Below are 72,089 nucleotides of genomic sequence, written 5' to 3'. Positions count from 1 at the left end.
AGATCCATACATTCTTCAAAGCAAACACCTGATCCACACATCCTCTACCACTTCTGAAACCACACTGCTCTTCCCCAATCTGTTGCTCTGTACATGCCTTCGCCCTCTCAATCAATACCCTCCCATATAATTTACCAGGAATACTCAACAAACTTATGCCTCTGTAATTTGAGCACTCACTCTTATCCCCTTTGCCTTTGTACAATGGCACTATGCAGGCATTCCACCAATCCTCAGGCACCTTACCATGAGTCATACATACATTAAATAACCTTACCAACCAGTCAATAATACAGTCACCCCCTTTTTTAATAAATTCCACTGCAATACCATCCAAACCTGCTGCCTTGCCGGCTTTCATCTTCCGCAAAGCTTATACTATCTCTTCTCTGTAATATATATATATATATATATATATATATATATATATATATATATATATATATATATATATATATATATATATATATATATTTTTTTTTTAAACTATTCGCCATTTCCCGCGTTAGCGAGGTAGCGCTAAGAACAGAGAACTGGGCCTTTTTTGGAATATCCTCAACTGGCCCCCTCTGTTCCTTCTTTTGGAAAATTTAAAAAAAAAACGAGAGGGGAGGATTTCCAGCCCCCCACTCCCTCCCCTTTTAGTCGCCTTCTACGACACGCAGGGAATACGTGGGAAGTATTCTTAATCCCCTATCCCCTATATATATATATATATATATATATATATATATATATATATATATATATATATATATATATATATATATATATATATAGGAAAGTGATTGGTTCTCAGTGAATGTAGGTTTGCGGCAGGGGTGTGTGATGTCTCCATGGTTGTTTAATTTGTTTATGGATGGGGTTGTTAGGGAGGTAAATGCAAGAGTTTTGGAAAGAGGGGCAAGTATGAAGTCTGTTGGGGATGAGAGAGCTTGGGAAGTGAGTCAGTTGTTGTTCGCTGATGATACAGCGCTGGTGGCTGATTCATGTGAGAAACTGCAGAAGCTGGTGACTGAGTTTGGTAAAGTGTGTGGAAGAGGAAAGTTAAGAGTAAATGTGAATAAGAGCAAGGTTATTAGGTACAGTAGGGTTGAGGGTCAAGTAAATTGGGAGGTGAGTTTGAATGGAGGAAAACTGGAGGAAGTGAAGTGTTTTAGATATCTGGGAGTGGATCTGGCAGCGGATGGAACCATGGAAGCGGAAGTGAATCATAGGGTGGGGGAGGGGGCGAAAGTTCTGGGGGCCTTGAAGAATGTGTGGAAGTCGAGAACATTATCTCGGAAAACAAAAATGGGTATGTTTGAAGGAATAGTAGTTCCAACAATGTTGTATGGTTGTGAGGCGTGGGCTATGGATAGAGTTGTGCGCAGGAGGATGGATGTGCTGGAAATGAGATGTTTGAGGACAATGTGTGGTGTGAGGTGGTTTGATCGAGTGAGTAACGTAAGGGTAAGAGAGATGTGTGGAAATAAAAAGAGCGTGGTTGAGAGAGCAGAAGAGGGTGTTTTGAAGTGGTTTGGGCACATGGAGAGAATGAGTGAGGAAAGATTGACCAAGAGGATATATGTGTCGGAGGTGGAGGGAACGAGGAGAAGAGGGAGACCAAATTGGAGGTGGAAAGATGGAGTGAAAAAGATTTTGTGTGATCGGGGCCTGAACATGCAGGAGGGTGAAAGGAGGGCAAGGAATAGAGTGAATTGGAGCGATGTGGTATACCGGGGTTGACGTGCTGTCAGTGGATTGAATCAAGGCATGTGAAGCGTCTGGGGTAAACCATGGAAAGCTGTGTATGTATGTATATTTGCGTGTGTGGACGTATGTATATACATGTGTATGGGGGGGGGGGGTTGGGCCATTTCTTTCGTCTGTTTCCTTGCACTACCTCGCAAACGCGGGAGACAGCGACAAAGTATAATAAAAAAAAAAAATAATATATATATATATATATATATATATATATATATATATATATATATATATATATATATATATATATATATATATATATATATATATATATATATATATATATATATTACTACCTCGCAAACGCGGGAGACAGCGACAAAGTATAAAAAAAAAAAAAAAAAAAAAAAAAAAATATATTACTACCTCTTCCCTGATTTGGTAAACAGAGAAGTGGTAATATATATATATATATATATATATATATATATATATATATATATATATATATATATATATATATATATATATATATATATATATATATATATATATATATATATATATATATATATATGTATATATATATATATATATATATATATATATATATATATATATATATATACATATATATATATATATATATATATATATATATATATATATATATATATATATATATATATATATATATATATATATATGTATATATATATATATATATATATATATATATATATATATATATATATATATATATATATACATATATATATATATATATATATATATATATATATATATATATATATATATATATATATATATATATATATATATATATATATATATATATATATATATATATATATATATATATATATATATATATATATGTTTGGTACCATCATAAGTAGTGTCTTATACTCTAAATCATAAATTATTCTATAAAAGAACAAATAATAGAAATAAAGTAACAAGTGAGCGTCGCCCACGGGGTGTGGGAAGATCTGTAAGGAAAAAAGAATTCAAAGAGAAAGTATTGGGTTAGCAGGAGCACAGAGCCACTCCCATGCACTACAGAGTCGCCTATCATCTGACCTAGTTATGCGTCACTTTACCTCCTTCTGCACTAATGACATCTACTTAACATGGGACTAATTATACCTTTAGCCCGGAACGCTAGAGGTAAAAAGGATATCACGTCAAACTCGAGGATCTTTTCAACTACTGATGAATGAGATTGATTCAAGTATGTAAACTTGTTCACCTTCATCTCCCAGGCAACCCTGCTACCACGCACCCACCCACACACACACACACGCACACACGTCCGTCATCAGCCTCCCGGCCAACACTGGGAAGGAGTAGGAGGGACAACAGTCCAAACAAACTGGGAACGTATCGTCGTGCTTAAGGGTCGTACAGTCGTGGGATCGTACCGCTGTGCTCATTGGTCGTACAGTCGTGCTGAAAGGCCGTATTGCCATAGGAACGTACCGTTGTGCTCAAGGGCCGTATTTCCATGGGAACGTATCGTCGTGCTCAAGGGTCATACCGTCGTGGGATCGTACCGTCGTGCTCAAGGGTCGTACCATTGTGGGAACACATCGTCGTGCTCAAGGGTCGTATAGTCGTGGGATCGTACCGTCGAGCTCAAGAGATTAACAACAAAGAGGACTGGAATTCTTCCCACATGTGCGTCGTTTGTCAGTTCCAATAACCGGCAACATCTGGGCTCGACAATAATGTGTTTTTGCGTCTCCCGCCAGAGGGATGCAGCGGGAGAGGCTCCTTGTCTCTGGTGAGTACGATTGGATCTTCTTTCCATGGAAAGGATCCTGAAAGGCGTCCGTGCCTATGAAGCATACTAGTTATGCGTTCTCACCCTTGACGTATATCCTTCGTGCGTTTCATTTTCAGGGGACGTATTCCATGTGAGGGCCCGTCTTGCACGGGTGCATATGTTTTATTAAAGTGTACATGTCAAGGTGTTCAACCTGCCACCAGTATACCGTGTAAGGGGCTCCATTGGCCTTATTACAGCCTCATGTGGGCCCCTCCACTTGTCTCTCCTGCAGTTCGGAGGAGAGACAAGGAAAATATAGTCAAGTAATTAGAAAATAAAGTTGTAAGTGGTAACCGTATGTGTAGGGAAAAATATTTTGATTATAGAACTATGATATTTGAAATGTAGAAATGTACTACAAGTCTGGAGATATGTACAAAAAAGACATTATTGATGTACATTTCACAATGATGATAAATATACTTTACAAACTTCTTGCGCTCCGACTAAAATCTTCTACTGCTTCAGTTGACTTGCAGGATTCTTCTATTGAATACCAGTGAAGTGAAGGAGTTCCATGACCCTGAAGTATATCGTGTAGTGGGTCACCTTGGCCCTGAAACATATCGTTTAAGGGGTTTCCATGGCCTGAGGTACATCATGTAAGAAGTGATCTTGGCCGTGAAATATATCGTGTAGTGGGTCACCTTGCCCTTTGATGTACAACATACTTGTGTCATTGCCCTTGTCACATACTTGTCAGGGGTAATCTGGTTCTTACCAGCCTTACCCGCTCTGTCCTTGCCCTTGCTATATACCTTGTCAGGAGTTTTTGCTCTTCAACCTGTAGAATGGCCAGTGCCTTACCCATTACTCCTTTTTCTTTCAGCTGCAAAAGAGTCTGCGATACGAGCCCAGCAACCGACCCCTCCAAGGCCATCCGCTTCTTGAAGGTGCCATTGAAGAGGTTAATGTTTCTTCCCAGTGGCTGCAGATGGTGCTGTCATAGTAGTACTACTAGTCGACTGAAGATGATGTTTTGGTGATACAGTTGCGGCTGTTGGTATGCCGTAGACCTTCCCAGCGGTATCATGCAAGACTAGAGTTGCATCTGTTGGCGTTTCATTGCTCGCTTCAGTTACTTGTTCTGTACTTCATCATTATCTTAATTTCTCATCCTAGTGTCGTATCTTTTCTCAGATTGGCTGACACTGAGTTAACATAGTAATCCCAAAACTGATTCCAGTCATCCTCCATACTCTGAGAAATGAGCGCTCACTAATGTCTTATCTCATTTTAACTCTTATATGTCCTTTTGATAATCATAAAAGTTTCAGTTAGTTCTCTTGTCCTTCTATTTTTCAATGGTGTCATTTCCAGCCTCGTAAGTCTACCTTCATATGTTAACTTTCCTCGGGAATATTTTAGCGTCTTGTCGTTGTCCTCGTTCAATTACGTCAGTATCCTTAAGTAAGGAGATAAGATCTGGACATCAAATTCCAAGTGTGGTCTGACAAGGTTTATAGAAAATACTTGGCCATGTTGATTTTTTCAGTAACGTGGAAACTTTGAATTTGTTTATACTGTAACACTTTTCATCTACTCAAGTTATCTGTCGTTCATAGTGTCATTGTTGAACTGTTATTTCAACAGTCCATAACTTTGCTTTCATCAGTGTCAAATTCCATCATCCTTGTTTCTGATCATCTAATGGCTTTTAAATCCTGTTGTAAAACTGATGCTTTATTGGTTTCATTGTAAATTTTTGTATAATCAGCAAGTATCTTACCAGGGCACACACAGTCCCAGGGAGTTGTTACCAGGGAACATACAATCCTAGAGAGTTGTTACCAGGGCATATACAGTCTAAGGAAATTGTTATCAGGGCATGTACAGTCCCACGGAATTGCTACTAGGACACAAACATCCCAGTGAGTTGTTACTAGGGCATGTACAGTCCCAGAGAGTTGTCACCAGGGCACATACAGTCCCAGGGAGCTGTTTTCAGGGCACATTGTCGCCAGGGAACGTGCATTTTCTGTACGCTGCTCTTAGGGCAAGTACAATGTAAGGGGCTATTTGATGCTTATAGAATCAAGAAAAGAAATAATATCATTAAGTATCGCTGTGACTGACTGAAATCCCTCGGTAATGTGACACAATGCCTTGGTGTGTATTATGTGTTAATAATCAACTTTCTGTTTTGTATATTGAAAGTCAAGCTTAGAAGTGTCTCTCGGTAAAATGAATAAAAAGATCAATAACAATGATTTCATCACGAAGAAATATACCTGGTGAATAAAGAATAAGGGATCAAAAATTATCATTTCTCTTTTCAAAGAAGAAAGTGATGTGCAGACTTAGGCTTCGACAACACAAGATAAGTTTCCAAGTGAGACCAAGAGTCATCAGCGAAAAAAGAAATGGTATTAGATGACAGGACAGGAGATGTAATGCTTTGGTAGGCAAGAGTTTCTTCATCTATAGATGAGTTATAGAATGTTGAACTAACCCTCATCAGATGTCAGTGTGAGGACTATCAATACTTTTAGATTATGGTTAGACAAATACTTTAATGATACCAGTTATTACTTGATAAGCCTCAGTAACAAGGGGATACACTCAGTCAAATTTTGTAATCGCAAAATTGATGCCTTCTTTCTCGTTTCACATTTCTTCTGCCGAGAGTTTGCTGCTGTGAAGATACTTTAAGTACTATGTCCCATCTACACTTTCCTGTAGAGTTTCCAAGCGGCTCCTTCTTAACTTTCCTATTGGCTGTTGTTGCCGGAGGGAGTCGTGGGTAACAACGTACCTTCTGCTGCAAATGTATTGTATATTAACCTAATGATACAGCACAATCTGGATAACTTTACTGTCCCTCAGCAGAAACTATCCTTACCGACCTTTGAGTCTCCTGTCTTCCCTATGTACTTCTGATCTAAGCAGAAGTATCTACCAGAGGTATGTCCCAGTAAACATAAATCCTTGACCGAATTTTTCATGAAGGAAGAGCCTTGTCCGCTGCTACACAGCCCTAAACACTGGCCTGACTGTTATTACGCAGTTGTAAACACAATCATCAATCACACGGTCAGATTCGTATGTCTCTGAAGGGGAACTCGAGCCTGCGTATGAGTGGGGGTTGAGGTTGCGTGCACGGTCATTCTACCGTTGTTACTTCCTGCATAATGAATAAAGGATCGGCAGTGGATTGTAGTACGGCTGCTGTACATCCTATGGTAGTGAGCACAACCTGCGGGTAAGACTCGCTCCAGGCCAGACAGTGAACTACTCACTCAGCCAGACTAAGGTAAGGTAGCAGATAGCCGTGCTCTCCCGCCTCTTGCTTAATGAAAGAACCGTTTGTGTCCTGCTGCTTCAGGATGATCGATAGGCCAGGAACATGGCGTCACCACGTCATCGCCTGTGAAGGATCATCAGGTAGGAGACATACACACACACGCACATATCTCCGTGTTGTAGTGCTTAGCGTTACTGACCAAGAGTCAGCACGGACCAGCCCGGGGTCAAACTCGCATGGGTTCATCATCGGCGAGGCAATCGGACCACACCTAACCCAGGTGTCCATCCATCTCCTCGGAGAAGACAGTTATATAGGTACCTGTCTCAGGATTGTGTGTGTGTGTGTGTGTGTGTGTATACATACAAAGGGATAAAAACACAATATATATATATATATATATATATATATATATATATATATATATATATATATATATATATATATATATATATATATATATATATATATATTTTATTTTCATTTTCATTTATTTTGCTTTGTCGCTGTCTCCCGCGTTAGCGAGGTAGCGCAAGTAAACAGACGAAAGAATGGCCTAACCCACCCACATACACATGTATATACATACACATCCACACGCAAATATACATACCTATACATCTCAACGTATGCATGTATATATACACACACACAGACATATACATATATACATATGTACATAGTTCATACTGCCTGCCTTTATTCATTTCCATCGCCACCCCGCCACACATGAAATAACAACCCCCTCCCCCCTCATGTGCGCGAGGTAGCGCTAGGAAAAGACAACAAAGGCCACATTCGTTCACACTCAGTCTCTAGCTGTCATATATATATATATATATATATATATATATATATATATATATATATATATATATATATATATATATATATATATATATATATATTTTCTTTTCTTTCAAACTATTCGCCATTTCCCGCGTTAGCGAGATAGCGTTAAGAACAGAGGACTGGGCCTTTGATGGAACATCCTCACCTGGCCCCCTTCTCTGTTCCTTCTTTTGGAAAATTAAAAAAAAAACGAGAGGGGAGGATTTCCAGCCACCCGCTCCCTCCCCTTTTAGTAGCCTTCTACGACACGCAGGGAATACGTGGGAAGTATTCTTTCTCCCCTATCCCCAGGGATATATATATATATATATATATATATATATATATATATATATATATATATATATATATATATATATATATATATATATATATATATATATATATGTTGGAAAGGATCACAATTTTGCGCGTGATCAAGATATTCCTATGAGTCCACGGGGAAACTGAAACACGAAAAGTTCCCAAGTGCACTTTCGTGTAATAATCGCATCATTCCTCTCTTGTGTCTCCCCTGATGATGTGATTATTACACGAAAGTGCACTTGGGAACTTTTCGTGTTTCATTTTCCCCATGGACTCATAGGAATATATATATATATTTATTTATTTTTTTTTTTTGCTTTGTCGCTGTCTCCCGCGTTTGCGAGGTAGCGCAAGGGAACAGACGAAAGAAATGGCCCAACCCACCCCCATACACATGTATATACATACGTCCACACACGCAAATATACATACCTACACAGCTTTCCATGGTTTACCCCAGACGCTTCACATGCCTTGATTCAATCCACTGACAGCACGTCAATCCCGGTATACCACATCGCTCCAATTCACTCTATTCCTTGCCCTCCTTTCACCCTCCTGCATGTTCAGGCCCTGATCACACAAAATCTTTTTCACTCCATCTTTCCACCTCCAACTTGGTCTCCCTCTTCTCCTCGTTCCCTCCACCTCCGACACATATATCCTCTTGGTCAATCTTTCCTCACTCATTCTCTCCATGTGCCCAAACCATTTCAAAACACCCTCTTCTGCTCTCTCAACCACGCTCTTTTTATTTCCACACATCTCTCTTACCCTTACGTTACTTACTCGATCAAACCATCTCACACCACACATTGTCCTCAAACATCTCATTTCCAGCACATCCATCCTCCTGCGCACAACTCTATCCATAGCCCACGCCTCGCAACCATACAACATTGTTGGAACCACTATTCCCTCAAACATACCCATTTTTGCTTTCCGAGATAATGTTCTCGACTTCCACACATTCTTCAAGGCTTCCAGAATTTTCGCCCCCTCCCCCACCCTATGATCCACTTCCGCTTCCATGGTTCCATCCGCTGCCAGATCCACTCCCAGATATCTAAAACACTTCACTTCCTCCAGTTTTTCTCCATTCAAACTCACCTCCCAATTGACTTGACCCTCAACCCTACTGTACCTAATAACCTTGCTCTTATTCACATTTACTCTTAACTTTCTTCTTTCACACACTTTACCAAACTCAGTCACCAGCTTCTGCAGTTTCTCACATGAATCAGCCACCAGCGCTGTATCATCAGCGAACAACAACTGACTCACTTCCCAAGCTCTCTCATCCCCAACAGACTTCATACTTGCCCCTCTTTCCAAAACTCTTGCATTCACCTCCCTAACAATCCCATCCATAAACAAATTAAACAACCATGGAGACATCACACACCCCTGCCGCAAACCTACATTCACTGAGAACCAATCACTTTCCTCTCTTCCTACACGTACACATGCCTTACATCCTCGATAAAAACTTTTCACTGCTTCTAACAACTTGCCTCCCACACCATATATTCTTAATACCTTCCACAGAGCATCTCTATCAACTCTATCATATGCCTTCTCCAGATCCATAAATGCTACATACAAATCCATTTGCTTTTCTAAGTATTTCTCACATACATTCTTCAAAGCAAACACCTGATCCACACATCCTCTACCACTTCTGAAACCACACTGCTCTTCCCCAATCTGATGCTCTGTACATGCCTTCACCCTCTCAATCAATACCCTCCCATATAATTTACCAGGAATACTCAACAAACTTATACCTCTGTAATTTGAGCACTCACTCTTATCCCCTTTGCCTTTGTACAATGGCACTATGCACGCATTCCGCCAATCCTCAGGCACCTCACCGTGAGTCATTCATACATTAAATAACCTTACCAACCAGTCAACAATACAGTCACCCCCTTTTTAATAAATTCCACTGCAATACCATCCAAACCTGCTGCCTTGCCGGCTTTCATCTTCCGCAAAGCTTTTACTACCTCTTCTCTGTTTACCAAATCATTTTCCCTAACCCTCTCACTTTGCACACCACCTCGACCAAAACACCCTATATCTGCCACTCTATCATCAAACACATTCAACAAACCTTCAAAATACTCACTCCATCTCCTCACATCACCACTACTTGTTATCACCTCCCCACTTGCGCCCTTCACTGAAGTTCCCATTTGCTCCCTTGTCTATATATATATATATATATATATATATATATATATATATATATATATATATATATATATATATATATATATATATATATATATATCTTTTCTTTCTTTTAAACTATTCGCCATTTCCCGCGTTAGCGAGGTAGCGTTAAGAAGAGAGGACTGGGCCTTTGTGGAATATCCTCACCTGGCCTCCCTCTGTTCCTTCTTTTGGAAGATTAAAAAAAAAACGAGAGGGGAGGATTTCCAGCCTCCCGCTCCCTTCCCCTTTAGTCGCCTTCTACGACACGCAGGGAATACGTGGGAAGTATTCTTAATCCCCTATCCCCAGGGATGATATATATATATATATATATATATATATATATATATATATATATATATATATATATATATATATATATATATATATATATATATAGAGGTAGTAAAAGCTTTGCGGAAGATGAAGGCCGGCAAGGCAGCAGGTTTGGATGGTATTGCAGTGGAATTTATTAGAAAAGGGGGTGACTGTGTTGTTGACTGGTTGGTAAGGTCATTTAATGTATGTATGATTCATGGTGAGGTGCCTGAGGATTGGCGGAATGCTTGCATAGTGCCATTGTATAAAGGCAAAGGGGACAAAGGTGAGTGCTCAAATTACAGAGGTATAAGTTTGTTGAGCATTCCTGGTAAATTATATGGGAAGGTATTGATTGAGAGGGTGAAGGCATGTACAGAGCATCAGATTGGGGAAGAGCAGTGTGGTTTCAGAAGTGGTAGAGGATGTGTGGATCAGGTGTTTGCTTTGGGGAATGTATGTGAGAAATACTTAGAAAAGCAAATGGATTTGTATGTAGCATTTATGGATCTCGAGAAGGCATATGATAGAGAAGATAGAGATGCTCTGTGGAAGGTATTAAGAATATATGGTGGGGGAAGCAAGTTGTTAGACGCAGTGAAAAGTTTTTATCGAGGATGTAAGGCATGTGTACGTGTAGGAAGAGAGGAAAGTGACTGGTTCTCAGTGAATGTAGGTTTGCGGCAGGGGTGTGTGATGTCTCCATGGTTGTTTAATTTGTTTATGGATGGGGATGTTAGGGAGGTGAATGCAAGAGTTTTGGAAAGAGGGACAAGTATGAAGTCTGTTGTGGATGAGAGAGCTTGGGAAGTGAGTCAGTTGTTGTTCGCTGATGATACAGCGCTGGCGGCTGATTCATGTGAGAAATTGCAGAAGCTGCTTACTGAGTTTGGTAAAGTGTGTGAAAGAAGAAAGTTAAGAGTAAATGTGAAAAGAGCAAGGTTATTAGGTACAGTAGGGTTGAGGGTCAAGTCAAGTGGGAGGTAAGTTTGAATGGAGAAAAACTGGAGGAAGTAAAGTGTTTTAGATATCTGGGAGTGGATCTGGCAGCGGATGGAACCATGGAAGCGGAAGTGAATCATAGGGTGGGGGAGGGGGCGAAAATTCTGTGAGCCTTGAAGAATGTGTGGAAGTCGAGAACATTATCTCGGAAAGCAAAAATGGGTATGTTTGAAGGAATAGTGGTTCCAACAATGTTGTATGGTTGCGAGGCGTGGGCTATGGATAGAGTTGTGCGCAGGAGGGTGGATGTGCTGGAAATGAGATGTCTGAGGACAATATGTGGTGTGAGGTGGTTTGATCGAGTAAGTAATGTAAGGGTAAGAGAGATGTGTGGTAATAAAAAGAGTGTGGTTGAGAGAGGAGAAGAGGGTGTTTTGAAATGGTTTGGTCACATGGAGAGAATGAGTGAGGAAAGATTAACCAAGAGGATATATGTGTCAGAGGTGGAAGGAAAGAGGAGAAGTGCGAGACCAAATTGGAGGTGGAAAGATGGAGTGAAAAAGATTTTGAGTGATCGGGGCCTGAACATGCAGGAGGGTGAAAGGCGTGCAAGGAATAGAGTGAATTGGAACGATGTGGTATACCGAGGTCGACGTGCTGTCAATGGATTGAACCAGGGCATGTGAAGCGTCTAGGGTAAACCATGGAAAGTTCTGTGGGGCCTGGATGTGGAAAGGGGGCCGTGGTTTCGGTGCATTATTACATGACAGCTAGAGACTGAGTGTGAACGAATGGGGCCTTTATTGTCTTTTCCTAACGCTACCTCGCACACATGAGGGGGAAGGGGGTTGTTATTTCATGTGTGGCGGGGTGGCGATGGGAATTGAATAAAGGCAGACAGTATGAATTATGTATATGTGTATATATATATATATATATATATATATATATATATATATATATATATATATATATATATATATATATATATATATATATATATATATTTGTTTAATTTGTTTATGGATGGGGTTGTTAGGGAGGTAAATGCAAGAGTTTTGGAAAGAGGGGCAAGTATGAAGTCTGTTGGGGATGAGAGAGCTTGGGAAGTGAGTCAGTTGTTGTTTGCTGATGATACAGCGCTGGTGGCTGATTCATGTGAGAAACTGCAGAAGCTGGTGACTGAGTTTGGTAAAGTGTATGGAAGAAGAAAGTTAAGAGTAAATGTGAATAAGAGCAAGGTTTTTAGGTACAGTAGGGTTGAGGGTCAAGTCAATTGGGAGGTGAGTTTGAATGGAGAAAAACTGGAGGAAGTGAAGTGTTTTAGATATCTGGGAGTGGATCTGGCAGCGGATGGAACCATGGAAGCGGAAGTGGATCATAGGGTGGGGGAGGGGGCGAAAATTCTGGGGGCCTTGAAGAATGTGTGGAAGTCGAGAACATTATCTCGGAAAGCAAAAATGGGTATGTTTGAAGGAATAGTGGTTCCAACAATGTTCTATGGTTGCGAGGCGTGGGCTATGGATAGAGTTGTGCGCAGGAGGATGGATGTGCTGGAAATGAGATGTTTGAGGACAATGTGTGGTGTGAGGTGGTTTGATCGAGTGAGTAACGTAAGGGTAAGAGAGATGTGTGGAAATAAAAAGAGCGTGAAATCAATTTTAGGGTTATCAATCATTTTTCTTTTTTCCCCTTATTTTCTCAGTATTATTCTACCATTAAGTTTGTGCTCAAACAACAGTTATCCAGAATTATCCATAAATTTCAGTCAAGCTTTCGCCTTGACGGAGGCATCATCAGGAATCTACAATAAAGAAAAAAACCGTCACAAAACTTGGATATGAAAAGCGCAAACAATATACAAAAGACCATGGGAAAAAACACAGTGCACAGCACATACCAGTAAAAGAAAACACTAAAAGCGAAACAAATCAACAATATGATCAAGGGTAGTATGAGTTACAACCTGAATACAAAATATGGAAACAAAAATTTAGTAAAACTTACCGTTGAGGTTACACAGAGGAACAATATTCAACGAGGTAGGAATATAGAAGTCCAGCACTAAATACATTAAATCGGGTCAAGCGAGACCGTTGTTGTCCGGGTGTGGAGTTGAGGTCAGGTTGGGCTTGACGTATATTCTCTAACCTTCGTAACTCAAGACCGGGTTGGTCAGTACCGCGTTCCTGCTATCCAGAAATAGCGGACTCGGTAGCTTGTGGCGGGTCAGTGACGTGTCCCATCTGTACTAAAATGTCAATAGATCTACGTCATATCGGCGGTCCATCAAAGAGCTGTATGGCGGTGGTCATGTTTGCCTGGATGTTGTTGACAGGTGCTTTCTCTCTAATGTGAATGGTTGCTGATATTTGTAGTCTCTCCAGTCATTACAACTAGTAATAATTTTGGTGTTATTCACAATAATATACCTCGTCTCGTTCCATGCATCTGTTCATGATGTTGTTTGATTCCACTTACAATAAGGTGGAACAAACACCATAACAAAGTGTGGAACGAGAATAACTACAAGTCGACACGTTTGCCTGATGTATCCCAGCTCCTTGAAGCAAGAAGGCCAGGGACGCTAGCAGCTGTGTGTGAGGGCGGCTGCTGCGTGTCATGCAGGCGGGTCATTCACAAGAGCCTCCTGATGGCTGGCTCGGCCGGAGGTTATCCACCCCTACCATCCTGCTTGGCTGACCGTTACCCAGGCTACAACCCTCTTGCTTGGTTGGCCATTACCCATCCCACACCCCTCTTGCTGGGCTGGCCATTACCCATTCCACAACCCTCTTGCTGGGCTGGCCATTACCCATCCCACACCCCTCTTGCTTGGCTGGCCATTACCCATCCCACAACACTCATGCTTGGCTGGCCATTACTCATCCCACAACCCTCTTGCTTGGCTGGCCATTACCCATCCCACAACCCTCCTGCTTGGCAGACCATTACATAACTTACAATATTCTTAAATCTTTTTTTCCTGAATGGATCTAGTTGTTTAGTAAAGAATTTAAGATTTTTAATTTCAAAGATGATTTGTGGTGCTCCAGCGGTTAGCTGTGTTTTCATTGGATTAAGTTATACCCAAGGGGCTAAATTGAACCAAGGGGTTAAGATGTACTCAGGGAGTTTAGTTGTGTGGCGAAATGGAGTTAAGCTCTCCTGGGAGGGTTGAACAGTTCTGCTCAGAAGGTGGTCAGTGTACTAGAGTACTCGAGAGGTTGTGCAAAGAAATACAAAGTAATTCTCACGGGAAAAGATCACTGGGTCATTTTGAGACCGTTCGTGGTTGTGGATGATGTCAGAAACTTATACACAAGTGATGTAAGAGCAGAAAGGAATACAGATGAGTCAAAGAGAAAATTTTGCACATTATTTCATTTGACTAAGGAGGCACAAATAATGTCATTTGTGAACACGAAGAGATATAGTCATTATGTCTGTTCTTAAACATTCTAATTGATTCGTTCATGTTAGCGTTTTTCGTAATTATCATCCTTCTCATAGCTTTAAGCTCGTCTCAACTGGTTAAATGATTCCCATCCGAGAGGTCAAGTTGTGTTCGAGGAGTTGTATTTGGTATTCAAAACTTCAAATTACATCAATAAACAAGAAATACAACTCAGTCTTTGTCCTTCCATTCGTTGGATTACAGCCATGGATTCAGAAAGTTAATTCCTTGTGTTTAGCAGATGGTCTCTTCATCCTTAATTATCAACTAAAAGCAAAGACCTTCTTGGCCATATGAACGATACAATAGACATCGTCCTCTGAAACCATAACAGACTGACACTATTTTTGTCATCACTATTGTAGGGAGGAACAGAAGCCAAGAGTTCCTGTCATCTTATCCACGGTCATGGGAAACAAAAAATACGCAGTGAAAGTATTAATCTCTCCTGTAATTTCCCACAGGAATACGTTTTTCCTTTAACATTCGCGTTGAACTGATAACAATCTGCAGTATGACGTATATAGTAATGAGCCTCGCTATGATAGCAGGATGTTGCTAAATGGACTTGTAGGATCAAACTACGAATGATATTGTATCATGGAAAAGCAAGAGTACGAGAGAGAAAAACAAGGAATTCTGCTGATGTTTCATGTACCTGTCCCGTCTTACATGTTTCTTACTGTTTATATCATGCAGGAGAGAAATACTTACTGAGTTAACATACCGAGAGAACAAGAATAACAATATAGAAGGAATATCAGGGAAATACCACAATTTGATGAGAAAATTTTCGTGTGTGATGATAGAAAGTAAAAACAGTACTTGGTCGTGAGACAAAGGATTAATTAACTTTCGTAAAAAACCGATTCTCGTTATAGGTGTTGGAGGGAGAGACCATTGTGATGAAAGAACAATAAGATATTGTGGAACGAGGAGAAAGAGGGAATAGAGAAGAAATACGTGATAGAGGAGTAATTGGAAAAGATAGATAATGAAAAAAGCAAATGAGCTTAAAAAATATGATAATATGAGGTTAGATATACAGAGTGTGAAAAAATATAGGAAATGAAATGAAATGAGTGAATGAAACTGGAGAAATAAGAAAAGCTTGTTTAGTGAGGAAAGTTGAGGGAGGGGGGGAGGAGGGGAGGGGGTTAAGAGGCAGTGAAGGTAAGGTATGAGGGGCAACGGTCTGGTGCTGGGTGGGGGGGGGGGGGTGTCAGACAAGATATACAGTGGAGTGGGACAGGATAAGAGAGGGAGGGAGGGGTGGGAATGCGAGGGAGGGGTGAAAGGGAGATGGAGGGGGTGAGGGAGAACCAGCTATCATTCTACGGAGGAAAAGTGCCTCAAGGCGAGGCTAGGTTGACGTACGGAGCCGTGAGGTGAAGGAAGCGGTACAGGAGAGGTGTGAAGGAAGAGTAGTGAAGGAAGGGGAGTGAAGGAAAAGATGTGAATGAAGAGGTGTGAGAAAATATGAACGAAGGAAGATGAAAAGGAATAGAAGTGATAAAAAGTAATTATGGAAGAAGAATGAAGGAAACTAAGATGTGGAATCAAGGCAACGAAATGAAAATACATATATTCCAGGAGGAGAAGTGAAAGAAAGTAAAGGAAGAAGTCTAACAGAAGGAACAAAGTGTAATAAGGAAAGATGAATGAAGAAAAAATGGAAGGAAAGTGAAGAATGAAGAACGAAGCAAAGCTCGAAAATAAAATCTGAAGAAAAAGTTGACAAATATAAGAACGATGCAAAACTTGAGTGAATGAAGAATGTATCAACGAAGAGCAGCAAAATAAACGAATATGGATGTGCTTCCACGCACTCTTTAGGTAAGCGTGTGTGTGTGTGCTAACTATGCAACAAAGTCCTCCACAAACTCTTTGAAAAGTGTGGTCTAGGCTGCGGCACGGACCTCCAAGCTCTCTCTCAGAAAGTGCTTTAGGCACATGGCGAGGCGAGTCCGTCCGTCCATTGTTTAAGAGTGTGTGCTTGTAAGGCAGCAAGTCCCTCCATGCACTCTTTAAAATAGTGTGTTGGCGAGGCATCAAGTGCTTCCATGTGCTCTTTAAGAAATGGTGTGTTAGGGATACAGGCATGTAGCAAGGACCTCCTCGCACTCTTTAAGGAAGAGTGTGTTAGGGACGCAGCAAGGACTTCCTCGCACTTCTTTGGAGAGTCAATGATAAAAGTGCACCTCCAGGTACCCCTGACGAGAGTGTGTGTGTTTGGCCTGCGGGAAATACCTCAACGCGCACCCCCCCCCCCTCCCCCCACTCCGGTGCAAGTTAGACCAGCCGTACCTGGCCTATGAATTATGAGAAAGAAATGCCATGGTGTTTAATCCCGAGAAAAAAGTATTCATATACATTTGAGACAATAACTGAAGATCATATCATAACCTGATACAGCAAAATACTTCTGTCAGAGGGCAGAGTGCACAGGTGGAAGACGGTACTGATACAGTTCAAACAAGCGAAACATTCCCCAGCAGGAAAGTCACTGCTGGTCTATCAAAACTTTACACAAGAAAATGGAAAAGTTTTCTTGTCGATCTCCTGAACTTGACGAGAGAGTCTGGATGAAGACAACCAGGGTCATGACCTCAGGTGACCTCAACATTTCCAGTCGAGCAACAACCATCCTGTAGGAACAACTCATTACTGTGGGAGTATGATCCGGCTACCATCAGTCCCGTGCATACATGAATGTTGAATAATCTGAACATTTGTATGATATGTAAGAACTTTATCATGATGACCGACGATGAGTTTTGGCTCTGGGGCCAAACACTGTTGCCTCCTTAAGATACTTGCCGTTCTCAAGTGGTCAACTTATCTTCTGTGGCAAATGTAGAGAAGATGAATTGCGTTCAGTCATCCCAAACTGGTGATGTTATCAGTATGTTAACTGTCACACTGCAGGACGAGAGATAGTCATTCCTACTGTCACTCTCCGACGCACGACCCCTGCTGTACCCTCAACGTACGACCCCTGGTGTACCCTCAACGTACGACCCCTGGTGTACCCTCAACGTACGACCCCTGGTGTACCCTCAACGTACGACCCCTGGTGTACCCTCAACGTACGACCCCTGCTGTACCCTCAACGTACGACCCCTGCTGTACCCTCAACGTACGACCCCTGGTGTACCCTCAACGTACGACCCCTGCTGTACCCTCAACGTACGACCCCTGGTGTACCCTCAACGTACGACCCCTGGTGTACCCTCAACGTACGACCCCTGGTGTACCCTCAACGTACGACCCCTGGTGTACCCTCAACGTACGACCCCTGGTGTACCCTCAACGTACGACCCCTGGTGTACCCTCAACGTACGACCCCTGCTGTACCCTCAACGTACGACCCCTGCTGTACCCTCAACGTACGACCCCTGGTGTACCCTCAACGTACGACCCCTGCTGTACCCTCAACGTACGACCCCTGGTGTACCCTCAACGTACGACCCCTGGTGTACCCTCAACGTACGACCCCTGGTGTACCCTCAACGTACGACCCCTGGTGTACCCTCAACGTACGACCCCTGCTGTACCCTCAACGTACGACCCCTGGTGTACCCTCAACGTACGACCCCTGGTGTACCCTCAACGCACGACCCCTGCTGTACCCTCAACGTACGACCCCTGGTGTACCCTCAACGTACGACCCCTGGTGTACCCTCAACGTACGACCCCTGGTGTACCCTCAACGTACGACCCCTGGTGTACCCTCAACGTACGACCCCTGGTGTACCCTCAACGTACGACCCCTGGTGTACCCTCAACGTACGACCCCTGGTGTACCCTCAACGTACGACCCCTGGTGTACCCTCAACGTACGACCCCTGGTGTACCCTCAACGCACGACCCCTGCTGTACCTTCAACGCACGACCCCTGGTGTACCCTCAACGTACGACCCATCACCTGGGAAGGTGTGGTTCGAGCCAGTGGAGTCAACAATGTCGTCAGAGCTATTGATAGGAAGAACACACACACACACACACACACACACACACACTAGTGAGGTGCCAAAGTGTGCATTTTGTGGTACAATAACAACTGACTACCTGCCACACACCGTCATGGACCCAAGTGCTGATTCCATGGAGGTGAAATATTTTGATATTTCGTATGATCTTTATGTTCATTAGAGCTTCTTCCAAGGCAACCCAACCCTACCAGAAGTATTATTGTGGTCATCTGGAAGGGTGTTTGAGAAGTTTACTTTTGCATTTTAGATGAAAGTCTTCGTTATAGATACAATACAACATAATGAAGAAAGAAGTGGTAGAAAGCAGCAGAAACATTAGGAGAGTCTGGTTGTGAGAAAACTAGTATATTATGTTAGAGGCTTTACTGGAGGAAGAATTACGGGTCTCGTGCTCGCTGTGATGGCTTGCGTTTTCCAGGATGACAGACGGGAGAGATATGACCATCAGCTTAGTGTTGTCTGGTCTTCGTCAGGTGAGTGCACGGAGGCATACACACGCATGTATTACTTCTCATGCTTACTGACGCAAACACGAGTGATCGTTCATACCCAAACACGATCAAACATACCTATGTTCAAACCCAAGCACATGGATATTAACACACACACACACACACACACACACACACACACACACTACATCCGTAACAGACAAGCCTTGAGGTTGTGTACATCCGTCAGAATGAGTGAGTGTATGATGGAGGAGGCCAGAGGGCGTCGCCTGGAGGACTGCAAGACCCGCTGATGTTTCTCTTGCTTCATGTGGTGTCATATATTTCTGTAAAGTTAGTGACTATAGCTATAACTTGATATACTACTGTGATTGTCATACTGAAATAATTCACATACATATCTATATGTATCTATTTGTATATGTCTTAATATGTTTTTCTATATATATAAATCTATCTCAAGTCTTCTAAAGATAAAACAAATTCTATCCACTATATGATCATTCTATAGTGTCAGGTATTGACAATGTTTCAAACGTTTTAGTTGATCGTGATAGTTTCCATAATTTCAGAAATTATATAAAGATAAGCTTCAAGCGTTTTAAGAAATGTTCGAATTCTTTTTTGAAATGATTTAAGCGTTCAAGAAGATTACGAATTTAAGATTTTCAAGAAATAAGAATGTGTAAACTAAGAAGTTTACGAGTCATACAAAAATGAAGAATTCTAAGTTGTAGAAGTTTTGTTTTTCAGTCAGTTGTGGTTTGTGGCCCACCTGCTGCGGTTATGATCATATGCTCGCCAGGGCCGGGTGATGCAAGTCCAGAATGAAGCGACCGGTCTGATGCGACCCAAAGGAAGTTTGAAGTAAGTCAACCGGCCGTGTGGGTGCCGGTCGTGTAGTCACCGCTGGTTATCTACTTGATATGTCGTTACTTAGTTCGGGTCAGAGTCATTCAAGACACGAGTGACTACGTTCAGTAGCTGGAGTCAACTTGCTGTCAGTTTATTTACCTGTGTCGCTGCCATTTTTCTGATGACTTCGAAACTTGTTTGTTTTGGATATTGTACAACGTATAGTGACGTCATAGGTCTTGTTTCTCAGTACCATCTTTGAATAAGGTTGTTCAACTTCGAACTAGTACTTTGAAGATGATTAGTTTTGATCGTTCGTACTTAACCCACATTTAGCCATCATGTAGAACTTTCTCATGTGCCGTTACTGGTGTGACGTTTCCTACAGCACCAGCCTCTCTCTCCTTACGTAACACCAACTCTACCAGGCAACGATGGACAGCACCGCAGTTACTGCCTAACAATCGCTGGAGACAACTTTTTGACCTTGAAACTGTTGAGAAGGTTTGAATATTGTTATTGTGGCAACACTTGCAAGATGATCCCGACGACACCAGGCAGCTCTAAGACGTGCCGCTCCCGACTAGTGAAGGGGAATCCAGACCCGACGGAGCCCCACGACTCCAGGTGTGAGAGGTGGCCAGTCCAGTGTCTCCAGGGAGGAACTTTCCTTAGTAGTGTCCCGAAGACTACGTCAGGAGGGAGGATTGTGCATGGTGAGGAGCTCAGTGCTGTATGTTGCTTCATCTTCATTATTGCTCTGCGTCTGCGTCAAAATGAATCATTAATTGCGTCTGTGGTGTCAACGGCTCAGTGTAAGAGAGAGACTCCGCTGGGTATCAAACAACACCCTTTTTGGTGTGTGTGTTTGTCCGTACGCTTCCACGAAGGTGAGTTATGCACATATGTACACATGGTCGGGAGGTGGGAGATGCACATGATTCAGGTTAAGGTCGTTTAGTTCAGTCTTTCTCAGTTGGTCAGCTCATAAAGCCATATCATAAGTACATGTAATCTTGTAGTATGGATGAGATTTAATACCATGTGTCTCAGGACCAATGTCCAGTCTGCTGGGAAGTGTTGGCGTGAGGAGGATGTTACACTCTGTGAACTCTGGCAGTTGTTATGGCTCTCAGGGCGGAATACTTGAGGAAACTGGTCTTTATCTGTACTATTTTCCTATGTAATGGTGTGGGTGTAGGGTGCAGTGTAGTGTCCACAGGTGGCGCAAGACAGGATACAGAGTGAACACAAGCTCCAGGGACTGGGGGGGGGGATGTTACGGGGCAGCGATAGAGATCCATTATAGGCTACATAGTGAGGCAAGTGTTAACATGGTTTGCTTAACACGCGGAATAATTTGTCAGTTTACATAGTGAGTGACGTTTACAACAGTTGAACAACATTGTTTGGATTACGTATCAAGATAAATGATAAGAGGTAGTGCCAGGCTACAGATGAAGAAAGACACAATCACTCACACACACACACACACACACACACACACACACACACACACACACACACACACACACATACACACACATACAGGTATATATATATATATATATATATATATATATATATATATATATATATATATATATATATATATATATATATATATATATATATTTTTTTATACTTTGTCGCTGTCTCCCGCGTTTGCGAGGTAGCGCAAGGAAACAGACGAAAGAAATGGCCCAACCCCCCCCCCATACACATGTATATACATACGTCCACACACGCAAATATACATACCTACACAGCCTTCCATGGTTTTCCCCAGACGCTTCACATGCCCTGATTCAATCCACTGACAGCACGTTAACCCCGGTATACCACATCGCTCCAATTCACTCTATTCCTTGCCCTCCTTTCACCCTCCTGCATGTTCAGGCCCCGATCACACAAAATCTTTTTCACTCCATCTTTCCACCTCCAATTTGGTCTCCCTCTTCTCCTCGTTCCCTCCACCTCCGACACATATATCCTCTTGGTCAATCTTTCCTCACTCATTCTCTCCATGTGCCCAAACCACTTCAAAACACCCTCCTCTGCTCTCTCAACCACGCTCTTTTTATTTCCACACATTTCTCTTACCCTTACGTTACTCACTCGATCAAACCACCTCACACCACACATTGTCCTCAAACATCTCATTTCCAGCACATCCATCCTCCTGCGCACAACTCTATCCATAGCCCACGCCTCGCAACCACACAACATTGTTGGAACCACTATTCCTTCAAACATACCCATTTTTGCTTTCCGAGATAATGTTTTCGACTTCCACACATTCTTCAAGGCCCCCAGAATTTTCGCCCCCTCCCCCACCCTATGATCCACTTCCGCTTCCATGGTTCCATCCGCTGCCAGATCCACTCCCAGATATCTAAAACACTTCACTTCCTCCAGTTTTTCTCCATTCAAACTCACCTCCCAATTGACTTGACCCTCAACCCTACTGTACCTAATAACCTTGCTCTTATTCACATTTACTCTTAACTTTCTTCTTCCACACACTTTACCAAACTCAGTCACCAGCTTCTGCAGTTTCTCACATGAATCAGCCACCAGCGCTGTATCATCAGCGAACAACAACTGACTCACTTCCCAAGCTCTCTCATCCCCAACAGACTTCATACTTGCCCCTCTTTCCAAAACTCTTGCATTTACCTCCCTAACAACCCCATCCATAAACAAATTAAACAACCATGGAGACATCACACACCCCTGCCGCAAACCTACATTCACTGAGAACCAATCACTTTCCTCTCTTCCTACACGTACACATGCCTTACATCCTCGATAAAAACTTTTCACTGCTTCTAACAACTTGCCTCACACACCATATATTCTTAATACCTTCCACAGAGCATCTCTATCAACTCTATCATATGCCTTCTCCAGATCCATAAATGCTACATACAAATCCATTTGCTTTTCTAAGTATTTCTCACATACATTCTTCAAAGCAAACACCTGATCCACACATCCTCTACCACTTCTGAAACCACACTGCTCTTCCCCAATCTGATGCTCTGTACATGTCTTATATATATATATATATATATACATATATATATATATATATATATATATATATATATATATATATATACACTTGCTCTCCTTCATCTCTTTCCGACGCCTCCATATCCCAGAGGAAACAGCACAAATGCACGAAGGAAAAGAGAAAAGTAACATATACATTCTTTTCTCTTCTTCCACACCCGGTCGCCGCCCAGCACGTCAGCGAGGGAGTGTTAGATGGACCTGCTTGTTCATATTTCACTACTTATGAAGTCTAAATATTATGTTCATGTTTTTTCTGAATCATGGTTTTAAGGCTACTCGCAGGTAGACCTAAGTGGTAATTAACTTTAACCTTCAAGGCAGATGTTTTGCCTGGTTGATCAGCTTTATTATACATTGTGAGGCCAGTCAGTTGGGATGGAATCCAGAGAAAGTGGACTCAGCCCAACATGAATTATTTTGTTATATATGTGTCGTGATGGAATTAGGTGTAGCATACAATACACAGGTATGTTGGTGTGTGTGTGTCAGGTGCGGTATACAGTACACAGGTGTGTTGAAGATGGTGGCAGGTGTAACATACAATACACAGGTGTGTTTAGGGAGGGTGTCAGGTACGGTACTCAGCGCGCCGGTGTGTTGAGGGAGGGGGTCAGGTGCAGTATACAGTGTACACGTGAGTAAAGAGGGTGTCAAGGTGTGGTAAACATGCACTACATACAGGAATATATTAAGGTCCGTCTAGTCTATAGGACGTGTTTGGGTACCACAAATCCTTTCACTTGTCTTTATAAGTGTATGTGTGTGTGTGTCTGTGTGTGTGTGTGTGTGTGTGTGTGTGTGTGTGTGTATTTAGCACTAATTCACGCGTGTTCTCACATGCCCTTACATAAACGTACATAAGCAGGTCACTTTTTACGCACATAACAATATGTGACTATACTTTCATACAGACTTACATACATATCATATATATATATATATATATATATATATATATATATATATATATATATATATATATATATATATATATATATATATATATATATATATATATATATATATATATATATACATATATATATATATGTATATATATATATATATATATATATATATATATATATATATATATACATATATATATATATATATATATATATATATATATATATATATATATATATATATATATATATATATATATATATATATATATATATATATATATATATACATATATATATATATATATATATATATATATATATATATATATATACATATATATATATATATATATATATATATATATATATATATATATATATATATATATATATATATATATATATATGTAAGTACAGGAAGAGTTTTCTACATAAAAAGAAAGTGAATTTGTGCTCACTTACTTGTTCCTGCAATTATCTTTTTTTTTCATACAGAGCATTCACGGTTACACACAAGATACTCACATGCAAATACATAACCATGTATACAAGGCTGGTCGCACACACACACACACACACACACACACACACACACACGCCTCAGGACCATTACAGGACTCCCTGTGATCATCTATGATCCATAAATGAGGCCCTTATCGAATTAGAGCCGGCCTGGGCCTCTGATTGGCTGTCACGGTGGTTGGATGCACCATGGCGACGGGATGGGAATGACGGAGGCTTAACCCCAAGAACAGTCCACGTAACGCTTGCGTTGGGCGGGATCAGGGGCGCAGGGCAAGAACAGGGGCGCGGGGCAGGAGCAGGGGCGCGGGGCAAGAGCAGGGGCGCGGGGCAGGAGCAGGGGCGCGGGGCAGGAGCTGGGGCGCGTGGCAGGAGCTGGGGAGTGGGGCAAGAGCAGAGGCGCGGGGCAGGAGCAGGGGCGCGGGGCAGGAGCGGAGGCGCGGGGCAGGAGCAGGGGCGCGGGGCGCGAGCAAGAGCACTGGAGATCCTCCCCTCATGTATCGTAACTGTCAAAAAGCAGAAGAAAAAGAATGAAAATAAAGATTTTTTTTCGATGTTTCATATCTGTTTATTTTGCTATCTTGTTCGTTAATCCATGCGTGAGCAAGATAACGACAACAAAAGGATATGACTGAGCCACTGAGTCATACAGAGGAAATCCTTGTTTGATTCCTTGTGTTTCTTGTTTCACAATGTAACACAGGATCGGCAGGTCTACAGCCTCCAACTTCCGCCACTCTCAGTCGCCTTCTGCGACGCGCGAGAGATACCTTCTCCCATACCCCCAGATGAAAAGAGAAAAATTGGTATATCACACACACACACACACACAAACAAATGGCGTCTTAGCTATGTCTTTTCATTGTATATGAACTGACTGTTATATTTCTTTCTTGTATCTCCCCTGATGATGTGATTATTACACGAAAGCGCACTTGGGAACGTATCGTGTTTCATTTCCCCGTGGACTCAGGAATATACTTGACCACACGCTTAATTGTGATCCTATATATATATCATTTTTATATTTCTTATTATACTTTGTCGCTGTCTCCCGCGTTTGCGAGGTAGCACAAGGAAACAGACGAAAGAAATGGCCCCCCCCCCCCCCATACACATGTATATACATACGTCCACACACGCAAATATACATACCTACACAGCTTTCCATGGTTTACCCCAGACGCTTCACATGCCCTGCTTCAATCCACTGATAGCACGTCAACCCCGGTATACCACATCGCTCCAATTCACTCTATTCCTTGCCCTCCTTTCACCCTCCTGCATGTTCAGGCCCCGATCACACAAAATCTTTTTCACTCCATCTTTCCACCTCCAATTTGGTCTCCCTGTTCTCCTTGTTCCCTCCACCTCCGACACATATATCCTCTTGGTCAATCTTTCCTCACTCATCCTCTCCATGTGCCCAAACCACTTCAAAACACCCTCTTCTGCTCTCTCAACCACGCGCTTTTTATTTCCACACATCTCTCTTACCCTTACGTTACTCACTCGATCAAACCACCTCACACCACACACTGTCCTCAAACATCTCATTTCCAGCACATCCATCCTCCTGCGCACAACTCTATCCATAGCCCACGCCTCGCAACCATACAACATTGTTGGAACCACCATTCCTTCAAACATACCCATTTTTGCTTTCCGAGATAATGTTCTCGACTTCCACACATTCTTCAAGGCCCCCAGGATTTTGCCCCCTCCCCCACCCTATGATCCACTTCCGCTTCCATGGCTCCATCCGCTGCCAGATCCACTCCCAGATATCTAAAACACTTCACTTCCTCCAGTTTTTCTCCATTCAAACTCACCTCCCAATTGACTTGACCCTCAACCCTACTGTACCTAATGACCTTGCTCTTATTCACATTTACTCTTAACTTTCTTCTTCCACACACTTTTCCAAACTCAGTCACCAGCTTCTGCAGTTTCTCACATGAATCAGCCACCAGCGCTGTATCATCAGCGAACAACAACTGACTCACTTCCCAAGCTCTCTCATCCCCAACAGACTTCATACTTGCCCCTCTTTCCAAAACTCTTGCATTCACCTCCCTAACAACCCCATCCATAAACAAATTAAACAACCATGGAGACATCACACACCCCTGCCGCAAACCTACATGCACTGAGAACCAATCACTTTCCTCTCTTCCTACACGTACACATGCCTTACATCCTCGATAAAAACTTTTCACTGCTTCTAACAACTTGCCTCCCACACCATATATTCTTAATACCTTCCACAGAGCATCTCTATTAACTCTATCATATGCCTTCTCCAGATCCATAAATGCTACATACAAATCCATTTGCTTTTCTAAGTATTTCTCACATACATTCTTCAAAGCAAACACCTGATCCACACATCCTCTACCACTTCTGAAACCACACTGCTCTTCCCCAATCTGTATATATATATATATATATATATATATATATATATATATATATATATATATATATATATATATATATATATATATATATATATATATATATATATATAATAATGTACAACATATTATCAAAATGAATATAAATCTCACATGAACAGCTACTGTGGTGAACCAGGATACAACTGGCGACGTCAGTGTCTGCCAATGTTGACGCCTGGGTTACACATACACATTCCGGGCTTCATCCATTGATCACGTCTCGCGCCTTCCCTTTGTAGGAGAATATGTTTCGTAGCCCTGATCCACTCCGAATATTCTGAATGTGTGTATATATATATATATATATATATATATATATATATATATATATATATATATATATATATATATATATATATATATATATATATATATATATATATATATATATATATATATATATATATATATATATATATATATATATATATATATATATATGAGTATTCCTGGTAAATTATATGGGAGGGTATTGATTGAGAGGGTGAAGGCATGTACAGAGCATCAGATTGGGGAAGAGCAGTGCGGTTTCAGAAGTGGTAGAGGATGTGTGGATCAGGTGTTTGCTTTGAAGAGTGTATGTGAGAAATACTTAGAAAAGTAAATGGATTTGTATGTAGCATTTATGGATCTGGAGAAGGCTTATGATAGAGCTGATAGAGATGCTCTGTGGAAGGTATTAAGAATATATGGTGTGGGAGGCAAGTTGTTAGAAGCAGTGAAAAGTTTTTATCGAGGATGTAAGGCATGTGTACATGTAGGAAGAGAAGAAAGTGATTGGTTCTCAGTGAATGTAGGTTTGCGGCAGGGGTGTGTGATGTCTCCATGGTTGTTTAATTTGTTTATGGATGGGGTTGTTAGGGAGGTGAATGCAAGAGTTTTGGAAAGAGGGGCAAGTATGCAGACTGTTGTGGATGAGAGAGCTTGGGAAGTGAGTCAGTTGTTGTTCGCTGATGATACAGCGCTGGTGGCTGATTCATGTGAGAAACTGCAGAAGCTGGTGACTGAGTTTGGTAAAGTGTGTGAAAGAAGAAAGTTAAGAGTAAATGTGAATAAGAGCAAGGTTATTGGGTACAGTAGGGTTGAGGGTCAAGTCAATTGGAAGGTAAGTTTGAATGGAGAAAAACTGGAGGAAGTAAAGTGTTTTAGATATCTGGGAGCAGATCTGGCAGCGAATGGAACCATGGAAGCGGAAGTGAATCATAGGGTGGGGGAGGGGGCGAAAGTTCTGGGAGCCTTGAAGAATGTTTGGAAGTCGAGAACCAAATTGGAGGTGGACAAATGGAGTGAAAAAGATTTTGAGTGATCGGGGCCTGAACATGCAGGAGGGTGAAAGGCATGCAAGGAATAGAGTGAATTGGAACGATGTGGTATACCGGGGTCAACGTGCTGTCAATGGATTGAACTAGGGCATGTGGAGCGTCTGGGGTAAACCATGGAAAGTTTTGTGGGGCCTGGAAAGGGAGCTGTGGTTTCGGTGCATTATTACATGACAGCTAGAGACTGAGTGTGAACGAATGGGGCCTTTGTTGTCTTTTCTTAGCGCTACCTCGCACACATGAGGGGGAGGGGGTTGTTATTCCATGTGTGGTGAGGTGGCGATGGGAATGAATATAGGCAGACAGTATGAATTATGTACATGTGTATATATGTATATGTCTGTGTGTGTATATATATGTTTACATTGAGATGTATAGGTATGTAAATTTGCGTGTGTGGACGTGTATGTATATACATGTGTATATGGGTGGGTTGGGCCATTCTTTCGTCTGTTACCTTGCGCTACCTCGCTAACGCGGGAGACAGCGACAAAGCAAAATAAATATAAAGTATATATATATATATGGTAAGAGAATTGTGTGGAAATAAAACGAGTGAGGTTGAGAGAGCAGAAGAAAGTTTGTTGAAATGGTTTAGACGTGGAGAGAATAAGTGAGGAAAGGTTGACAAAGTGGATATATGTGTCGGAGGTGGAGGGAACAAGAAGCGGGAGACCAAATTGGAAGTCTTACTGTTAGTGTTATTGTACTGGAAAGCAGCATTACAAGAGCTGTTTTTTAGAACATAAATTAGCTAATTTAAGATATGTTCTTAAAAAGTAAGGACACAACTCTGTGCCAGCCAAGATGACCTTCGCTATACAGTCAACAACGTTAGAGGCATCCCGGCCCGGCCGGCAGCGCGGCACTCGTCAGTGTCATAGCAAACATGACTCACCTCTCCCACACCTAGCCCTTCACGAGGGGGCTACGGGTGAATGTATCAGTTTGGAGGAGATAAGAAGTGTGTCTATTGTGGAGGAGTTCAGGAACAAGAAAAATATCGTGTTAGAAGTGTCCATAACGAGTAGGGTCACATGTTAAGTGCAAGGTTGATGGTCCTCTCCCTACACCCAAATGTTAAACATGTCTTATACACTAATCTCTTCATAGGTATTTGTAGGTAAGGGGTTCTATGTATACCACTCCCTCACTCCTCTCCTCACTCTCGCACTTATGGTCACACTTACACACACACACACACACACACACACACACACACACACACTCACACACACTGTTCATTAGAGCTTATAATCAACCTCCTCGAACCAGAGAGTTTAGCTGGCAGCCTCCCATAGTTATGACAAGAAAAGGGGAGATAAGCAGGGAGAGATACAGGGGAGGAAAGAGAGATTTGAGTGGGAGGTGGGGAGAGGTGGGAGGAAGGTAAGAGCGGGAGGGGAAAGAGGGAAGACGCATGGTTTATTTATAGCAGAGCTGACGGCCAGCGAACACGGCACAGCCGGGGTCCCTCTTATAGTGTTTGTGTGTGTGTGTGTGTGTGTGTGTGTGTGTGTGTGTGTGTGTGTGTGTGTGTGTATGTGTGTGTGTGTGTGTGTGTGTGTATGCGTGTGTGTGTGTTTGTAACTTTGGGAAACGGAGTTTTACACTCACGTTGCTCCGTCTTGACAAAGAGGATATATGTGTCAGAGGTGGAGGGAAAGAGGAGAAGTAGGAGACCAAATTGGAGGTGGAAAGATGGAGTGAAAAAGATTTTGAGTGATCGGGGCCTGAACATGCAGGAGGGTGAAAGGCGGGCAAGGAATAGAGTGAATTGGAACGATGTGGTATACCGGAGTCGACGTGCTGTCAATGGATTGAACCAGGGCATATGAAGCGTCTGGGGTAAACCTTGGAAGGTTTTGTGGCGCCTGGATATGGAAAAGGAGCTGTGGTTTCGGTGCATTATTACATGATAGCTAGAGACTGAGTGTGAACGAATGTAGCCTTTGTGTCTTTTCCTAGCGCTACCTAGCGGCCGTGCGGGGGAAGGTGTTGTCATTTCATGTGTGGTGGGGTAGCGACGGGAATGAATAAGGGCAGAAAGTATGAATTATGTACATGTGTATATATGTATATGTCTGTGTGTGTATACATATGTATACGTTGAGATGTATAGGTATTATATGTGTGTGTGTGGACGTGTATGTATATACATGTGTATGTGGGTGGGTTGGGCGACTCTTTCGTCTGTTTCCTTCCGCTACCTCGCTATATATATATATAAGAGTAAATGTGAATAAGAGCAAGGTTATTAGGTACAGTAGGGTTGAGGGTCAAGTCAATTGGGAGGTGAGTTTGAATGGAGAAAAACTGGAGGAAGTGAAGTGTTTTAGATATCTGGGAGTGGATCTGGCAGCGGATGGAACCATGGAAGCGGAAGTGGATCATAGGGTGGGGGAGGGGGCGAAAATTCTGGGAGCCTTGAAGAATGTGTGGAAGTCGATTACATTATCTCGGAAAGCAAAAATGGGTATGTTTGAAGGAATAGTGGTTCCAACAATGTTGTATGGTTGCGAGGCGTGGACCATGGATAGAGTTGTGCGCAGGAGGATGGATGTGCTGGAAATGAGATGTTTGAGGACAATGTGTGGTGTGAGGTGGTTTGATCGAGTAAGTAACGTAAGGGTAAGAGAGATGTGTGGAAATAAAAAGAGCGTGGTTGAGAGAGCAGAAGAGGGTGTTTTGAAATGGTTTGGTCACATGGAGAGAATGAGTGAGGAAAGATTGACCAAGAGGATATATGTGTCGGAGGTGGAGGGAACGAGGAGAAGAGGGAGACCAAATTGGAGGTGGAAAGATGGAGTGAAAAAGATTTTGTGTGATCGGGGCCTGAACATGCAGGAGGGTGAAAGGAGGGCAAGGAATAGAGTGAATTGGATCGATGTGGTATACCGGGGTTGACGTGCTGTCAGTGGATTGAATCAAGGCATGTGAAGCGTCTGGGGTAAACCATGGAAAGCTGTGTAGGTATGTATATTTGCGTGTGTGTGGACGTATGTATATACATGTGTATGGGGGTGGGTTGGGCCATTTCTTTCGTCTGTTTCCTTGCGCTACCTCGCAAACGCGGGAGACAGCGACAAAGCAAAAAAAAAAAAAAAATATATATATATATATATATATATATATATATATATATATATATATATATATATATATTTATATATATATATACATATATATATATATATATATATATATATATATATATATATATATATATATATACATATTTTTTTTTTTTTTTGCTTTGTCGCTGTCTCCCGCGTTTGCGAGGTAGCGCAAGAAAACAGATGAAAGAAATGGCCCAACCCACCCCCATACACATGTATATACATACGTCCACACACGCAAAATATACATACCTACATAGCTTTCCATGGCTTACCCCAGACGCTTCACATGCCTTGATTCAATCCACTGACAGCACGTCAACCCCGGTATACCACATCGCTCCAATTCACTCTATTCCTTGCCCTCCTTTCACCCTCCTGCATGTTCAGGCCCCGATCACACAAAATCTTTTTCACTCCATCTTTCCGCCTCCAATTTGGTCTCCCTCTTCTCCTCGTTCCCTTCACCTCCGACACATATATCCTCTTGGTCAATCTTTCCTCACTCATTCTCTCCATGTGCCCAAACCATTTCAAAACACCATCTTCTGCTCTCTCAACCACGCTCTTTTTATTTCCACACATCTCTCTTACCCTTACGTTACTTACTCGATCAAACCACCTCACACCACACATTGTCCTCAAAACATCTCATTTCTAGCACTTCCATCCTCCTGCGCACAACTCTATCCATAGCCCACGCCTCGCAACCATACAACATTGTTGGAACCACCATTCCTTCAAACATACTCATTTTTGCTTTCCGAGATAATGTTCTCGACTTCCACACATTCTTCAAGGCTCCCAGAATTTTCGCCCCCTCCCCCACCCTATGATCCACTTCCGCTTCCATGGTTCCATCCGCTGCCAGATCCACTTCCAGATATCTAAAACACTTCACTTCCTCCAGTTTTTCTCCATTCAAACTCACCTCCCAATTGACTTGACCCTCAACCCTACTGTACCTAATAACCTTGCTCTTATTCACATTTACTCTTAACTTTCTTCTTTCACACACTTTACCAAACACAGTCACCAGCTTCTGCAGTTTCTCACATGAATCAGCCACCAGCGCTGTATCATCAGCGAACAACAACTGACTCACTTCCCAAGCTCTCTCATCCCCAACAGACTTCATACTTGCCCCTCTTTCCAAAACTCTTGCATTCACCTCCCTAACAACCCCATCCATAAACTAATTAAACAACCATGGAGACATCACACACCCCTGCCGCAAACCTACATTCACTGAGAACCAATCACTTTCCTCTCTTCCTACACGTACACATGCCTTACATCCTCGATAAAAACTTTTCACTGCTTCTAACAACTTGCCTCCCACACCATATATTCTTAATACCTTCCACAGAGCATCTCTATCAACTCTATCATATGCCTTCTCCAGATCCATAAATGCTACATACAAATCCATTTGCTTTTCTAAGTATTTCTCACATACATTCTTCAAAGCAAACACCTGATCCACACATCCTCTACCACTTCTGAAACCACACTGCTCTTCCCCAATCTGATGCTCTATACATGCTTTCACCCTCTCAATCAATACCCTCCCATATAATTTACCAGGAATACTCAACAAACTTATACCTCTGTAATTTGAGCACCCACTCTTATCCCCTTTGCCTTTGTACAATGGCACTATGCACGCATTCCGCCAATCCTCAGGCACCTCACCGTGAGTCATACATAAATATATATATATATATATATATATATATATTTATATATTGGAAAGGATCACAATTTTGCGCGTGATCAAGATATTCCTATGAGTCCACGGGGAAAATGAAACACGAAAAGTTCCCAAGTGCACTTTCGTGTAATAATCACATCATCAGGGGAGACACAAGAAAGAAATATAACAGTCAGTTGATATACATCGAAGAGACGAAGCTAGGACGCCATTTGGTAAGATGATGTTCTTTGTGTTTGGCCAACAAATGAAAATTTACAAATATTTCTCCCCTTACTTAACAATTTAGTACCTTCCATCAAATTTACAGTAGAAAATGAAAATAATGGCATGCTACCATTTTCAGATTGCATGATCCATAGATGGGGAAACAAGTTTAAGTTTAGCATATACAGAAACCCCACCAATGTATGCTCATATATCCATTATTACTCATATCAACAATACAGAGTTAGATTATCATCATTTCAATCTATGTTCCTTAGGGCATTATGTATTTGCAGTCCAGAGTTTATTGATGATGAGTTTGAGAAGATATATTCTATTGGATCTAAGTTAAAGTACCCTAGATCTTTCATTGATAAATCCCTTAAGTTAGCAAAGAAATCATTTGATAGAGTTGAGCCCAAACCTCCCATTGACACCAAGAATCTTTTAGTTCTCCCCTTTTAATAATAATTTCACTTTGGTTCCCATGTTGCTTAAATCCTTTAATGTAAATGTTGCCTTCAGCAACAATAATACTATAAAGAATATCTTAATCAGGAATTCACCTGAAAATTCTCCTGGTTGCATCTATAAAGTGCCTTGTGGAAACTGTGATAAATTTTATGTTGGTCAGACTGGTAAGGATCTTTCTGTTAGACTTAAGCAACATAAATATAGTATAAGAACGGGACAAGAATCAAATGCCTTGTTTAATCATGATAAAAACTATGATCATTGTATTGACTGGAGTAACGCTATCTCAGTTATTAACTCTAACTCTATCACCAAGAGAAATATCATTGAATCTTTTATTATCAAATACACAAAGAATTATAATCTTAATATTAGTGATGGTCTATACAAATTAGATAACTTTATTGTAGATAAGATTTGTAAAATGATAAGTTTATGAACGCTCGTTGTATGTTTTGGACAATCACATGTTTATCAAATGGCGTCCTAGCTTCGTCACTTCGATGTATATCAACTGACTGTTATATTTCTTTCTTGTGTCTCCCCTGATGATGTGATTATTACACGAAAGTGCACTTGGGAACTTTTCGTGTTTCATTTCCCCGTGGACTCATAGGAATATACACACGTACATATACTTGATCGTCGTTTCCCGCGTCAGCAGGGTAGTGCTAGAAACAACCAAAGGAAGGTCGCATTCACTCACTTCCTTCTCCGTCAAGTGTAATGCACCGGAACCACAGCTCCCTATCCATATCCAGGCCCTTGGTTTACTCCAGACGCTTCACATGCCCTGGTTCAGTCCATTGACGGCACGTCGACCCCGGTATGCCACATCTTTCTAATTCACTCTAATCCTTGCATGCATCTTATCCTACTGTGTGTTCAGGCCCCGATCACTCAGAATCTTTTTCACTTCATCCTTCTACCTCCACTCTGATTTCTCGCTTCTTCTTGTTCCCTCCACCTCTGACACATATATCTTATTTGTCAACTTCTCCTCACATAATCACCACTTCCCGCGTTAGCGAGGTAGCGTTAAGAATATATATATATATATATATATATATATATATATATATATATATATATATATATATATATATATATATATAGTGAGAGGGTTAGGGAAAATGATTTGGTAAACAGAGAAGAGGTAGTAAAAGCTTTGCGGAAGATGAAAGCCGGCAAGGCAGCAGGTTTGGATGGTATTGCAGTGGAATTTATTAAAAAAGGGGGTGACTGTATTGTTGACTGGTTGGTAAGGTTATTTAATGTATGTATGACTCATGGTGAGGTGCCTGAGGATTGGCGGAATGCGTGCATAGTGCCATTGTACAAAGGCAAAGGGGATAAGAGTGAGTGCTCAAATTACAGAGGTATAAGTTTGTTGAGTATTCCTGGTAAATTATATGGGAGGGTATTGATTGAGAGGGTGAAGGCATGTACAGAGCATTAGATTGGGGAAGAGCAGTGCGGTTTCAGAAGTGGTAGAGGATGTGTGGATCAGGTGTTTGCTTTGAAGAATGTATGTGAGAAATACTTAGAAAAGCAAATGGATTTGTATGTAGCATTTATGGATCTGGAGAAGGCATATGATAGAGTTGATAGAGATGCTCTGTGGAAGGTATTAAGAATATATGGTGTGGGAGGCAAGTTGTTAGAAGCAGTGAAAAGTTTTTATCGAGGATGTAAGGCATGTGTACGTGTAGGAAGAGAGGAAAGTGATTGGTTCTCAGTGAATGTAGGTTTGCGGCAGGGGTGTGTGATGTCTCCATGGTTGTTTAATTTGTTTATGGATGGGGTTGTTAGGGAGGTAAATGCAAGAGTCCTGGAAAGAGGGGCAAGTATGAAGTCTGTTGGGGATGAGAAAGCTTGGGAAGTGAGTCAGTTGTTGTTCGCTGATGATACAGCGCTGGTGGCTGATTCATGTGAGAAACTGCAGAAGCTGGTGACTGAGTTTGGTAAAGTGTGTGGAAGAAGAAAGTTAAGAGTAAATGTGAATAAGAGCAAGGTTATTAGGTACAGTAGGGTTGAGGGTCAAGTCAATTGGGAGGTGAGTTTGAATGGAGAAAAACTGGAGGAAGTGAAGTGTTTTAGATATCTGGGAGTGGATCTGTCAGCGGATGGAACCATGGAAGCGGAAGTGGATCATAGGGTGGGGGAGGGGGCGAAAATTTTGGGAGCCTTGAAAAATGTGTGGAAGTCGAGAACATTATCTCGGAAAGCAAAAATGGGTATGTTTGAAGGAATAGTGGTTCCAACAATGTTGTATGGTTGCGAGGCGTGGGCTATGGATAGAGTTGTGCGCAGGAGGATGGATGTGCTGGAAATGAGATGTTTGAGGACAATGTGTGGTGTGAGGTGGTTTGATCGAGTAAGTAACGTAAGGGTAAGAGAGATGTGTGGAAATAAAAAGAGCGTGGTTGAGAGAGCAGAAGAGGGTGTTTTAAAATGGTTTGGGCACATGGAGAGAATGAGTGAGGAAAGATTGACCAAGAGGATATATGTGTCGGAGGTGGAGGGAACGAGGAGAAGAGGGAGACCAAATTGGAGGTGGAAAGATGGAGTGAAAAAGATTTTGTGTGATCGGGGCCTGAACATGCAGGAGGGTGAAAGGAGGGCAAGGAATAGAGTGAATTGGAGCGATGTGGTATACCGGGGTTGACGTGCTGTCAGTGGATTGAATCAAGGCATGTGAAGCGTCTGGGGTAAACCATGGAAAGCTGTGTAGGTATGTATATTTGCGTGTGTGGACGTGTGTATGTACATGTGTATGGGGGGGGGGGGGTTGGGCCATTTCTTTCGTCTGTTTCCTTGCGCTACCTCGCAGACGCGGGAGACAGCGACAGAGTATAAAAAAAAAAAATATATATATATATATATATATATATATATATATATATATATATATATATATATATATATATATATATATGTTGCAACCCTTGAGTCCTTTCTCCAGGGATGCTGTAGCTTCAGTGGATTTCTTTATAGTTAGAAGTTCTTGACAAGACTGTGTCACTGTTTCGTCAACCGACGATAACAGCCTCGCTAAAGATGTGCAGTGTATAGAAGTGGGCGGTGAGGAGGCTAGTGTGGTTGTGAGGGAGGCCTCGGGTGAGGATGAGGCGAGAGTAGGCCAACATATTGCCTTCCCTGGCACCGAACGTGCACATTTTGGCCGCAGCCTTCAGCCACGACGCGCCTCACCTTGAACCGCATTCTTCGTCGCACCCAGAAATGTACCCAGACCTGTAGCTCAGGACAGGCTGTAGTGGGAACCCTTTACGCTACACGTGCCACGTGGGGTACTTGGCTTGGCTGGCCACACCGGACGCTGTTGTTGTGTCCTTAAGCTCAAGATATTTATGGTATTTGTTGTGTAGTCGAACCTGTACTGCTGACGTGGGTCCCGTCTGTCTCAGTCAGATCATGCAAACTTACTTGTGAAGTTTATTCTCCTGAATCATATGATCAACTTTGATCCTTCTGCACTAACTGACTTACACTTTATACTCCATCTATTGGCCAAGGGGAGTGGTGGATGGGTAGGAGCCTCCTACTTTACTATCCTATCTCCATCTATACAGATAAGGAATTTAGGATATCTTCTGTAAGATTCTCATGCATACGATAACCTCGTCATAAACCATCAGATCTTCTGTCATCTGTCTTCTTCATTTAACTACAGCATCTTTTCTACAAAAACTATTGTTCATCCCATCTATTTCGTAAATATTCAGGTGTTACTCGTGTCCAGTGTATTTCAGTAATGTAATCTATTACCATATCAACTTAACACTCGGACAAGTATTTAGGGACTTCATTTTTTTCATTTTTCATTTAATATACAATTCACTTTCCCTGTAATTTTCTTGTTTCTCTGTAACCTATCCAATGAAAGCAAATTTCGAATATAGTAATTGTATTCAGGTATGTATCTACTGTATTAAGAATTAAACCCTTTGTAGTTATAGCAGTAGAATAAATACATCATAACTGAAGTAAAAATGAAATTATAAACTCTATATTCAAAAGAGTTTTAATAAATGAAGAATTTCTTACGATCGTATGTTTCCTGTGAGAACAACTTGGAGGCCAAAATGAATGAGGGAAGCTGAATTATATATCTTAATGGTTTTTGACGCAAATTGCAAGAAATTGATATAATTTGATTTCATCTATAGTTTTGACATATCTAGAAATGTAAGGTAGGTTAAGCACTGCCAACACTATTTACCTAGTCTGCCAAAACCACGATGGATCTTCCAATACGACTACTCCTTCCATCATTATCACCATTACCTCCTCTACCAACACTAACATTACTAGGGCTAACATTACGACAGTCTTGTCACCAACACCGCCACCACACCACTGCCACCACCAACATTACCGGCACCACCTTCACCACCACCATTACCACCACCACCTCCACCAACACCATCATCCTCACTGCCACCGTACTACACGCTGCCACATTTCACCATCACCACATCGTACCATGTCATGCCACTATCACATCACACCATACCACGTCACGCTACCACACCACTCCACCATCACAAATAAGACGCCACATTACACCACAACACACAACACCACACCACCACCTCCACCAAACCACACCATCAGCACTAGTCCTGGACAATTACACCTCACATCCAATTTTCTCTCTCCTGTTCCCCAGCCTATCGTTCCCATTTCTCGCTGAGAGCAATTTACTCTTGCACTCTTTCCTTCTACTTCACTCTTTCTAATCTTTAGATTTACTTATAATAGTGAAATTATTTCATGTATTTTCTTCTGTAAGACCAATATTATGAACATCATCACAGGTGTATGTAAATGAGCAAATGAGGATTAGGTAAAAAATACGAATGCGCAGCATACATTTTCTTTATATATATATATATATATATATATATATATATATATATATATATATATATATATATATATATATATATATATATATATATATATATATATATATATAAGTTATAAGTTGTAAGTTTGTTGAGTATTCCTGGTAAATCATATGGGAGGGTATTGACTGAGAGGGTGAAGGCATGTACAGAGCATCAGATTGGGGAAGAGCAGTGTGGTTTCAGAAGTGGTAGAGGATGTGTGGATCAGGTGTTTGCTTTGAAGAATGTATGTGAGAAATAGAAAAGCAAATGGATTTGTATGTAGCATTTATGGATCTGGAGAAGGCTTATGATAGAGTTGATAGAGATGCTCTGTGGAAGGTATTAAGAATGTATGGTGGGGGAGGCGAGTTGTTAGAAGCAGTGAAAAGTTTTTATCGAGGATGTAAGGCATGTGTACGTGTAGGAAGAGAGGAAAGTGATTGGTTCTCAGTGAATGTAGGTTTGCGGCAGGGGTGTGTGATGTCTCCATGGTTGTTTAATTTGTTTATGGATGGGGTTGTTAGGGAGGTGAATGCAAGAGTTTTGGAAAGAGGGGCAAGTATGCAGTCTGGTGTGGATGAGAGAGCTTGGGAAGTGAGTCAGTTGTTGTTCGCTGATGATACAACGCTGGTCGCTGATTGATTTGAGAAACTGCAGAAGCTGGTGACTGAGTTTGGTAAAGTGTGTGAAAGAAGAAAGTTGAGAGTAAATGTGAATAAGAGCAAGGTTATTAGGTACAATAGGGTTGAGGGTCAAGTCAATTGGGAGGTAAGTTTGAATGGAGAAAAACTGGAGGAAGTGAAGTGTTTTAGATATCTGGAAGTGGATTTGGCAGCGGATGGAATCATGGAAGCGGAAGTGAATCATAGGGTGAGGAAGGGGGCGAAAGTTCTGGGAGCCTTGAAGAATGTGTGGAAGTCGAGAACATTATCTCGGAAAGCAAAAATGGGTATGTTTGAAAGAATAGTGGTTCCAACAATGTTGTATGGTTGCGAGGCGTGGGCTATGGATAGAGTTGTGCGCAGGAGGGTGGATGTGCTAGAAATAAGATGTTTGAGGACAATATGTGGTGTGAGGTGGTTTGATCGAGTAAGTAATGATAAGGTAAGAGAGATGTGTGGTAATCAAAAGAGTGTGGCTGAGAGAGCAGAAGAGGGTGTTTTGAAATGGTTTGGTCACATGGAGAGAATGAGTGAGGAAAGATTGACCAAGAGGATATATGTGTCAGAGGTGGAGGGAAAGAGAAGTGGGAGACCAAATTGGAGGTGGAAAGATGGAGTGAAAAAGATTTTGTGTGATCGAGGCCTGAACATGCAGGAGGGTGAAAGGCGTGTAAGGAATAGAGTGAATTGGAACGATGTGGTATACCGGGATCGACGTGCTGTCAGTGGATTGAACCAGGGCATGTGAAGCGTCTGGGGTAAACCATGGAAAGTTCTGTGGGGCCTGGATGTGGAAAGGGAGCTGTGGTTTCGGTGCATTATTACATGACAGCTAGAGACTGAGTGTGAACGAATGGGGCCTTTGTTGTCTTTTCCTAACGCTACTTCGCACACATGAGGGGGGAAGGGGTTGTTATTCCATGTGTGGCGAGGTGTCGATGGGAATGAATAAAGGCAGACAGTATGAATTATGTACATGTGTATATATGTATATGTCTGTGTGTGAATATATATGTATACATTGAGATGTATAGGTATGTATATTTGCGTGGGTGGACGTGTATGTATATACATGTGTATGTGGGTGGGTTGGGCCATTCTTTCGTCTGTTTCCTTGAGCTACCTCGCTAACGCGGGAGACAGCGACAAAGGAACAAACCATTTCAAAACACCCTCCTCTGCTCTTTCAACCACGCTCTTTTTATTTCCACACATCTCTCTTACCCTTACATTACTTACTCGATCAAACCACCTCACACCACATATTGTCCTCAAACATCTCATTTCCAGCATGTCTTTTGTTAATTCTCTCATAATGGTGTGGTTAATGCTAGGATGGGCTTCAAAATTGTCTGGTGATAAAATAAAGTTCTTAGTGTTAGCAACTGAGAAAGATTCAATGAAGTTACGTGCGGCATAATTAGCACAGGGGTATAAGAATGACCGGATTTTCAAGATCTATGGTCAGGGTAATCATTTTCATGACAATGTTTAGCGATCGCAGTTTTGTGGTCATCCCTGTATACTGAATGACGGTGCCAATAACACCTCTCCGCTACAGTTTTACCCGTCTGGACTACATAAATTTATTTACATGTCTTGCATTTCACGACGTAAACACCCCCATTTGTTGCATGATTTGGCCTACTAATTATCAAGGTCTTACTGATGGTGTTGTACTGGAAAGCAACATTACAAGAACTGATTTTTAGAACATGTCTTAGATTAGCATATCATTATGTATGTATCATTCTTATGTATGTATTCTTGAAACAATATATGTTTGTTTCCAACGATCTTCCATCAGTTGCCAGAGAACTTGAGGATGACGAGCCATTGGGAGGAGGGGCCGAGCCAAGGGTCCGGCCCCCCAAACCAGACCATCACCTTCGGGAAGAGCCAAGGATGCTACATGAGCAGGGGCGCCACCTTCCTGCTGGTGGTGTTCATGCTAAGTGGACTGGTGACGACGGGGCTCATTGTCTACTACTTCGCCCCGTACCTCACACCCGCCTCCTTCAAGGACTCCAAGAAACCAGTCTCAGCCTCTCTGGTGAGTTTCACAATAAATTCCTGAGTTCTTGGAAAACCTCTGTAGTTGGCGACACTATTTCCAAGTGAATACTTCATAACAGACAGCTATAGCGCTTCGATGAGTAGAATTGAAGTATCTTGATAGGATTCGAACGCCGTACAATGCTTTAGTTTGAGAAGGGAAGGAATATCCTGAAAGTAATAGCCCCACAGAAGGGCAACAAAGATGGTAGCTGAACTGAGGACCGAGTTACAGAGAAAGGTTAGAATTCTTAAATTTGTCCACCACAGAAGTGGGAAGAGTGAGGGGTGACTTGATCTCATCCTCTGAGTTGTTAAACCAGACTGGTGACGTAGACAGTAAACAGTGTAAGCAACAGGAAGGTATATCATTAGATTAGACAGAAGCTTATTGGAAAAGATGCAAAGAAATATTTTCATAGTGTAAGACTTGTGGATGAACGGAATAAACTAAAAAGAAAAGAAAATATATGTTAACTCTGGACAGCATACAGAAGTTTAGAAGGTTGTATGATAGTAGATGTCCGGGAGATGGGGCCTGACGTGTATAAAACTCCTTCCCCACACAACATGATTTGGTCATTACATACACACAAACGGACGTTTACACAAATGTGTGATAAAGCTAATGATAAGGGGTCCCATTGGTGGAGAACCCTATCCATATACAGTACATCAATGAATTGTCTTGTACATTAATGTCAGTAATCAATAACTTCAAGCCTCCATCAACAGTTGTCTGTAGAAATATCCCTGTTACAGATCCAACCAAGAAAGGGGGACGAGGAGACGGTAAGAGCACCCTGCAGATCCTCCCCAGACACGACAGATGAAGCTATGATGACCAATGAAAAACTTGAAGAACCTGCAGCAGAAGTTATTATCAGGCTCACGACGGAGACATCGCTATCGTCGGTAGACCTCCCATCTTCAGGCAGAAAAAACACGACAGAAAAATCTATAGTAACCTCAATACCCTTGATTTCATCGACAACGGAAGCAGAAACTTCGGCCACAGAACAAACAAACCGTCGTCTTCCGAGGGCCCTGAAGCCGCTCCATTACCTGGTCAAACTTCAGCCATTCATCAACGGAAACTTCAGCATCATCGGCCACGTGGAGGTGGAGATGGAGGCACTGGAACCCACCTCCAACATCACCCTCCACATGGCCGACATCATCACCAGGAACGAGACCATCATGGTAAGTTAGGGAACCAGACAGACATTCCATGATGATGAGTTGGTCAACTGGTTAAGAAGTATCCAGCTTTAACCTCAGGTCTTATGCTGATCATTGGTCAAGATCTAACAACGTCTCAACAACAGTCTCTCGTGATATCAGGCCAGGTCTTTAATGACCCACTAGTTCAGTGAAATTTTTTTTCACAACACCTTGAGCACGGTAGCTCGCCCTCGAGCACGGTGGTACGACCCTCGAGCACGGTGGTACGACCCTTGAGCACGGCAGCTCGCCCTTGAGCACGGTGGTACGACCCTTGAGCACGATGGTACGTACTAGCTTTAGGTATAATGGCCTGGGAGACCTAGCCAGCATATCCAACGTCATATCGTCATGCTCATGAAAAATACGGTCGTGCTCAAGGGACAGATCTTCGTGCTCAAGCGTCGTTTTCCTCTTGCTATAGGACCGTACCCACGTTCTCAGGTAATCAAATATATACCATCTATTTTTCAATTGATATTTGATCTTGGTCTACAGTTGAGAGCGTTAGATGACCCACATGGGGAAGACCTAAAGATCAGGCAACACGAGTACGACAACGAGCGGCAGTTCTACGTAGCCCACCTGGAGCAGGAGCTGCAGCCGGGCCACAAGTACCTCTTGTCCATGGAGTTCCTGGGTTACCTCAACGATCATCTCCGAGGCTTCTACAGGTCCTCCTATACGGACGCAGATGGCACTCACAAGTGAGTCAGCAGACGTGAAGCACAGTACGCACGGGTTAACGAGATAAGGTCTTTGTGAAGTTGGATCAAATATTTTCTTTTATTGCAAAGAGGAAAACTTTGCTTTCGTTCTTCTTCAGTCGACTTTTTTTCAAAGACTTCTACTCTGACGCCCTCGTTCCTTGTGTACAGTCTTGGCTTTGACAGTCTGTCCCAAGTAAATTTCCATAATCTTTTTCATTAGAGATTACACAAGACTTTGTGTACTATTAATCATTATGTATATGATTTTGTTAGTTATATTCTTAAATGAGATGCTTCTCCATGGATCAGATTCTTTTATTTTTCCTTCACCAGGTGGCTGGCGGCAACGCAGTTCCAGTCGTCGGACGCCCGTCGCGCCTTCCCGTGCTTCGACGAACCTGGCTTTAAGGCCACCTTCGAGGTCTACCTGGCCAGGGAGGAGAACATGACCTCCATCTCCAACATGCCCATCGCCGAGACTCTCCCTGTGTGAGTGTGTTCTCCCTTCGTGTGTCGTTCCCTCAGTGCTCAATATTGAATGTTAATCGCAGTTTTTGTAGTTTTCTGTATCATTTCATATCCTTCCAGGTTGAACGAGAAAAACACATAAAAGCAAAACTACAGTAATTCAGGAAGATGACAAAAGATACTTAACAGTTTTGACTTTCTACTGGCACATGTAGGTGAAAATGCTGATGGGCTTTGGTCATTATTTCTCTGTCGCTGTTTTTAGTTATGACTCTGCAGGTGTACCGTATCTGTGTTTATGTAGGTAACACTTCTTGTACCACACGCAGCACTGGTCAGGAAGGCTGGCTGTGGGACCGCTACAACACTACGGTGCCCATGTCCACGTATCTCGTCGCCTTCATCGTGTCAGACTTCGCTCACATGAACTCCACTTTCATGGATCATGTCCTCTTCAAAGGTAAACATAAATACCTTCCTTTGCGAGTCCTGGTGCCAGCAAAGCCTCCGTCATTCTCTAACATTCTTTTGTTACTTGATTGGTGTGGTATACACTCTGTTGGTTATGAATTAATGTAGAGAAGAACATATGATTGATACTGATTTTCACTAAACATTTGGTACGTAATGGACGTCTCTCGACGTCTTAAAAGGTTAGAACCAATATTTCTACAGCTCCCTGATGGTCTGGTGTCATACACCTGGATCATGATGTGTGTTAGGTAACGTTCCCACTGCTAAGGATGACCCGCCCCAGGAGGGGCTCAAACTCTAGTCCTTGAATTCTAGTACCAGTTCTCTAAACGCATGTCCGTGGTGTGAATCACAGACTCCTGGACACAGAGGCATCAAGAGCATCTAAACTAAATTCTCAGATGATCTCAGGCAGCCTTGTGCTCACATCAGTGTCAACAGTTGTTGTGCTGGCTACCTCGGACTAAAGATTTCCTAAAGAAAAACAAACACCTGCGTCTTCCTGATAAACAAGCTAACAAATAGTGATGATGTCAGGTCGTGAACAGTGTTTATGCAAGTAAGCCTGTGCGCTTGTGTGACAAGCACTCAAGAATTTGTTCGACTTTTCCCACTGCTGGTGGACTGTAGTGCGAGTCATATGAGACCAGGGAACATAACTTGTCTTTCATTCCACGGTAACACATAAGTCGACAGAGGACAGGTATAAAGATCAGGAAAAGTGTGAGATTATATAAGTGAAATGCTTCTAGAGATCCTTATGAAGCCGAAATTTATCCTTAATTTTCAAAGTTACAGTTGAAATGTATCAATGTTAATGCAGTCTGTTGCTTCCCGCCTCACGGTGAAAAATGTACGATGAATCTGACGTGTAGGATGAAGAAGCTGTCAAAAAACACAGTGAAGACGGCGCTGCGACCACCACACATCTGCTCAAACATCGTCGAAGGACGCAGACCCTCGGCTGCCGGGAGAGTAGGGTGAGGTTGTTGTAGGTTCTACAGCTGCTTCACCTTCGTCTGTGGTAACTAGACCTACTTGTTCCCTGCTCTTCCTAACCCTCACTAATATCATTTTACTTTGTATCGAAAAATTTTAAAAAGAAAAAAAATAACTTCAAGTGACAGTCCCCTTTACGCTGTAAACTGTTCATGGAAGACAAAATCAGTGATATGCCTAAATGACTGTGTTATACGCTTGTATATATACAGCACATAAAGTATTGTACATATATACCTTGAGCCTTGGAATTCAAGAACTCACTTCATGAGTCTGCGACAACCATCGGGCAGGTTCACAGGTCACCAAGTGAATAGCGACGGTAGACACGCATCTGTCAGGGTTGGGTAAGGTTTGGGCAGCTGAGGAGTTGTTAACTGTTCTATGTCGTTGGTGTGGAGGTTACATCACGCGCATGAGTTGTACTGTAACATTTATACTGATTCCTGCATCACTGGAGAGATGGATGGTATCATATACATACCCATCCATGAAGACCAACATACTATCGCCAGTATGTATAAAGACAAGACCACACTACCTGATTATTTGTTCTTTATGAATATCAAACTGCAAAAACGTGGTTTTATCTTCCTATATATATAGATTTGATGATGACGTGATAACATATGGCAGATGCAGTATCATTTACCAGTCGTTTGTTCATGACCTTCCCTGTGGGCAGTATGGGCTCGGGAGGAGGCGCTACTGCAGGCGCAGTACTCTCTCGACATCGGCCCTCGGATCCTGAGCCATTACGAGATGTTCTTCAATGTTTCTTTCCCGCTCCCGAAGCTGGACATGATCGCCCTCCCGGACTTTGCATATGGCGCCATGGAGAACTGGGGCTTGGTGACCTATAGGTGAGTCAGCACTGGATCTGGTGACCTATGGGGAGAGAGAGAGAGAGAGAGAGAGAGAGAGAGAGAGAGAGAGAGAGAGAGAGAGAGAGAGAGAGAGAGACGACCCAGACTATCCAAAAATACTTAAGAAACATCTTAAATTTCCAGAACCATTTGTGGTCCAGTGAATATGACGATATCTTGCGATCAAGTCCAGCCCTTAAGTGAAACGTAAAGTAGGAATAAAGAAACTGTGAAGTAAGGAGATGAAAAATAATTACAAGCTTTTAAGGAAGTTCAAAACCTACTCTTGAGAGGGTTTAGTCGTAGCTGTTAAGAAAGACGAGAAGGTAAAATTTTCCACAGTTTAGAGGTGTAAACAAACATACTGAAATCACAACGGCTCAATCTTGAATGGCCAATGGCCACACAGTAACCATATGAAGTGACATCTTCTGGGGTAATCCTAAAAACATGTTAGATCGAAATTGTGATAGATGTAGCTGCCTAACTTTTTCATGTCATTGTGAGCAAAGTTGATTCTAAGTCAAGAGAAACATTTTGAAATAATACCAGAGCAAGTTACATCATACTCGGAAGAAATCAATGTAAATTGTGACTTACTCTGTTAAGAATCTTGATGTGCGGTTCATCATAAGCCAACAAATGTTAAAGGGACGTGCAAATAGAAAGGATTTTCCCCAACCATGTGTTTTCCTAATTGTAATGAATACAAATATATTTTCGTTATAGATTTAGTAACTGTCATCACTGGATACCAGCAATGTTGATGTCTGATAAAGTAAATAATCTTAATTTTCGAGATGTTAGAGACTTTTCTCTTCAGGATGATAGGCTACTGCTACACTGCGAAGTTCTTTCACTGTTCAAAATCATATGTTACTGTTAATCCACAGACTATAGACTATTGCTAATCCTGACATCATCATATGACAGCGTTTGTGTTACTGATCCAGTTTTGCTTTCATATCAGGTTATCATTACTGCATACTGATAAGTTGTGATGTTTGTATCTGTTGTTCTTGTTACATTTATTGGGTCTGTGCCTTGCACTGGCTCTTGTCTTTCGACGGCCAGTCCTTCTCTAATACTAGATATGCAAATCTCTTATCAGTTGCTTTATTTCATGATCTACTGACTTTACAGGGAGACGTATATGTTATATGATCCGTCTATATCATCCATGTACAACAAGGAACGTATAGCCATGGTAATATCCCATGAATTGGCTCACCAGTGGTTTGGTAATCTGGTCACTCCATACTGGTGGGAGGACATCTGGCTCAACGAAGGTTTCGCTAACTTCGTGGAATACATTGGCGTAGACTATGTAAGTATGTAGTTGATATTGGGTTATTATCTCGAGGAAGACCTTATGCTCAGTGAGCACGACGGTACGACCGTCGCTTGGGTAAGATGGGCTGCCTGTAGGCCAAAACCTGGAGTCAATTTACAGACCAACCAACCCTCTACATTATACCCAAGTTTGGTACCATCGTGCTCAAGTGTCTTACAGTGTTGGTGAAGAGTTGATATACTCTTTATTTGATCATTCATTTGTCAGATCTAATATTTCATTAGGAATTACATATCTTAACAATAAATTTCAAGTGCCAAATGCAAGGCACCTCAAAATGTAGTTTCGATTGTACGTTAATATCTTGATGGTTTTTATTCGCCGTAGTTTGGAACATTAGTTATATCCTGGGATGGTTCTTTCTTCATCTGTATATTAACCAAAGTAGAATCAAAGATTTTCTTATAATTTCTCAAGGTATCACCTCTCTTCAATCACTCGTCCCTGTCTGCTGTGACACTGCTTTCCTCCCTCTGTTCTACAAGTATAGTTTCAGCCACTACTATCTTGAGGTGTCTGCTTGTATCCCTGCCTCTAAATCCTCGGCTTGAGGCACGCGTCTGGCTGCTGATTCCTATATTTGTGGGTGAAAACCTCCACGTGAGGGTTGGCCGTCATGATACCTCATTTTTTCTTGAATCATCGAAGCTGTGAAATTCTTTTTATTTGTCATTCCCTCTCCCTGTAGCATTTCCATCCTTAAGTCAGGTTTGCAGACATCTGAAAACGTCTTTTTATTTCTTCATTCTTTTCTCATCTCCTGTTGTCATCCGAGATCGTTATGACTCGGGCATGCTTGACCTCTGTCAAGATGATAATTGTCAAGAAATGTTATGAATTAGGCTTAACATGTTAGTTCTTTGCCAACTGAGGTACATTATTCCTCAAGTCCCTCCCCTTCATGTGGATGTTCTCAGACGCTCCTGAAGTTCTGTAAGGATGTAGGACCATTCTTCATGTCTATCTGAAAGAATAGTCCTGTAAGAGGAAGGCGATTGTATTAGTTGTTATCATCACTTAACATTATTGACTCTCAACACCTTTTTGCACAGCAACATCAAGATATAAGTATGATCACTTGTACAATACGTCAACCTCAGCAGCAGCAGGTGTATGTTGGAGGTCTTAGTTGTTGGCCGTGAGGACAGACGCTTTTCTTCCTCAGATTGAACCATCGTGGCGGGTGAAGCAGCGGTTTGTCACACAAGTGATGCAGGAGGTCCTCGGGCTGGACAGTTTGGGGGCATCACATCCAGTCAAAACTAACATAGTGAATGGCGACAAAATCACCTACAAGAAAGGTTACAATCTAAACTTTTCTACTTGTAAAAAAAAAAGCCGTCCATTTATTTTTTTTCTAAACTGCAACTTTTAAACTGTTACAAACTGAGATATGTTTACATCTCATATTCTTGGCTGTGTCTAGTATAACGCATGAATCTCTGGGTAGGGTCGTCTGTCATACGTATGATGAACCACTTCCTGACGGAGGCCACCTTCAGGAAGGGTCTGAGCAACTACCTCGATGCCTTGTAAGTAATTCTTGGTCTATGTATAGTGGTGGTCTGGTGGTCTTTACCCTGCCTGACAAACACACACCAGTGATCAGTTTATGTTAACCTGACGTGAGGTGTTGGTCTGGTCCCCAGCAAGTACGACAACGCTGAGCAGGACGACCTGTGGCGGCACCTGACGGAGGCGGCTCACGAGGACGGCACGTTGCCCGACGACCTCACTGTTAAGATCATTATGGACACCTGGACGCTGCAGATGGGCTATCCCGTCATCAAGGTGGTCAGGAGCCCGGACGGTACCTCCGCTACAGTCTCTCAGGTGAGGTAACAAGGTGGTCAGGAGACAAGACGGTACCTCCGCTACTGTCTCTCAGGTGAGGTAACAAGGTGGTCAGGAGACAAGATGGTACCTCCGCTACTGTCTCTCAGGTGAGGTAACAAGGTGGTCAGGAGACAAGATGGTACCTCCGCTACTGTCTCTCGGGTGAGGTGGTGTTGAGAAAAGAGAGGAATGGTACCTTCGTTATTAGCTCAGATAAGATAGTAGTTAGTAAGGTGATATGTTGTCAGAATTAGCAGTTAGCTGGTATCTGGTTCCGGGTGAGACTTACTGTAGCCCTTCAAGAGATGAACTCAAGATTCACACCCATATGTAGGTAATATCTGCCTCAAGGAAAAAGAAACGCACACCATTATAATTCATGGAAGATTATTGGATCCACACGAACCAAATGATATTTACATCTACTTATCCTCAAGAGTTTACAATGATGAAGCTTGAAAGACGCTAGATCTTGTTTTGAAAATCACTTACTTTAGAAATCTCTATGGCTGACGTTCATCTCTTTACCAAATAAACCCATAATAAATATATTACATTATTATTTCTATTACCAAAGTTGTTAGATCTTCATGGGTTATTTCTTCGTTAGGATTTAGATGTATATGTGTCAAGGGAAAGGTCCTTCCCATACTAATTATTCTGAGAATAATGGTAATTCACGTTTCCCCTCGTGTCCAGTTGATTAAGGCAATCATCTCAAAATCTCACCATTTATATCATTAATTTATCTGACGTTCTTTTCAATAGGAACGATTCCTTATGTTAAGGAAGGAGAACTCCACAGACACTCACGAGTACAGGTGGTGGGTTCCCCTGACGTACACCACCGAGGACGACCCCAACTTCAACAACACTCAGGCCCAAGTGTGGATGAAGGACTCGGAGGCACAGCTCACCATCCCGTCCCTGCCCAGTAAGGAACAGTGGGTCATTTTCAACCCGCAGGAGACGGGCTACTACAGGGTCAACTATGATGACCATAACTGGGAGCTGCTCATCCATCAACTCTTCACCAACCATCGGGTCATCAGCACCATCAACAGAGCCCAGATTATCGACGACGCCATGAACCTGGCCAAAGCTGGTGAGACCGATGTGAAAAATACTTTCTTATTCATTAGATGTAAACAGATATCTATAGTGCTATTGATCCACAGTGGTACTGGGAGTAGACTGTATCTTCATAACTGACAGGAGAGATGAACTCATTTCCAATATCCCGTTGTTTTCAAGAGATTTAAGAGAGAGAGAGGTTTAGGGAAAGAGGCGAAAAATTGGGAAGAAGTTTTTACTTTTTCTGGGAGTTGTTATAATACATGACGCCTGAAACCTGAAGCTTACGTTGATACATCCCATCCCTAGGAAGAGTGGTCGTTCTGACCCCTCTAACTATAGTTCTGTTGCTTTGACATCTACCATTTCCAAAGTCTTTGAATCCCTCCTCAACTCCCATATCCCCAGACGTTTTGAATCTCACAGTTTTCTCTCTGATCACTAGTATGGTTTCATTGAGGGGATATTCATTAGTGATATTCTATGTTACCTGACTAATTTCTGGTCACCATCCCTAAAAGATTTTTTGGAATCTTATGATGTTGCTCTAGATATATCCAAAGCTTTTGAGAGGATATGGAATCGGTGTCTTATCTTTAAGCTCGCTTGATTTGGTTTCCGTGCCTTACTTTGCCCTCTCACATCTAGCTTCCTCTCTGGCCAATCTATCCCCGTGGTAGTTGATGGATTAACCTCTTCCCGTCCTCCGTCAACAGTGGTGTCCCTCAAGGTTCTGTTCTGTCTCCACACTTTTTCTCCCTTTTATCAACGATTTCCTGCCCTAAGAATAACCAAATGTACTGATACGCATATGACTAGATACTGAATTCCTCCACATCCTTTAATTCTGATCCTCCTTCTCTCACTTGATCTACATCTCGTCACGACACAACTTCTTGGACAGGATGTCACAGAAGGGGAGACGAAACCTGGTTAAGTTTACTGCCTCCAAGATCCAGTTTGTGCCCATCTCTTTTTCGAAAATTCCACACAACTTTCCTTTCTCTTCGACGGTTCTGTGATTCCACCTCTTAACTCAGTGAACATACTTGGTATTACTGTAACATCCACTCTGTCTTGGAAATCCCACATTACGGAAAGAGCTAAGTCTGCCTCGAACAAACTGGGTTTCTTATTTAGATGTCGAAATTTCTTTTGTTCCGTTTATACAAAGGACTGATTCGTCCTTGGAATGCTGCTCTCACATCTGGGGTGGTTCTAGCTCTGTATCCTTACTCTGTATCCTTAATTGAGTCGAAAGCGGTCCGACTTATCAACTCTCCCAAGATAATTTCAAGCCTTGAGCCGGTTGTCCTACCCCGCCATGTTGGTTCACTTTCTCTCTTCTGTAGGTATTACTTTGGTTTTTGCACCCGAAAGCTAGGTGCATGTGTGGCCCACCACTAGCTAGACCACGCAATACTGCGTCACGTGATTACTGTGTGGCCATTAGCAACTCAAGAGTCTGCCGTTTTGATAACTTTTTCTTCCCCTTCACGTCGAAACGTTGGAAATCTCTACCCTTTCATGTCTTTCTCTATGACATGGCACTATCTAAAAAAACAGGCTTTTCATGTCTTCCATAATTCGCAAATACTTTCCATTGTCTCTTCTTATTCCCCTTCATTAACCTCTCTACATTTCAATGAAGGTCGGGCCTTGATATGGATTTTTGTCAGTGACTGGAACTTCCAACGTAAAAAGACAAAAGATGTTGCAACGAGAAAGAGAGGCAGCGGCAGCAATAGCACCAGCAGCAGCATTGCGAGTGCAGTTTGGGCAGTAATGAGTCATATGCTAGCAATATCTGCCTAAATGATTGATAGATGCCTGGTGGGTGAATACTGTTTTTGTAACTTCATGTGTCATTTATGGACATAGAGAACACGTGTGATAGAGATGGTAGAGACCATGTAAAAGGTGCAACAATGCATGGAGTAAACGGACAGTTACTAAAGAGTTTTTACCGGTAGTTTAAGCATGTACGCGATCAGGAAGGAAGGTGATTGGTTTCAGGTGGGTCTGCGTCAAGGATGTGTGACGTCACTATGGTTCTTTGATCTATTGACGGATGAGGAGATGAGGGAGGGAAACACGAGGGTCTTAGAAAGAAGGTTAGGTCTACATTGTACTGGAGCTGTAAGAGCTTGAGGGGTGAACCAGTCACAGTTTGCAGATGATGCGGCTCTGATGGCAGACTCCAGACAGGATTTCCTGAAGATGGCGACAGAGTTTAGGAGAGCGTGAGAAAGGAGAATGCTGGGAAAAATATGAAAAGGTCATGTAATAAGGTGCAACAGTATATACATCAATATAAGATGGTTTTCTCTGTACATATATTTGCGGTAGTTAAGTCTTGACGTGCACAGTACAGGTTCTATGATGACAGCATAAGGAATATCTCAAAGGTGATTATTATAATCGTTATTCCCTCCACCGTTACCATGACGCGTCTGCACTCTGAACTACCCACTTCATGGTTCCATGAAGGGGTCCAGGTTTTCTTCCCACACATCGTTGATAACAGCGAAGCAGTAATTCTATATCATATTATCTAATACAAATGATAACAAACTCCACTGCATTAACAAATGTTAGTTGTTGACAGTTTTATACATTAATGTTTACTGTCTACTTCCCAGCCTCTTTTTCTACTTTCATTTTTCTTGTACGTTTACATCTTCTGCCTCTCTCTGAGGGCATTGTTGTTCTCTCTTCCTTTCTCCCCGACCCCGTTTGTACCTGAACCATGATCATCCCAGCACCTCTTTCTTAAGCCCTATTTGTATCTCTGCTTTCACTCAAGTAAGCATTATTCTGTCGAGCTGTCTTAGGCCTATTTCTGACCCTATAACTCTCTCCCAGAGAAACAAATGGACCAAAATACTCCCGTGATTTTCTCTCTAAGTTTCTAATAATCTTTTCCGTCTTGATCTCCAAGTTTCCCTAATGTCCATATACCTTCTTCTCCAAATTCAATTCGTCTCTCTATGTTTCCTCTGAGACATAATTATCCTCTACTTCCTCGTCTGAAGTTAATTCTCCTTTATCTCTTCACTTTAATCTATTTCCCTCTGCTTTCGTTCCCTGCCCAAATTCTCATCTGCTCCCTCCCAAACTTCTGTCTGTATCTCCCACCCGAGACTTAATTCCCTCTTTTCCTCTCCTCCCCAGGTCACCTCTCTTACCGAGCCGCTCTACATCTGTGTACGTACCTTCCTAGGGAGGCAGAGTACTTGCCCTGGGAAGCAGCTCTAAACAATTTCGACTTCCTGAAGACGATGTTTAGCAGGACATCTGGTTACGGTGCTTTCAAGGTGAACGACCCACCTGGCCACAGGTGCCACAAGAGAACCACTGTTAAGGTGTTGCTAGAGAGGTGTCCCCGGGTCGGTGTTGCTAGAGAGGTGTCCCCGGGTCGGTGTTGCTAGAGAGGTGTTCCCGGGTGGGTGTTGCTGAGACGGCATTGCTAGGGTGGTGTTGTTTCGATGGGAAAGTTTTGTTATGAGTTGTTGCTCGGGAGGTGTTACGAGGAAGGTGTTATTAGGATGGTGTGGCTTGGGTAGTGTTGCTAGGGAACATCATCTCTCCAGCAGAACAACAAACAGTGCTCAACCCTTTGATCTTCATGTGACAGAAAAAGAATATATCTTGGGGGGGGGGGGGGGGGGGGGTCGGTGATATTACCCGGTCAAGAGTTTTCATTTTCTAGGTTGAATATGATGGAATTTCACCTGCAGGTGTAGATCGTCCTCCTGTGTTTTCCAGAGCTACCTGCTGGACATCCTGGTGCCGCTATATGACTCAGTGGGGTTCGAGGACAGTGTCAGCGACCCGCTCCTGGACCAGTACAAGCGGCAGAAGGCCGTTTCTTGGGCCTGCAAGTTGGATCATCCAGACTGTCTCTACAAGGCTTCCTCTCTCTTTGCTCACTGGATGAACAATCCAGACAATAACAGGTGAAACAATAAAACCTCAAGGAAACTTCTTAATATTTTGTTAGTCATATCTATATTCCCTCAATAGAACCTCATGTATCTTTAGAAATTTCAATCAAAACTCAAATCTATACGGTTTCTAAATCAATTTTAACAACAGGAATGGTTATAGAGCCTTAAAGAGCCTCTCAATGTGTTCATGAATATTCATGTTTATATTGTCTCAAAGTTAGTGTAAACAAGAAGCAGAGGGGAGAACGTCAGACATCTTCCTGACCTTCCTCCTCACATCACTAGCTGTTCATGTAGCAAGTATAACCACATTAATGATCTCATTCATTACATCCATCACATCTTTAGTCTCCGTTTCACCAGCATACCCCTTAACCTCAAGTCGACGGTGTACTGCTACGCCATCGCTCAAGGGGATGAGGCTGAGTGGCAGTTCGCATGGGACCAGTACCTGAGATCGAACGTCGGCTCAGAAAAAGCGAAGCTCCTCTCTGCTCTGGGCTGCACCAAGACTGTGTGGCTCCTCACACGGTTAGTGGAGGGGTTCTTAGTTTGCTGTAGTTACTCTTGTTACTTTACTGACCACCTTACATGATACGACCAGGCCAAGAAGTAATGCGCGAAGAATCAGGGTAATGGTTGAGTGACCAGGGTAATGGTTGAATGACCAGAGTAATGGTAGAACGACCAGGGTAATGATAGAGTGATCAGGGTAATGGTAGTATGAAGACGACATGAATGTATCATGGAAAAGATTCAGTAATACCATCAAACTAATCAGAGGAACAGACGTGCCAATGCGCATAACGAAACCAATGTGGTGGAGCAGCGACAGATAGAAGCTTCTTGTCTAAGAAAATAGTGCATAAGAAACTAAAAGCGACAAATACTCAATAAGAAAGAGCAAACTGCGTAAATCTGCGTAGATAGGCTTTTTTCGATGGCATATATACGCACGTGCAGCAGATGCAGTGGGGAGCGCGGCCTCCTGAGTGAACAACCCCATAACCTGGACTTGAAGCTTTCCATCCTGGTCGCCTTGTTCCCTGCCTCCACCTGGCAACTGGTCTCACGCTGCTGTACTCTGCCTTCCCCCGACCTGCCTCGTTTCTAAACTGCGGCGCCAACTGACGCATCCCGTCATGTACCCCTATCATCGGCCCGTCCCCCGCCGCTACCTGTGGAATGACCTCTACCAACTGAAAACTGACCATTAGATGTTGTATTAGGCAGAGTTCCATGCTTTCCTTATTCCTATCCTGCGTCAGTCTCTCATCCTGCCATGTTCCCTCTTATCCTGAACCCCTTTCTCTGTTTTCCTGTTCTGAGTACCTAACTAGTTTATGTCTATCGATAAAAAGAGCTTAACACTCTGCCAAGACGGGCTTTCCCTATTCAATTTAAGTATCTGTCAAAGAGGCTTCTATCTCGGCTAAAAGTATCCCTCAATCTATAAGAAAGATGTTTTCCTCATCCCTACAGAGAGTCTCAATTCTACTGTTTATTCCCAGTGTTTTACTGAGGGTACAGGGATTTATGTCGTATCTAGGCAGCAATACCGATATAACTAACTTCTTACGTTTCTCTGTGAACCTACAGATCAGATTCCTGTGCTATGCTCAAACGTCTTCTTATTTCCCAATGATTATATAGTATGCCCCGACCTGGACAACGAACATGGAATATTCGCCAGAATATCCTCCAATTTGGCATCAGGAAACACAAATTTCTTCTCCTCTTCCCCTCAACACAGGACTCCTGGTGCTCATCCCTAGCTAAGAAATCCCCAACCAGAAAGATGTTTTTATCATCCTATACTTCATCCTTCCATATACCTCGCTCATGTATCACTAAACTAACTTACCCTTCCACCATATACCTCTCCCATGTATCACTAAACTAACTTGCCCTTCCACTATGTACCTTTCCTATGTATCACTACACTAACAACATTTCCTAAGTGCAGTATCAAAATACTTAGCGTCTAGTCGCAAAACGTTCTCTGGTATGGTAAAAGCTTAATCTTTCATACCTTTTCCAAAGTGTTGTCTCTTCCCTCTTTCCCAAAGCTTCTACGCTTCCCCCATCCTCAGTGCCTCGTGTACCCCATCATCTTCTATGCTCAGACTCTCCTCGCCTCTATAGCGTCACACACTTCTCTCTTGCTTCAGGTACCTGGAGATGGCCTTCACTCCCTCCAGCGGCATCAGGAAGCAGGATTCCTACACAGTGTTCGCAGTCGTGGCCAGCAACGAGATGGGACGCGCCCTTGCCTGGGACTTTTTGCACAACGAGTGGGACCGAGTCTATACCTTGTGAGTACAAGTCAAGACAAGTCAGATCATCGTCAATGGGCAAGTTCATAGTTTGTAAGTACGGGTCATGTTAAGTTAGGTAAGCAAGCAGGAACCACAGTCGTTTACAAATCAAATATTTATCAAGATCTGTTTTCTGATGGGAGTTGTCATACTGCTTTTCCTTGGAAAGATCTTTTTCTTCTGTTTATATTGTGAGTCACATTTTGAGCAAACATAACTGGGAGTATAAGATCAGTCAATACAAGACTGTACAAAACTTGCATCGGATCTCCATGATGGTTTACTGGTAAGTCCCTTTTACACTCAATTGCCAAAAGATTCACCGAAAAAGTCGAATGATTATTTTAGACTGGTGTCATATATATACATACATATATATATATATATATATATATATATATATATATATATATATATATATATATATATATATATATATATATATATATATATATATATATATACATATATATATATATATATATATATATATATATATATATATATATATATATATATATATATATATATATATATAGGGGATAGGGGATTAAGAATACTTCCCACGTATTCCCTGCGTGTCGTAGAAGGCGACTAAAAGGGGAGGGAGCGGGGGGCTGGAAATCCTCCCCTCTCGTTTTTTTTTTTTTTTTTTTTTTTTTTTTTTTTTTTTTTTCCAAAAGAAGGAACAGAGGGGGCCAGTTGAGGATATTCCAAAAAAGGCCCAGTCCTCTGTTCTTAGCGCTACCTCGCTAACGCGGGAAATGGCGAATAGTTTAAAAGAAAGAAAAAGATATATATATATATATATATATATATATATATATATATATATATATATATATATATATATATATAAATGCATATTGGACACTGAGACTATTCGTCTTATCTTTCAGCTTCAAAAACATCGTGATGAACATGATCAGAGTAGTGAGTCGCAGCTTCAACACGAAGCAGCAGCTCAGTGAGGTGAGTCCTCCTCCACCTTTTCCTCCATTTTTCGTTAAACAAAACACCGCTGGTTGTTCAGCTGTGAACAAAAGTCTCATTATACGTCTGATCGAAGCTGTACCGATCCCTCTCTCTCGACCTGCAGAGACAGAGGGTCGGGAGCCGCTTCGAGCATGCGCATACTGGGACCTGGGAAACACCTGAACGAAGCAGTCCGAGCTTCCTGCTTCGTGAAGCATAGCCAGAGTCGATCCTGCCTCGAAGAGGTGCTTCTTGGGACCTCAGAATCTAGGAGCGCTGAAGGACTTTTGTCTACAATTGTTTGGAGATATAAAAGAGATGGAATGCGTATTTTGACGGACTGTAAATGCATTAGATGACAGGCCGATTTATGGTGAAGTGAGCTATGATGAATTTGGTGAAAAAGGAGAGAGGTAGCGAGATTTAGAGGTTGGTGGTATGCACGGAACATATGACTGAGGAGGAGTATTGTGGCTTAAGAAGAGGTAAAGGGTGTGTCGACCGGATGTTTGCTTCGAAGAGTTTACGTATGTGAAAAGTACATGAAGAAAGACAGTGAAATGCATATGACACTTGTGGAGATTTGGAAAGACAGCATGCTGTAGTTATGAAGGTTCTAAGAAAATGTGGGTAGATAGAAAACTGCTAAATGCATGTAGGGTTTTCACTGGGAGAGGACGGCGTACCTGAGGGCAGGAAGTGGATGTTGCAGCGGATGGATACATAGGGGTTGAAGTGAGTCATGGGATGGAAAGGGTAGGGGGGATTAAGATCCTCAGTGCAATACGGAGTAGAGACAGATCAATCTTTGCAAGAGGAAAGAAGGGCATGTCTGAAGTAGAGACAGTGTTGTATAGTGCCTCTCTTGGGCCTTAAATTGAAAACAAAGGAAGAGGTTGACATGCTGGATATGAAATGTCCTGAGGTTGATATATGGCGTCAGGCGGGTTGATCGTGTAAGGAAAGCCTGAACGAATGGTGTGTTGAAATGGTTCTTGCATGTGGAGGAGTGAGCGAAGACAAGAGTGGCTAAGACAACCTATGTGTCAGAAGTAGTAGGAATAAGGGAGGAGGGAGGAAGGGGAAGGAGGTGGTGGGATGAAGTGGAGGAGGCTTTAAGGTATCGAGGCCTGAGTATTCAGAAGGGTGAGTGCCGTGCGTGGAATTAACCCAACTGTATCGATTTTGTATATAGGGGGCGACGCGCTGTCAGTGGACTGAGCCATTGCATATGGAGCGATCAAGGTAAACCAAGTGGTGGTGTGTGAGGCTTGGCTGTGGATACTAACCTTTGGTGTCGGTACATTATACATGACACACACACACACACACACACACACACACACTGGAAATGTAGGTAAATGAGGCTATTGCTCGTTTGCTCCTGTTGTTACCTCGCTACACCGGGAAAGGAAATAAGATATAAACGAATTTATCATTATTGTTAATGTCATCATTATTGTTAATGGTGTCATCATTATTATCGTGTTACTTCTCCGGCAGCTGTTGACGTTCTGTGAAGCACACGCACAGCAGCTGAGCTCCGCTGAGCTGGACGTCAAACAGGTGATTGAGAACGTTGAAATCAACGTCGCCTGGATGAGGGCAAAGCACGATATGGTAGTAGGCTGGTTAGAGAAGAACGGTTACTCCAGCAAGCTCAGGAGTCATAAATAACGGAAGACACAAATAAAACAGAACAAACCCGCACAGCAGAGAGCATGAGGACCCACGGAAGAAAGAAGTGACCAACTCTAGCCTGGTCTGGTCGTGTTACGTAAGGTTACAAGGAACTTGATATATCTGAACTGTCTAATGATTCTGTTTTCAAATTTGTTTACATGTCTTACATAGATATGGCAGCGGATAGGCACCAAGCATCTCTAACTTAATGACTATAGTCAAGTGAAATATATAATTCTAGACACTCTCACTATGGTGAACTAAAACTATGCTGCTCATATTTAGAAAGATGAAATTCAAATATGTAAAGCAACTCCATGTGAAAGCAAGATAAAAAGTTAGAAAGATCTGTGCCATTCAGTTATCTATTTCTATATGTACTTAATAATATTTTGATAAAGAGAGTCTTTGTTTCATGCCTCTACTTGCAGATTTCAAGAGAGAGAGAGAGAGAGAGAGAGAGAGAGAGAGAGAGAGAGAGAGAGAGAGAGAGAGAGAGAGAGAGAGAGAGAGAGAGATCCCTCACTTGAAATTATGGAGTACATGCCAGAAGTTAGGTCAGGGAATACAAAGAAATTAAAGATTATAGACGATAAACAGAAGTTCTGATGGTCTATGTCGAGATTATCTAGCGGAGGAGAGTAATGGTATCCTACATTTTTAATCTATACAGATGGATACATGACAGTAAAGAATAATGCTTCATTCTCATCATTCATTCACGACAAAATACCAAATGATCCAGTAGGATTGTTAGTCATACTGAATCTGTCACATATCATCGATCCATCTCTGTTTTTCCAAACGTTAATCAGTCGTCACATGCTTGCCTTTTGGATGAGACTTACGTAAGACAGAATACTATCTGTCTATTCTAACATCAGGAAATGGTAACTTAATTAAGTCTCGTAACATATATAACAGATGCCACGACCCTTCGCTTTTCTTACCATGTGTTCTTGATGTAAATAAACATTCACATATAGTGTGCAGAACACACAGGACCTGCATACCGTCCTGACATGTCATACACACCTGTGATTATGTGTACATCGGAGAGGACCAAGTATGTGTAGGGGGCTAGTATGGGCCTGAACAATACGTGACTTTACCCATACTCTATCTTGCAGGGAGTTCATAACTCACAGTTATGAGAGATGACTCCCCTAGACGTGTCAGCGATAATCCTTATATAATGATAGTTCTTACCAACAATAAATTCATCAGTTGCAGTGGTTACATCAGCTACAGATGGGGAATACTGCCTGCAATACGTGACTTTATCCATACACTTGTATTAATATTATAGACAAAAGTTACCCTTAAAAGAATTGAGTCAAAGAAAACGAATCCTTACCGTTTTCTTATACTATGTAGATTTTCTTGGGGGATCTCTAACATGTTCACAGATTAGAATGTTTCGATCAATTATGCTATGCAGAAAAGTCATTAACAAAAGACAAAGAAAGCTGAATGTCTTATGAGATGGAAAAGATCAAAGAGAGAGAGAGAGAGAGAGAGAGAGAGAGAGAGAGAGAGAGAGAGAGAGAGAGAGAGAGAGAGAGAGAGAGAGAGAGAGAGAGAGAGAGAGAGAGGAACTCGCTAAGCAACAAGTGATATTTTCAGTAACCCCGATCTTCTCCATTCCTTCGTACCCCTTTATATACAATTCATATACAATTTTGCGGGAAGCATCAGCCAAACTCAAGTTAAAAGAGCTCCATTTATGAATCATAAACTACTGGACTTCCATTATTTTTATGGTATTTTCACAGGGTTTGTCAAATTATTCCAATATGGTGGTGGAAGTTTTGGACTCCTTTGAACCATGGTTGATAAACGCTGGTCTATAGGAATGGTAACGTTGACGCAGGTTGTGTTATCTTAGTGTTTGTGAACAAAGTTTAATAGATAGCTAGGAATGCATCTTATGCTTCTTGTAGCAAAGATATTACAAATAAGGATGTCTAAATGTTTAGTGTTGCTATATTCTCCCAACTTAGCCATCTCAATGATGTTCTAAAAAACAGTGCTTGTAATGTTGCTTTCCAGTACAATAACACCATCAGTAAGACCTTGATAACTGGTGGGCCAAATCATGCAACAATTGGGGGTGTTTACGTCATGAAATGCAATGCATGAAAATATATTTATGTAGGCCAGACAGGTAAAACTGTAACGGAGAGGTGCTATTGGCACCGTAATTCAGTACACAGGGATGACCACAAAAATGCGATCGCTAAACATTGTCATGAAAATGATTACCCTGACCATAGATCTTGAAAATTCCGTTATCTTATATCCCTCTATGATTATGCCACACGTAACGTCATTGAATCTGTCTTAATTGCTAATACTAAGAGCTTTAATTTGTCCCCAGGCAATTTCAAAACCCATCGTAGTATTAACCAAATCATTTTGAGAGAATTGACGCAACACCAAAACATGAAAAGGTTATTCAGGACACACCCAGCTACCCCGCCACCTGACCCCCCTTAATCACGCTCCCTAACAAGGGTTACGACCAGGTAAAGCAGACAGTTCTCGACCCAGAGAGATTGGTGTTGTACGGTGGGAATCAAGTGTGATTTTGAGATTTAGATAACTTTGTTAATTGCTGGCATGTGATGGGGTGGACTGTCTCCACGAAACATGTGCCACATGTATAGAAAATATTACATGTTAAATGAAATTGTATGAACTACTGAAGTGCGATTTCACCTTCATACTACCATCACGGACAATTGTGATCATCATATCTACATATTATATATATGTATTGTTGACTGGTTGGTAAGGTTATTTAATGTATGTATGACTCATGGTGAGGTGCATGAGGATTGGCGGAATGCGTGCATAGTGCCATTGTACAAAGGCAAAGGGGATAAGAGTGAGTGCTCAAATTACAGAGGTATAAGTTTGTTGAGTATTCCTGGTAAATTATATGGGAGGGTATTGATTGAGAGGGTGAAGGCATGTACAGAGCATCAGATTGGGGAAGAGCAGTGTGGTTTCAGAAGTGGTAGAGGATGTGTGGATCAGGTGTTTGCTTTGAAGAATGTATGTGAGAAATACTTAGAAAAGCAAATGGATTTGTATGTAGCTTTTATGGATCTGGAGAAGGCATATGATAGAGTTGATAGAGATGCTCTGTGGAAGGTATTAAGAATATATGGTGTGGGAGGAAAGTTGTTAGAAGCAGTGAAAAGTTTTTATCGAGGATGTAAGGCATGTGTACGTGTAGGAAGAGAGGAAAGTGATTGGTTCTCAGTGAATGTAGGTTTGCGGCAGGGGTGTGCGATGTCTCCATGGTTGTTTAATTTGTTTATGGATGGGGTTGTTAGGGAGGTAAATGCAAGAGTTTTGGAAAGAGGGGCAAGTATGAAGTCTGTTGGGGATGAGAGAGCTTGGGAAGTGAGTCAGTTGTTGTTTGCTGATGATACAGCGCTGGTGGCTGATTCATGTGAGAAACTGCAGAAGCTGGTGACTGAGTTTGGTAAAGTGTGTGAAAGAAGAAAGTTAAGAGTAAATGTGAATAAGAGCAAGGTTATTAGGTACAGTAGGGTTGAGGGTCAAGTCAATTGGGAGGTGAGTTTGAATGGAGAAAAACTGGAGGAAGTGAAGTGTTTTAGATATCTGGGAGTGGATCTGGCAGCGGATGGAAACATGGAAGCGGAAGTGGAGCATAGGGTGGGGGAGGGGGCGAAAATTCTGGGAGCCTTGAAGAATGTGTGGAAGTCGAGAACATTATCTCGGAAAGCAAAAATGGGTATGTTTGAAGGAATAGTGGTTCCAACAATGTTGTATGGTTGCGAGGCGTGGACTATGGATAGAGTTGTGCGCAGGAGGATGGATGTGCTGGAAATGAGATGTTTGAGGACAATGTGTGGTGTGAGGTGGTTTGATCGAGTAAGTAACGTAAGGGTAAGAGAGATGTGTGGAAATAAAAAGAGTGTGGTTGAGAGAGCAGAAGAGGGTGTTTTGAAATGGTTTGGTCACATGGAGAGAATGAGTGAGGAAAGATTGACCAAGAGGATATATGTGTCGGAGGTGGAGGGAACGAGGAGAAGAGGGAGACCAAATTGGAGGTGGAAAGATGGAGTGAAAAAGATTTTGTGTGATCGGGGCCTGAACATGCAGGAGGGTGAAAGGAGGGCAAGGAATAGAATGAATTGGAGCGATGTGGTATACCGGGGTTGACGCGCTGTCAGTGGATTGAATCAAGGCATGTGAAGCGTCTGGGGTAAACCATGGAAAACTGTGTAGGTATGTATATTTGCGTGTGTGGACGTATGTATATACATGTGTATGGGGGGGGGGGGGGGGTTGGGCCATTTCTTTCGTCTGTTTCCTTGCGCTACCTCGCAAACGCGGGAGACAGCGACAAAAAAAAAAAAGAAATATATATATATATATATATATATATATATATATATATATATATATATATATATATGTATATATATATATATATATATATTATCCCTGGGGATAGGGGAGAAAGAATACTTCCCACGTATTCCCTGCGTGTCGTAGAAGGCGACTAAAAGGGGAGGGAGCGGGGGGCTGGAAATCCTCCCCTCTCTTTTTTTTTTTTTAATTTTCCAAAAGAAGGAACAGAGAATTGGGCCAGGTGAGGGTATTCCCTCAAGGCCCAGTCCTCTGTTCTTAACGCTACCTCGCTAATGCGGGAAATGGCGAATAGTTTGAAAGAAAAGAAGATATATATATATATATATATATATATATATATATATATATATATATATATATATATATATATATATATATATATATATATATATATATATTTTTTTTTTTTTTATAAGATGCACAGTCACCACTGGAAAGAGAAAATAAGAAACAGTGAGTACTTTCGTTTCATACATCCTCACGCAAAGATGTATTAAATGAAAGATTCACCGTCTCTTATTTTCTCTTTCCAGTGGTGATTTTGCATATATCTCTTCACGGTGAGGTGAAGGTTCTGCATATATATATATATATATATATATATATATATATATATATATATATATATATATATATACATATATATATATATATATATATATATATATATATATATATATATATATATATATATATATATATATAAATTTTTTTGAACATTCCTGAGATTAGCTAAGTTAGGAGTATATGGCAACACTAAACATTTAGACTTATTCCTATTTGTCATATATATATATATATATATATATATATATATATATATATATATATATATATATAGTGGCAGTGAATGCCTTGCGGAAGATGGAATCCGGCAAAACAGCTGGTTTGGGCGGCAATGCAGTTTTTTTGTATCTTTTTTTTTGATTGGTTGGTAAGGATATTCAATTTATGTATGGATCATGGTGAACTGCCTGACTATTGGCGGAATGCATGTATAATGCCATTGTACAAAGGAAAACGGTATAAAGGTGAGTGTTCAAGCTACAGAGGCATAAGTTTCTTGAATATTCTTGGAAATTTGAATGGGAGGGTATTGATTGGGAGGGTGAAGGCATGTACAGAGCATCAAATTGGGGAGGAGCAATGTGGATTCAGAAGTGGTAGAGGATATGTGGATCAGGTGTTTGCTTTGAAGAATGTGTGTGAAAAATACTTAGAGAAACAAATGGATTTGTATGCGGCATTTATGGACCTGGAGAAGGCATATGACAGGGTGGATAGAGATGCTTTGTGGAAGGTCTTAAGGTTATACGGTGTGGGAGGCAAGCTGCTGGAAGCAGTGAGAAGTTTTTGTCAAGGGTGTAAGGTATGTGTACGAGTAGGAAGGGAGGAGTGATTGGTTCCCAGTGTAGTCGACCTGCGGCAGGGGTGTGTGATGTCCCCATGGTTGTTTAATTTGTTTATGGTTAGGATGGTTAGGGAATTAAATGTAAGAGATTTGGGGATATGGGCGAGTATGCAGTCTGTTGAGGAGATGAGAGGGCCTGGGAAGTGAGTCAGTTGTTGTTCGCCGACGATAACTGGTGGTTGATTCGAGTGATAAACTGCTGAAGTTGGTGATTGAGTTTGGAAAAGTATGTGAGAGGAGAAAGTTGAGAGTAAGTATGAATAAGAACAAGGTTATTAGGTTCAGTAGGGTTGAGTGGCAAGTTAGTTGGGATGTGAGTTTGAACGGAGAAAAATTGGAGGAAGTGAAATGTTCTAGATATCTGGTAATGGAATTAGCAGCGAATGGAACCATGGAAGTGCAAGAGAGTCATTGGGTAGGGGAAGGGGCGAAAGTTCTGGGAGCGATAAAGAATGTGTGGGAAGAGAGAACGTTAACTTGGATTGCGAAAGTGTGTATGTTTGGAGGAATAGTGGTTCCAACAATATTATACGGTTGTGGGGCATGAACTATAGATGGGGTCGTACGGAGGAGGATGGATGTGTTGGAAATGAAATGCTTGAGGGCAATATGTGGTGTGAGGTGGTTTGATCGAGTAAGCAACGAAAGGGTGAGAGAGATGTGTGGTATTGAAAAGAGTGTGGTTGAGAGAGCAGAAGAGGGTGTGTTGAAATGGTTTGGACATATGGATAGAATGAGTGAGGAAAGATTGACAAAGAGGATATATGTGTCAGAGGTGAAGAGAACAAAGAGAAGCGGGAGAGCAAATTGGAGGTGGAAGGACGGGGTGAAAAAAATTTTGAGTGATCGGGGCCTGAACATGCAGGAGGGTGAAAGGCGTGCAAGGAATAGCGTGAATTGGAACGATGTGGTATATCGGGATCGACGAGCTGGCAATGGAATGATCCAGGGCATGTGAAACGTCTGCGGTAAACCATCGAAAGGTCTGTGTGGCCTGGATGTGGATGGGGAGTTGTGGTCTCGGTGCATTACACATGACAGCTAGAGACTGAGTGTGAACGAATGTGGCCATTTTTGTCTTGTTTTCTTGGCACAACCTCGCTGACGCAGAGGATGGCGATGCTGTTTCCTGTGGGACGGGGTGGCTCCGGGATTGGATGAGGGCAAGCGAGTATTAATATATACATGTATATGGCTGTGTATGCGTATGTATATGTATGTATATGTGTATATTTTCATACGTATATGCATATGTATGTACATGTACGCGTATGAGCGTGTATGTGTAAATGTGTGTATATCAGTGGATGGGTCTTTCTTCGTCTGTTTCCTGGCGCTATCTCGCCAGAGAAGGGGGCCAGGTGAGGATATTCCCTCAAAGGCCCAGTCCTCTGTTCTTAACGCTACCTCGGTAATGCGGGAAATGGCGAATAGTATGAAAGAAAGAAAAGATATATATATATATATATATATATATATATATATATATATATATATATATATATATATATATATATTACCTCCCCTCCAGTTTTTACTTTTCCAAAAGGGAGAACAGAGAAGGGGGGCCCAGCGAGGATTTTCTCTCTAAGGTATGTCACAATTGTGTGTCGTCACCAGTCCATGTCGTCACCAGTGTGTGTCGTCACAGTCCATGTCGTCACCAGTGTGTGTCGTCACAGTCCATGTCGTCACCAGTGTGTGTCGTCACCAGTCCATGTCGTCACCAGTGTGTGTCGTCACCAGTCCATGTCGTCACCAGTGTGTGTCGTCACCAGTCCATGTCGTCACCAGTGTGTGTCGTCACAGTCCATGTCGTCACCAGTGTGTGTCGTCACAGTCCATGTCGTCACCAGTGTGTGTCGTCACCAGTCCATGTCGTCACCAGTGTGTGTCGTCACCAGTCCATGTCGTCACCAGTGTGTGTCGTCACCAGTCCATGTCGTCACCAGTGTGTGTCGTCACCAGTCCATGTCGTCACCAGTGTGTGTCGTCACCAGTCCATGTCGTCACCAGTGTGTGTCGTCACAGTCCATGTCGTCACCAGTGTGTGTCGTCACCAGTCCATGTCGTCACCAGTGTGTGTCGTCACAGTCCATGTCGTCACCAGTGTGTGTCGTCACAGTCCATGTCGTCACCAGTGTGTGTCGTCACCAGTCCATGTCGTCACCAGTGTGTGTCGTCACAGTCCATGTCGTCACCAGTGTGTGTCGTCACCAGTCCATGTCGTCACCAGTGTGTGTCGTCACCAGTCCATGTCGTCACCAGTGTGTGTCGTCACCAGTCCATGTCGTCACCAGTGTGTGTCGTCACCAGTCCATGTCGTCACCAGTGTGTGTCGTCACCAGTCCATGTCGTCACCAGTGTGTGTCGTCACCAGTCCATGTCGTCACCAGTGTGTGTCGTCACAGTCCATGTCGTCACCAGTGTGTGTCGTCACCAGTCCATGTCGTCACCAGTGTGTGTCGTCACCAGTCCATGTCGTCACCAGTGTGTGTCGTCACAGTCCATGTCGTCACCAGTGTGTGTCGTCACCAGTCCATGTCGTCACCAGTGTGTGTCGTCACCAGTCCATGTCGTCACCAGTGTGTGTCGTCACCAGTCCATGTCGTCACCAGTGTGTGTCGTCACCAGTCCATGTCGTCACCAGTGTGTGTCGTCACCAGTCCATGTCGTCACCAGTGTGTGTCGTCACAGTCCATGTCGTCACCAGTGTGTGTCGTCACAGTCCATGTCGTCACCAGTGTGTGTCGTCACCAGTCCATGTCGTCACCAGTGTGTGTCGTCACCAGTCCATGTCGTCACCAGTGTGTGTCGTCACCAGTCCATGTCGTCACCAGTGTGTGTCGTCACAGTCCATGTCGTCACCAGTGTGTGTCGTCACCAGTCCATGTCGTCACCAGTGTGTGTCGTCACAGTCCATGTCGTCACCAGTGTGTGTCGTCACCAGTCCATGTCGTCACCAGTGTGTGTCGTCACCAGTCCATGTCGTCACCAGTGTGTGTCGTCACAGTCCATGTCGTCACCAGTGTGTGTCGTCACAGTCCATGTCGTCACCAGTGTGTGTCGTCACCAGTCCATGTCGTCACCAGTGTGTGTCGTCACCAGTCCATGTCGTCACCAGTGTGTGTCGTCACCAGTCCATGTCGTCACCAGTGTGTGTCGTCACAGTCCATGTCGTCACCAGTGTGTGTCGTCACCAGTCCATGTCGTCACCAGTGTGTGTCGTCACCAGTCCATGTCGTCACCAGTGTGTGTCGTCACCAGTCCATGTCGTCACCAGTGTGTGTCGTCACCAGTCCATGTCGTCACCAGTGTGTGTCGTCACAGTCCATGTCGTCACCAGTGTGTGTCGTCACCAGTCCATGTCGTCACCAGTGTGTGTCGTCACCAGTCCATGTCGTCACCAGTGTGTGTCGTCACCAGTCCATGTCGTCACCAGTGTGTGTCGTCACCAGTCCATGTCGTCACCAGTGTGTGTCGTCACCAGTCCATGTCGTCACCAGTGTGTGTCGTCACCAGTCCATGTCGTCACCAGTGTGTGTCGTCACAGTCCATGTCGTCACCAGTGTGTGTCGTCACCAGTCCATGTCGTCACCAGTGTGTGTCGTCACCAGTCCATGTCGTCACCAGTGTGTGTCGTCACCAGTCCATGTCGTCACCAGTGTGTGTCGTCACCAGTCCATGTCGTCACCAGTGTGTGTCGTCACAGTCCATGTCGTCACCAGTGTGTGTCGTCACCAGTCCATGTCGTCACCAGTGTGTGTCGTCACCAGTCCATGTCGTCACCAGTGTGTGTCGTCACAGTCCATGTCGTCACCAGTGTGTGTCGTCACAGTCCATGTCGTCACCAGTGTGTGTCGTCACCAGTCCATGTCGTCACCAGTGTGTGTCGTCACCAGTCCATGTCGTCACCAGTGTGTGTCGTCACCAGTCCATGTCGTCACCAGTGTGTGTCGTCACCAGTCCATGTCGTCACCAGTGTGTGTCGTCACCAGTCCATGTCGTCACCAGTGTGTGTCGTCACCAGTCCATGTCGTCACCAGTGTGTGTCGTCACCAGTCCATGTCGTCACCAGTGTGTGTCGTCACCAGTCCATGTCGTCACCAGTGTGTGTCGTCACCAGTCCATGTCGTCACCAGTGTGTGTCGTCACCAGTCCATGTCGTCACCAGTGTGTGTCGTCACCAGTCCATGTCGTCACCAGTGTGTGTCGTCACCAGTCCATGTCGTCACCAGTGTGTGTCGTCACCAGTCCATGTCGTCACCAGTGTGTGTCGTCACAGTCCATGTCGTCACCAGTGTGTGTCGTCACAGTCCATGTCGTCACCAGTGTGTGTCGTCACAGTCCATGTCGTCACCAGTGTGTGTCGTCACAGTCCATGTCGTCACCAGTGTGTGTCGTCACCAGTCCATGTCGTCACCAGTGTGTGTCGTCACCAGTCCATGTCGTCACCAGTGTGTGTCGTCACCAGTCCATGTCGTCACCAGTGTGTGTCGTCACCAGTCCATGTCGTCACCAGTGTGTGTCGTCACCAGTCCATGTCGTCACCAGTGTGTGTCGTCACCAGTCCATGTCGTCACCAGTGTGTGTCGTCACCAGTCCATGTCGTCACCAGTGTGTGTCGTCACAGTCCATGTCGTCACCAGTGTGTGTCGTCACAGTCCATGTCGTCACCAGTGTGTGTCGTCACCAGTCCATGTCGTCACCAGTGTGTGTCGTCACCAGTCCATGTCGTCACCAGTGTGTGTCGTCACCAGTCCATGTCGTCACCAGTGTGTGTCGTCACCAGTCCATGTCGTCACCAGTGTGTGTCGTCACCAGTCCATGTCGTCACCAGTGTGTGTCGTCACAGTCCATGTCGTCACCAGTGTGTGTCGTCACCAGTCCATGTCGTCACCAGTGTGTGTCGTCACCAGTCCATGTCGTCACCAGTGTGTGTCGTCACCAGTCCATGTCGTCACCAGTGTGTGTCGTCACCAGTCCATGTCGTCACCAGTGTGTGTCGTCACCAGTCCATGTCGTCACCAGTGTGTGTCGTCACCAGTCCATGTCGTCACCAGTGTGTGTCGTCACCAGTCCATGTCGTCACCAGTGTGTGTCGTCACCAGTCCATGTCGTCACCAGTGTGTGTCGTCACCAGTCCATGTCGTCACCAGTGTGTGTCGTCACCAGTCCATGTCGTCACCAGTGTGTGTCGTCACCAGTCCATGTCGTCACCAGTGTGTGTCGTCACCAGTCCATGTCGTCACCAGTGTGTGTCGTCACCAGTCCATGTCGTCACCAGTGTGTGTCGTCACCAGTCCATGTCGTCACCAGTGTGTGTCGTCACCAGTCCATGTCGTCACCAGTGTGTGTCGTCACAGTCCATGTCGTCACCAGTGTGTGTCGTCACCAGTCCATGTCGTCACCAGTGTGTGTCGTCACAGTCCATGTCGTCACCAGTGTGTGTCGTCACCAGTCCATGTCGTCACCAGTGTGTGTCGTCACCAGTCCATGTCGTCACCAGTGTGTGTCGTCACCAGTCCATGTCGTCACCAGTGTGTGTCGTCACAGTCCATGTCGTCACCAGTGTGTGTCGTCACCAGTCCATGTCGTCACCAGTGTGTGTCGTCACCAGTCCATGTCGTCACCAGTGTGTGTCGTCACCAGTCCATGTCGTCACCAGTGTGTGTCGTCACCAGTCCATGTCGTCACCAGTGTGTGTCGTCACCAGTCCATGTCGTCACCAGTGTGTATCCTCACCAGTGAATGTCGTCACTAGTGTGTGTCCTGACCAATGTGTGTCCTCACTATGAATGTTGTCACAATTGTGTGTCGTCACCAGTCCATGTCGTCACCAGTGTGTGTCGTCACCAGTCCATGTCGTCACCAGTGTGTGTCGTCACCAGTCCATGTCGTCACCAGTGTGTGTCCTGACCAATGCATCATGTCTTCTTTATTGTTATCATTTGATATGTATGTTCAAATCTTCATCATCCTGAGGAGGGTACAGTGTCTCAAAATTAAGTTTCACAATCATAATCTTAATTATCAAGGCCTCGTGGTCAATACTCATGAATGATATACTCTGTCAACTGGTAAACTACTACTATGCCTTTTTAAATGGTTACCATGGCAATATTTATCATCAGTAGTGTAAACTATGGAAATGTATGAAAATCTCTTATTCAAGATTGTAATTATCTACTTTCTTTTTATCACTTTTTTGACAGAAAGGAAATTAAATACATCAAATACTGAGTGAAAACTAATGTGATGTATTCGGTGTTTCAGGTACACTTAGGCCATCCACCGCCGCTTCTATAAGTTCCCTAATGACAAGCATTTTGAGGGTTGTCAGGAGGTACTGGTGAGCCAGAGGAATATCTAAGGTGACAGAGGTGATCTGGTTTGTGGGGGAAGACGCCTGGTGAGGACCTGCCCGTCATGTGGTCTTTTAGCAGGATGCACCGTGCTTACCAGGGTGCGGTGGTCCACTGGCTCCTCCTCCGTCTGCTGTTGGCTCTGGCACCAGCCTCAGCCCATCGCAGACTGAGGGTCCAGCTCCCCATCCCGATCATCAACAACTCGGTAAGCTCTCCTTCGAGTCAAGTAAGCATGATACTGGACGACACCCGCAGCTAACCCGTTAACGTCGATAACCATCATATGGTGACTTACACAGCAGACGCCATGTGACGTATTAATATCTCCAGTCATGGTGAGAGTGA

The 72,089-nt window shown here is 42.7% G+C and overlaps 2 protein-coding genes across 4 annotated transcripts in view; both read left to right on the top strand.

Annotated features, from left to right (window-relative positions):
• Positions 1–20,758: 20,758 nt before the first annotated feature.
• On the top strand, positions 20,759–59,954 carry LOC139765057 (aminopeptidase N-like). Of its 2 annotated transcripts, none has more exons than XM_071692145.1 (18): positions 20,759–20,898; positions 41,374–41,619; positions 42,384–42,824; positions 43,344–43,552; positions 43,889–44,044; positions 44,353–44,483; positions 46,182–46,359; positions 47,506–47,689; positions 48,882–49,017; positions 49,167–49,248; positions 49,366–49,549; positions 50,321–50,657; positions 53,801–53,943; positions 54,395–54,585; positions 54,940–55,107; positions 56,748–56,891; positions 57,794–57,866; positions 59,373–59,954. In XM_071692145.1, the coding sequence occupies exons 1-18, from the start codon at positions 20,896–20,898 to the stop codon at positions 59,544–59,546; spliced, it is 3,180 nt and encodes a 1,059-aa protein (XP_071548246.1). In that variant the 5' UTR covers positions 20,759–20,895; the 3' UTR covers positions 59,547–59,954. The 2 variants fall into 2 exon arrangements, with proteins under 2 accessions (XP_071548246.1, XP_071548247.1); XM_071692146.1 differs by having other exon boundaries at positions 20,789–21,072.
• An 11,417-nt stretch (positions 59,955–71,371) lies between these two features.
• The window catches only part of LOC139765056 (aminopeptidase N-like), a 15,940-nt gene continuing 15,222 nt past the window's right edge, over positions 71,372–72,089 (top strand). Inside the window, exon 1 of one of the 2 annotated variants that reach the window (XM_071692144.1) lies at positions 71,372–71,949. In XM_071692144.1, coding sequence (XP_071548245.1) covers positions 71,806–71,949 — 144 coding nt within the window. In that variant the 5' untranslated portion in view covers positions 71,372–71,805. The remainder of the gene's footprint in view (positions 71,950–72,089) is intronic. The other variant, XM_071692143.1, reaches the window with a different exon arrangement.

This window comes from Panulirus ornatus, chromosome 52, assembly GCF_036320965.1.
Source record: "Panulirus ornatus isolate Po-2019 chromosome 52, ASM3632096v1, whole genome shotgun sequence".
Taxonomy (NCBI): Eukaryota; Metazoa; Arthropoda; class Malacostraca; order Decapoda; family Palinuridae; genus Panulirus; species Panulirus ornatus.
This window is presented reverse-complemented; position numbering and strand designations above follow the sequence as displayed.

What these genes read in the sequence shown, in the direction of transcription:
- LOC139765057 (XM_071692145.1), top strand. An exon ending in TGGGGCTTGGTGACCTATAG is followed by an intron (nt 46,360 to 47,505) that starts GTGAGTCAGCAC and finishes CTGACTTTACAG; the next exon opens with GGAGACGTATATGTTATATG. An exon ending in CCTCCGCTACAGTCTCTCAG is followed by an intron (nt 49,550 to 50,320) that starts GTGAGGTAACAA and finishes TCTTTTCAATAG; the next exon opens with GAACGATTCCTTATGTTAAG.